Source organism: Juglans regia, chromosome 7 (assembly GCF_001411555.2).
Source record: "Juglans regia cultivar Chandler chromosome 7, Walnut 2.0, whole genome shotgun sequence".
NCBI classification, from domain to species: Eukaryota; Viridiplantae; Streptophyta; class Magnoliopsida; order Fagales; family Juglandaceae; genus Juglans; species Juglans regia.
Genome location: NC_049907.1, coordinates 27,584,568 through 27,656,656, shown reverse-complemented (window position 1 = coordinate 27,656,656; position 72,089 = coordinate 27,584,568). Strand labels below are relative to the sequence as shown.

Sequence of the window (72,089 nt, the reverse complement as noted above, 5' to 3'; positions counted from 1 at the left end):
CCATCTAAAGCATCTCAAGACGCTAACCTACACCACCATGGAGGAAAAATAGAGGCTAGATAAGTAGGAAAGTTGGAGAGATTCAGACAGTACTTGTAATTAAAGTATGCCTCCTGCCTGCGGATAAAAATTTCCACTTTTGCCCAAAACGCCATCCAGATGGATTTCTCCTTCAACAGAACCCCCCATGGAAGACCCAGTACTTCATTGATAGATATGATACCCTACAACAAAAATAAATGTCAAACTACCAATGTTGTCGACCGATCCAGCTGGTACCAACTCTTTCTTGCCTAAATTGATTTTCAGTCCAGAAACAGCTTTAAAGCGAAGGTATCAACTACACAAATGATGGATATGATCCTGGGTAGCCTCACAAAAATCAGCATTCACTGGTGAACACAAGATGTGGGGATAGAGGATTCCTTTGTTGCAAGTCTAGTGAGGTTTTAAAGGACCTGAGAGAGTGCCATTTATCAAAATTGAATAATGCATAGCAGAAATATGGTGTGCTATCCACTCATACCATCCCTCCTCAAAGCCACATCTCCTAAGTACAAGAAAAGGGCATAGCCCCAATTAACATAGTCATACGGCTTCTCCAAATCCAGTTGTAGACCACACCTGGAATCCCTGATCTGACTCAGCTATCGAGGCACTGGCTAGCTATAAGCATTGAGTCTAGAAGTTGTAACCCCTTGATGAAACCATTTTCGAGTAAAATTATGATTTTACACTTTGGACCTTAAAATCGGAACAGAATAAAACTTGATAATTGTGAGGGGCGTTAACACTAAAATTGGAAGTTTGACACAACTTCAGTTGTGGTTACACCAAACCAGAGGTTGGCTCAAAAAAGTATTTTAGTTTTTTTATAGGTAATATGATGAAAAAACATATTTTAGTTTTTCTATATTTTAGTTTTAAATTTTATGTTGGCTCATAATCATTCTTATATTATTTTGTGACATGCTTACATTTGTTGCAGTTTGCTGGAAGTGCTCTATTTGCTACCATCAAAGATTACAACTACAGATATCAAGATGGCCTATGAACTAAATGAGCAAAAAAGTGAGAATTATACCATGCATAATTGCTTTTGAAGGTGCATGCATCTAAAAGTCTATCTTCAGTTTCCCAGCTGGTGTTCACTATCCAACATTTCGCTTATTCTTAAGATTCTTGGAAATTGATTTACCTTGTAGACAAGTTGACCTATCTTAATTGTCAATGCGGTGGGGATGGCTTGTTAGAGGATTGACGTGAAGAGTTTCGAAGCCAGCATGAGATTCACTAATTAATTTCCCTCTAAATGCTATATATTAGAAATTATATGTATATGGTTATGTTAGCAGTTTTTTTTATTTATTTAGAATTTCTATTTTATCAGTTCTTTGGTTGTGAGTCTTGTTTGGTCAGTAGGAAGTATTTCATGTTTTCCTTAAAACTTTGGGTCTACACAAGCAAGTCTTGTAGCCTTGTAAGTAATCAGAGAGCAGTACCTTTTTAACTAAATTAGCTGTATCGCTATATGATATAATTTCATAAATAATATATTAGATTGGTTCTGATAACTATATTGATAATGTAGGTAATTATGAATTTGTAGTGGTTTGTGGTCTTTTTCCTGCCCTTTGCTTGTTTGATGTTTGCTTTTGTAAATTCCCTGTGTACTTGAGTTTGTCCTTTGCGCTTATAGTGTATTTGGTTTTACTTTATGAAGAGGGAAAAAAGATGCATTCTGTCGATTAGAGCTTTTTGTGGTAGAATGTCGAATACAATAAAATACATCAAGTTTTTTATAGGTTTAGGCGATGGATTTTAATAGGGTCAAATTTTTGTTTTGATTCAAAGGTTTATTGTTTTCTGAGCAGAATCTAATATATTGGAAAAAGCATGAGCCCATCATAAAACGAGAGCATACAATGTCCACATTAAGTCACGTTGCGTAAGCATACGTGTAAGCCCACCTTTTATAATATATACATACACACATACATGTGTGCGTACGTGTTTTTTTTTCTTTCTTTTAAACAATGAGATGCCATGAAATTTCTCTTTTGTGACACTCTTAGGACTCCAGGTTTTCTAATGCTTTGTCCTTTTTTTGTTTATGGTTGAATTTTGAATCATAGCTAGATCTCTATCAGACTTCTTTCTGGCCCCGTCCTTCATTAAAATTCTCATTCGATAAACCCTAATCTACCAATTGAAATAAAACATCACATACATAAATCAAATTACTGTTCAAAGCTCTTCAGCAGATCTGTTTCTTTGCTTTTCCTCCATAATTGTTTCAACCAGCAAACCAAACCATAAAAGCCTAAAATCTGTGCATTGATCTAACCTATTTTATTGTAGGAAGTGTTTATGTATCTAAGGGTCATTTAACATTGACATCTTTTTTTTGTCGAAGTGTTTCTATTGCATAAAAAAAGTAATACTTGTAATCGTCTTAGTTTGTGGGAGATTATTTCATTTCTAGTTGTATACAATGTTATAGGACTGATTAAAAATTTATAGGGCAAGTTACTAAATTCTTTTGGGGGCATTTAGAATTCAGCATTTTTCACAATGCTTACCAGGTAAGCTATACCATACTTAACTAGAGATTAGATGCATGTATGATTCTAGAAGTTGCATTGCAGTTTCACTCTTGGTCTGTATGTGGTACACTAAAACTGAAAAAGGTTATACCAACTTTTGAAATGGTTAAAAAAAGATTTAAATTTTTGAAAGGTCTAGGTAGGTGCACATGGCTTGTTCAATCTCAATTCGTAGTAAAGGAGCTGCCTATAAATAATTGACTACACGCTTGAAGTGCAAATTATCTATCTAACTTTAGTATATATGTAGAGTTGAGTGCATGCTAGGTAAGGTAACTTAAATGAAAAGAATAATAAGTTGATGAATTACTATAATCCAGTGCAGCCATTGAGAGGGATTAATTGCTATTTTATTATATGAGAAAATTAGTCTAGGGTTACCCCTATCTGACTCTACCCGTTTATAATGAAATTATATTTCTTAAAAACAGATGAATCCCTACACTTTCACCTCATTAAAATGGTCAATGGTTTAAAAGAAAACCCTTGTTTTAGAAAATAGTATTTTCCTTAGTTTTCTGTCTAAATCCCTAATGGAGCCTTAACAAAGATATTAATGTGGCATGCCACCGAGGCATTGATTAACAAATGCCTAATGTGGCATGCATCGAGATATTAATTAACTAATGACATGCCACCACTTGTGAAAAAAAGGTAAAACAATGACAAAAAAATCAGAATAAAAATGAGAAAGCAAAATTTTAAATCTGTGAGGGAAGGACTTATGCCTCGTTTGGGGAATGAGATGAGATGAGAAATATGTGAATAGTAGTAAAATGGTTTGTGAATAGTAGTGAAATAGTTTGGATTAAGATGTTTTATTGAGTTTTGGGAAATGGAAGAGAAAAAGTTGAATAAAAATGTTATGAAGTTAAAATATTGTTAGAATTTTAACATTATTTTTATTTCAGAATTTGAAAAAGTTGAATTGTTTTTTGTGTTTTGTTCGGAAGTTTGGAAAAGTTGTAATGATTAGGTAATGATTAGATGAAAAAGTTGAATATTTGAAATTGAAAAGTTTTTATGTTTAAGTGATATTTGGGAAGGAGATGAGATGAGTTCCCAAACAAGGCCTTAGTGGGTGGGGCAAGGAAACTCTTCTCCTATCTTGCACCTGTGTTCCTCCCCCCCCCCCCCCCCCCAAAAAAAAAAAAAAAAAAAAAAAACGCACACACACACATAGAGAGGGTGGGCATAGGGATATCTCTCCTACCATTTGTGGTGGATCCCTTTGCATGTTTGAAAAGGGCAGTTCAGCAATCGTCATAGTGAAAATTTGTGGCGAACGATTATGATTTGCTTAATGTGAGACATTTGGAGAGAAATAAATGGCCAAAGTTTCAAAGATATAGAAATAGTAGTGGAGGATCTTAAGGCTTCTTTTTTTTTTTTAGAAAAAAAAAAAAAAAATCTCCTTACCACCAGATGTCTGCACATTTATGTTTTCTTAACTTTAGCTTCCAGTATTGTCTTGCTCGTCTTACCTTTTCTCTAGGCGTTTGTCTTGTATACTCCTTGTGTACTTAGTAGCACCCTTCATGCTCATTAATAAATTATAACTTACTCTTGTTACTTTAAAAACTTTTAATATGGCAATACATGGGGTGGATGGTGCTCTAATGAGATGAATGGGAACTATGAGATTGAGCTATGGAAGAACATCCACTAGAGGTGGATGGTGGTTTCAAGATAAAGTTTTGGTATGATGTATGTTGGAAAGATCAGCCCCTCAAAGAAGTTTTCTCAAATCTATTTACCCTTGCTAGGGAGCAATTAACAGCTGTCCAATGGCTCTCCTCAATGGGAAATGGTGTTTACATGTGCGATTCAGGATTGGGAGGTGGATTACTTTACCTTTTTATGCTCAGCCGTATGCTTTCATATAGAGATAGGGCGGTGTAGATAAGTTTTCCTGGAGCATATCCATCGAGGGGTATTTGAGATTTTCATTTTATAATGCATTAGTTTCCCTCAGTAACATCTCTTTTCCATGGAAGACCATTTGGAGGAGCAAGGCTCCCTCAAGATCAACTTCTTTGTCTGGACGGCTGTGCTGGAGAAGATTCTTACCCTGTATGGATTGAAGAAGAGATATTTCATTTTACCTATCAAAAAAAAGGAAGAGATCTATTTTGTTGCTAGAATGGTGCTGTATGGGCAAGCGGGATGGGGAATTGGTGGTCATCTCTCACTTTACTATGAGGTATCCAACTCCTTGTGGCAGACAATGCTTAGCCTATATGGATTCCCATGATTGATGCCTAGACGCGTGATGGATCTATTAGCATGTTGGAAAGGGCGGTTTGAGGGTCATCGCAGTGAGATCTTATGGAAAATTGTCCCAATTTGCTGACTGTGGAAGAACTCAAGGCTTTGTTTTATAATTCACTTATCCATTGGATGACATCCTTCCTATGCTTTCCTAGCTTTAGCTTTTTAGTACTTTTTTTTAATCTCCTTTCCTTCTCTCATTAGGTGTATTCCTGAGTCATCCAGGATTTGCATTGGAGCATTTCCAAGCGAGGGCTGTTTACTTCTTTGGTGGTCATACATCTAGAGTGACTGGGAATAATATTTCTGTGAATTATTCCTGTATATATTATATATATTTTTTCTAGTAACTTTACCTATGCATAAGAGTTATTGCATCCCAAGCACAAGAACAACTTGATAGTTGTTTATATTAGCTGAAACAATGACCCTCCTTTATTATTACTTGATTGCAGAGAAGGATATAGCAAAACTAGCCTGTTATGCTTCTTCTAATTATACGTTATTCTCAAATGATAGCGAAAACACAACCTAAATGATGACACGCTCTTATGGAACTACACAATGGTATTGGGCAGGCTCAAGTGGTAAATGGCTCTTGGGCTTGGGGGTATGCCCCCCCAGGTCTAAGGTTTAAATCTCCTTGGGTGCAAACAATCTCAAGGGGCTATCGTGTCAAAATACTATGAATTCATGAAAATACTGAGAAAGCTTTTGGAAAAATCTGCTCTCTAACCTTTGCTCTGTTCATTTACCTCATAATGTCTATACAAGGAAAGTAGGTCTAATGCTATACACAGCCCATCTAACTGATCCCTGATATTTAGCCTATATACATGGTAATATATCTATACAGCTAATATTAATAGAGAAGTCCTAAATTATATAAATTCTTGAGTTGTATACGTTAACATCCCCCTCAAATTGATGCTGGTAAGTCAACCAGCAACAATTTGCGAACCAAAAATTGATGCCGTTGTCGAGTCATTGCTTTGGTGAAGATATTAGCCACTTAGAGATTCGAAGAAATGTAAGGAAGAGATATCATCCGACTCTCCAAGGTATCTCGGATAGAATGACAATCAACTTCAATGTGCTTGGTGCATTCATGAAAAACGAGATTGGTGGCAATTTGAATAGCACTAGTGTTATCAGCATGAAGAGGGGTAGAAGTAGTTTGAGAAAACTCAAGCTCCTCAAGAAGACCACATGGGCATACAATCTCAAAACAAGTAGTAGACATGGCACGATACTCGGCCTCAGTAGAGGATTTAGAAACAAGATCTTATTTCTTACATCTCCAAGAAATTAAGGCATCACCTAAAAACATACACCAACCCGTAGTAGATCGACGTGTATCCGAACACCCAACCCAATCAGCATCACTATAGGCAACAAGTTGAAGAGATGAGCTTGTAGGAAAGAATAACCCACGAGTAGGAGAACCTCGAAGATAGCGGATGATGCGTCGAACTGCAGCAAGATGGAAATGCCGAGGAGAGGACATAAACTGACTGACCTAATGAACGGCATAGGAGATATCGGGGCGAGTAGTGGTCAAGTAGATGAGGCTCCCAACCAGATGCCGATAGAGAGTAGGATCATCCAGAAGGTCCCTTTCATCTTTCCTATATTTGACATTTACCTCTATAGGAGTATCAACAGAAGAAGTGTCCTCCAAACTAGCCAAGGTAATAAGATCTTGAATATACTTATGATGGTTTAAGAAAATACCATTGGCCCGATGATGGACTTCCAGTCCTAAGAAGTATGTGAGCTGGCCAAGATCTTTCATATGGAAAGTCGCATGCAACAGTTGCTGAAACTTAGTAATCAAACCACAGTAAGTGCTAGTAATGATAATATCATCCACATAAACCAAGAGAAGGACTATACCCAATGTAGACTTGTGGAAGAAGAGAGAAGAATCATACTGACTTTGTGTAAAACTAAAGGTAAGAAGTGTACTGCGAAACTTCTCAAACCAAGCTCAGGGAGCTTGCTCGAGCCTATATAGAGAACGCCTTAGCTTACAGACATCATGAGGAGAAGAAGTAGTCATACCAGAGGGAAGCTTCATGTATCTTCTTCTTGGAGATCACCATGAAGAAAGGCGTTCTTCACATCCATCTGATGCAGTTGCCATGACTGTGAAGCGGCAATAGCTAAGATGGTTCGAACCGTGGTTATTTTGGCAACAGGAGCAAATATCTCCTCATAATCAATCCCATATTCCTGTTTGTTTCCCATAACTACTAGGCGAGCTTTGTACCGATCCAAAGAGCCATCAGAACGAAGCTTTACAGAGAAAATCCATTTACTCCCAATAGGCTTGACTGTAGGAGGGTAATGAACAATATCCCAAGTGTGATTCTCCTTAAGTGCTTGAAGTTCTGTTTGCATTGCATTTTGCCAACACTCATGTTCCATGGCCTGTTTATAGCAAGAAGGAATGGAAATATAGGATAAAGTAGCCACAAGAGAGACAGTGGACGAGAAACCATACCAATCAGTGGGTTGAGAAGGGCGAGTAGACCAGCGAAGAGTGGTGAAAGTAGGAGCAGGAGCATGAGTAGGCGCCAGGTCAAGATCGTGAGGGTGCACAGAGGAAGTGGAACCAGACTCATGTCGACTACGTCTTCCATACACAAAACCAGGTTTAAACCTTTCCACAGTTGTCGGGGAATCATAAAAGCTAGGCAGAATAGATAAAGATGCAGATGACAGCTCAACATGAGATGGAAAGAAATATTGATTTTCAAAGAAAACCACATTCCTAGAAACACGTATACGACGAGCATGAGGATCATAATAAATATAACCCTTTTGAGGTATAGCATAACCAAGAAAAGCACACTTAACAGATTGAGCAGTAAGTTTATGTTGTTCATGAGCAGGAAGATGCACAAAACAAACACAACCAAATGCCTGAAGATTAGAATATGAAGGAGAATGGCCAAACAACTTAAAGAAGGGAGAAACATGATGTAACGTAGGAGAGGGCAAGTGATTGATCAAATAAACAGAAGTAGAAAGCGCTTTATGCCAAAAACGAGGAGGAACAGATGATTCAAGTAAAAGGGTTCTTATCTCATCAAGAAGGTGACAATTTTTTCTCTCAGCAACACCATTTTGTTGCGATGTCGAAGAACAAGAACGCTGAGAGATGATCCCTTTGCTTTGAAGAAAGTCTTGAAACTCATTAGACATGCGTTCACCGCCAGAATCAGAGCGCAAGACCTTGATGCTGGCAGAGAATTGAGTCTCAAGAAGTGCAATAAAGCTCTTAAATATTGAAAAAACTTCGGTCTTAGCCCGTAGGAAGTAAACCCAAGTAAAGTGACTAAAGTCATCAATGAAAGTAACAAAGTACTTGTAATGTGCGTGGAGGATTTTCCTCTTCAATTACCCAAGGTGCACTTGTGGGAAATTCCTTGCAGAGGGCCTGTGCATCCCCGGGATTAGTCGGGACGTTGTTCCTCGACACCCGGTGCCAATAAAAAAAACAATGGTATTGGGGCAGTCAAGCACTGCAATACTTAACTTCTCAAATACTTACCAAAAGAAATATTTAAATTCTAAAAATAATGTCTGTAGTTTCTCTCTCTCCCCTTGGTATGCAAAGTGAAATAGTGCTTTCATGAACCTGCAACTTGTAGGGCCGTTGGCATTTTTGTCCTGAGAAGTTTGATTAACGGCTATATTTATATTCACATGGCTACTTGCTTATGTTATTAGCATTGGTGCATTTTGAATCTATGTTCTAGCATTCTCCTTTGCACTTTTTCTCTCTCTGCTCATCCTTCTAAGAATTTTGTGTATCAACTGCAATAATGATCCTAAATTTCTCCTGTCTTGAGGCATTACCTTGGATGAAATGGTTCTCTGATACTCTTCAATTTTCATGTGTTATCCTTGAATTTATATGTGAACTGAATTTGGTGGTAGAAGTCAAGGAGCATGTATTCTTAGTATATTTTGACTGCTTTATAACGTGCTGAGGTTCAATTCTAAGAATAGTCTTTGGTTTTTTAAAATAATTTCTTAGTAGTTTTGTGAGAAAGACACCAGAAGTGAGGATTTAAAGAATCTGATTGGCACGTATGCTTTTGTTGATTGAAAAGATATATTTTTCTCCCATCAATTTATCTAATGGCCTTTCTAAGAAGATTTTGTTGGTTTATTCATGCAAAATGTCAGAACTAGTTGCATACAGAATTACTCTCACTTACTGGTGTGTGTTTTATTATTATTCATGTCCTTTTGTGATATGAGTTGGCATTTCACTTGTAACCTTGAGAAATTTGCTTCAAACGTGCAGAGATTGGGTTGGGTCTGATTGGTTTTGGCATTACTTTCTCATTTCTCGGAGTCATTCTGTTCTTCGACAGAGGTTTGCTTGCTCTTGGGAATGTAAGGCTTATTTACAACTTGAACCTTTTGACTTGTTTGTTTTGTTTTTTAAGGGCATGACTTTGTATCCCTTTTATGATTCTCTAATCAGATATTTTGCTTGACTGGAGTAGCCCTTTTGCTTGGTTGGCACTCAACGTGGAATCTCTTCACAAACAGAGCAAACTACAAGGTATCATGAAGAAAAATATTGTTCTAAATCTTTAGAAAGCCTCCCTCTGATTTCTAAGATGTAGGAGGATTTACATGTGTGAACATAATTTGATCGATGTGTTTGAACAAAAGGTCGGAGATAAAACTGAAACCTCAGCCATTATGGATTCTGACTGCATTAGGTTGGCAGATGGAGTTGGTTCTGTTCTTCCAATATAAACTCTCCTTGACAGCTAACCCCTTTGTGTTAAAGCTAAACAGTTCACTGGTACTAGCAGTGTCTAACATACAGCATCTCGTTTCCACTGACTGACTTCGATGACGGACCTGGTGCTTGGGCTCTCAAAAACAAATAATGCACTTTTTTTGTATGTGAGAGCAAAGGAAAACTCTTAAGTTATATTGGCATCTGAATTTAAGGCTCAGTGGTGCTTGCTTGTGACTAACTATTTGAAATGCTACCAAACTGGCCTGGTATGTCATACGTGTAAACATTGGCTTAACAGCCCACCTGCTCTTATCTTTTTAATTTCATCGAACTTCTCTGAAGCCTTCTCTCTTTAAACCGCACTAAGATGGCAAGCATTTGTAGGTTACAATGTTTATGGGACAACCTTTGATGTTGTTAGTCTTGTTGGTCATTACCATAATTCTTTGATGGTGGGGTTGAGCAAGAATCTCCATTTCTTGTTACCTTTGCCTAACCATTTAATTTTCAGGTAAATTGTGACGTTGCCAAAAATGCTGATATGGATTCTTTTGCTGGATATTTTGTTCTTTTACCGGAATTGAACAGTTGTAACAACTTGTAGAGTTTAGTGGAGTATAGCATTTGAGTTTTTTACACTTATTTCTTCATTTTTGGGCTGAAGAGACAAAGTACTGCCTGTTTGAATTTTTCATGTTCCAATAAACCATCCAACTAGGAGGTAGATGATGTTATTAACTCTCTTTTCTTATGCAGGGTTCAGCATCTTTTCTTTTAGGACTCTTTTTCCTTTTCGTTCGGTGGCCAATAGTTGGTATAATCTTTGAAATATATGGTTGTATTGTCCTATTTGGGTTAGTTTCTGGTCTCATCCCCAAGTTCCAAAATAGATTATTTACCTGTGCTGCTTCTAAATATTCTTTTTCATTGATGCACATGTAGCGGTTTTTGGCCATCTGTCAAGGTTTTCCTGTATCAGATTCCAGTTTTAGGATGGATTATACAGTATCCTTTTCTGGTAAGTTTTGTATATGCCGTTGCAACATTCAGGATACTCTTTGAAACCTCTAGACTCTCAGATCATCATCATTTTGCCATTTCATTTCTTTTGAAACAGTTTGTTATGGAAAGAGTATCTTTGAAAATGATGTAGTTGTTTCTAGCATCCAGAAAATTTGCATGACATTATTAAAAGTACAGCTTCGTGTCCTGATATCTCTCAATCATATTGAGAAGAGAATGTTACTTTATATTGACTCAATACTATAGACTTGCCATATTAGATTCATTTGCCAGGATGGACTGAGTACTTAATCTTTCTTCCAATGACTGGCAGCTTCTTGATCGCCTGTTTAGGGGCTCTGGTTGAACACCTGTTGGTTACTGATGTCTGCTATTGAAGTATTCCAGTCTCTGGTTACCTGATGCCATCTTTATCCAAAGAATGATTATTTGACAGCTTACTGGGTGAACATCAATCGAAGAATCCTTCCTCAGATTAGTGTAAAAGGTAAAACTACTGGATGGGATGTGAACAACCATTTGGAGAGCAGCTACTTACCATTTTCTTTATTTTCTATTTTTTGAATTAACTGTATCTGCGAAAGAGAATGGTCTATAGGTCGAGTGGTTCAGTCGTTTTGCCCACTGTTGTATTCATGTCCCCAACAGCCCAAAATTTATGGTTTGAGGAATGATGACCTAAAAATCCTTTGATAAAAGTACTTGTATGTGAGCTACTGAAGCAAATCCCTTGCGTAGTGTGTAAAGCTTGAACTTGAAATCTTGTAAGGTGGACTGCACAAAGTGATAAAATGTAGCTACTTCCCATTCTTATAGGGGATCTATATTTCTGCTCAGTGCTCAGCTAGATAAATATCTAGGCTTGCTGTAGCTCTTGCTGGTTGCTTAAAGTGAAATAGTTTGGTGGCCCCTAAGCTACTAGACCCGGATTGCCTGACAACTCGTATAGGGATTGCGGGGATCTTTATCCGAGCTGACTGGAAATCTAAGCAAGAGTTTTGAGAAGATTAGAGTCATTGGGTCAATGGAAGGTCTGATGACTTGAGAGAAAATGAATGCAGCATTGAAGAGATTTTTTAGTCAGATGCGGTTCTCTTTCTTTATTTGTTAATAGTGATCAGGATGAGACTCTCTAAGCATTGCTAGGATAACCCTTTTGAGGAAGTAAGCTGTATTAATAGTGGGGTTGAAAGTTATATCAGTGTCTAGGTTGTTGCAACTTTAGGTCAGGATTTGTTTGTATGGACGTATAAAACATTGGTTTTTATTATGACTTTGTTGGTTTTGATGGTGGTTAGTAAGTCTGTAGCTGGGAGGGGTTGTGATGGTTTAGAATCTCAAAGATGGCATTACGGCACTAAATAAATCGTTTGTGCTAGATTTAGTTAATGAACGAATTGTTTGTGAATATTACTTTTGACTATGAATAATTAGATGAGCCAAATTCAAGAGCAATAGTAGTGGCCTAGCTAAGAGTACTAGTAGTGGGCTCAACTTGGCTAAAATTTAGCGAAAGTTTAGCTAGGTTGCAACAAAATTGATTACAATGGACTCAATATAACTACAGTGATTTTATCTAAAGGTATTTTCACTGGCCGAATCTGGCAAGTCCAAGTTGCTGGCCAAATCTTATTTTGGAAATAAAAAATACTCTTCCCGCTTGCTATGCGTTCCGCGTAAAATAAAAAACGAAGAAAAACTTTAACCCCTTCATTTCTCACTGTCACCGTACTCGTTCATTTCTCAAAAGCTTGAACTCCTTCATTTCGGCCAATCCAGCAGCTGCAGTTAATCCTGGTAAGCCACTTCTTCCACCGTTGCCGCTGAATGCCTCCTGTTAAGCCACCCAGTCGTCACCATTTTTCTTTTTTTTAGCAAATTGATTTCACATGCTTTCTGATTGGGATTTTTTTTTTAAAAAATATATTTGATTTGTTCATTCCATTTGATTGCTGTAAATCTGTGAAAGATTTAGGAGATTTTTCTGTTTTGAATGTTTCTTTGTGATTGCTGTAAATCCCGTAGGTGGGTGTTTCTCTGTTTTGGGATCCATGGGGAAGGTTTACCATGGCCGAAGGTGACCCATGGTTTGATATCGGTTTGCGTGGGTCACAAAGAAATCGAGATAGTGTTGGGTCTCAGTTGGCCTAAGGTGTGTATATGTCTAGTGTTGGATTTAAGTTGGCCGAAGGTGACCCAAAAATAGGTACTGTGATTAGCAATTGAGGTTTTTGGTTTAGTAGAGTGATTGCATACTCATACCTGTGGTTTTTGGTTTATGGCTTCTGATTCTTTACCTTGGTGGTTGGTGATATTCAAATTACAATTACAATTAAAATAAATGAAAAGCTCAAAATCAATATTTTAATATAATAGTGATAGATTTATTGAGTCTTTTTTTTTATGTTGTTGAAACTTGGCTAGCTAAATTTGTTAAAGTGAATTTCCTAGTCAAATTTTCGCCAAAGTTTGTTGAGCCCACTACTAGTGCTCTTTAGTGGCCAAATTTTGACTAGAAAATTCACTTTTAAATATTTAGCTAGCTATTTTTCACCAACATCAAATAACAAATTCTCTAAATTTATCACTATTTTATTAAAATATTAATTTTGACATTTTCATTTATTTTAATTCTAATTGTAATTAGAATATTCATTCATTATTAAAAAAGTATACATTAATTTTCTAACGTTCATATTATTCCAACATATATAATTTTTTAACGGTTTTTTTACAACGGTTATATTCTTTCAACAGATATATTTTTCCAATGGTCATATTGTTCCAACAGTTATATCTTTTCAAAGGATATATTTTTTCAGCCTTATTTTTTCCAACTGTTATATTTATCCGACGATTATGTTTTTCTACTATAAAATATAACATTTCTTCAATAATTTTATTCACTTCAAGTCAAGTTTCTATTGAACTCACTTAGGACAACCAAATGGTATAAGATCAATCCTGAATTATAAATGAACGAGGACAATAAAAAAAAACCCAAATCATCAATAATAAATGAACGAGGACAATAAAAAAAAAAACTCAAATCAGATAAAGCTTCCTTCTTTCTTTTCATTTTACATATAAAGACTTCTACAATCTATATCACGAGCAACTGGAAACCAAAATATGATACTATCTTACTGAACCAAAATGACCAAAATCTAGAACTTGTAGTATTGGAGCCCAAATCAACGAAGGAATGGGAAAGAAATAGAAGGCGTTGGGCGGAACTTGAAGTGGACTCAAAATGGACAAATAAATGGAAAAGAACTTTAAGTACTACAACCAAACCACGAAATGGAAAATAAAAAAAAAGAGAGTAATGTACAAAAATATGGGTCTTGATGCAAACGAATTGACAAAGAAAAAAAAAACAACATTCAACGACGATGGGCCTTACTGGAAGGCATTAGGCGGCGACAGTGGCAGAAGAAACGATCCCGCTTGGCTTCATGCAAAGTTGGTTCTGTGTTCAATCCATGACCTTGGGCAACGATGGTGTAGTGTCTTCATAGAGCAAGAAACCCGCTTTGTGGAGGAGGCTTCATGCGAGAGTGAGTGAATTCCAGCACGAAGAATATTTTATGGCCAAAAAATAATTTGGCTAGGGATTTGGGTTGACTAGATTTGGCCAGCCAAAATCATGATGGCCAAAATTATTATACACTTGTCTAGTTTGATGTAGATGTTTTTTAAGTAAACTAACTAAAGTTTGGTTAAATTTTGACTATGTCTAGTTCACTACTAGTGCTTTAAACTACTCGACTAGATTTAGTGACATCAATAGATGTTGAATAAACATTAGTTGGCTCAATTCAATTTTGTAACAAATCTATATTTGTTACATACTTGTAATGAGCCAACTATTGTTTATACATATGTTGAAGTGACTAGGGAGATTTAGATAGTGAGATGAGATGAGATGAGAGTTGAATAAAATATTGTTAGAATATAATTTTTTAATGAGCAATGCTAGATACAGTCCCCATTTGGGGACTGCAATGCAAGCTTAGGCAATTTTATCTTTAAATTTTTTTAAAATTACAAAACTATCCCTCCTGAAATGATGCTTTTTCTCATTTAATAAGGGGCCTGCACATGCAGTCCCCAAGTGGGGACTGCAAATAGAATTTCTCTTTTTTAATATAATTTTTGTTTTAGAATTTGAAAATTTTGAATTGTTTATTATATTTTGTTTAAAATTAAGTTTGGAAAAGTTGTAATGATTAGATAAGATGAGATGAGATGATTTTTGAATCCAAACAAGGCCTAAATTGTATGCATGTATTATATACTTGTATGTGTTGTAAATATGTTTTATTAAGAAAAAAAGGATGTGCCTATAAATTGTATTAAAACCAACAAATTTCAACAAAAAACACACTTTTCATGATCCATACAATGACAAAACCATTGACTATAAAATTCAGGAAAATAGTAAAATCGTGAAAGTGGCAAATAAAAAATATAATGGAAGGGCTTTAATACCACTATAGAGGCCCGCGGGGTGTCTCCCTGGGCCTGGACCTCCATGGCTCAGCAAAGACACTTGACCTAAACACCCGCCCAATTATCTCAGCATTGTTGAGATGTTTATCCATTCAAAATAGATGGATAACTCAGAGGAAGGGGAATTCAAATTTCAAATAATAGATGAAGCAGTTAATCAGAAGGATCCTAAGAAGGCGAACTCTCTATTTAAAGAGCTCAGGTACGCTAATGAAGGGTTGAAATATTTTTAGTTATGAGATTACACATATTGATACTGACTTAGCCATCAGAAGGTCCCCCTTTTACCCCCCCAAGTCCTCTTACTCTTTGGTTGCAAGAAGTCGAGAGTGTGCGGCGGTGAAACACATCCTTAGCAGTTGGCGCTGTTTGTGGGATTTAATTATCTTGCAATCAGCATGCCTTTCACATGCCCACCACCACTCGATCTCAAGCAACTAGAGATTAGGAGGAAACGTCACAAAACATGGAAGAAAGACTTGCAAAAATGGAAGAAACAGTGAGGAGGCTAACCACCGAGGTCGACTCGCAGCAAAAGGAGAATGAGGTTCTCAAGGTAAAGAACTAGCCGTGAGGGGAAGACACGACACCTAGTCAGGCTGACAGGGTGGAGATGGAGGCTCATAGTGCGGGTGTAGGTAAAGCCCCTCAGAAGGACGAGGAGACGAAGAAGTTACACCATAATCTACGTAGCTTGATGGATAAGCCCGAGGAAATGACCAAGAAGATAGGGACCTCGTCTTCAGTTGATCAGTTGCTAACCAGCACCAACTTGCCATACACCACGAAGATCATAGTGGTACCGCTTCCACCAAAATTCAAGGTCCCATCGATAGAAATGTACGACGGCTCCAAGGATCTGGTGGAACACTTGGAGACCTTTAAGGCCCACATGACTCTCCATGGGTTCCCAGGAGAGATCGCAAGCAGGGCTTTTCCTTTGACGTTAAAAGGAGTAGCCTGGGGGTGGTTTGGAGCATTGTAGCTGGGCTTCATTGAGAATTTTGAAAAGCTAGGCAGATAATTCATCACCCAGTTTATGGCCAGTTGGCGGAGGAGATGGCCGGCAGCGTACCTATTGATGGTAAAACAGAGGGCATACGAGAGTTTGAAGGTGTATTTGACACGGTTCAATAAAGAAAGAATGACCACTGACGATCAAGATGAAAAGATCATGTTGACAGCACTACTCAAGGGAATCTAGTTAAGAAGTCCCTTCATAACCAAGTTAGCAAGGAAAATCTCATCCACTTTGCGGGAATTTATGGATCGGGCGGATGATTTCATGAATGCCGAAGATACACTGATCACCCTCACCACCAGGCCGGGGCGAAAGGGAGGAGACTGCATTGAAGGAAGGCACTAGGAGGACCCAAGAAAGTAGTAGACCAAGGAAGAATCAATATGAGAAAAAGTGAGAGATGCTCACTGGACATTATAGCAACAACCATGTACATTATTCTAGTGTGCAAGACTAGGACGGTACGAATGAGACTAGACACGAGGAAGACCGCAGGCGGCGAATGCAAAAGTATTGTACATACCATAGAACGAATGGCCATCGAACTGAAGATTGTCATACGCTAAAATAAAAAATTGAAGAAATGAAGGGTAATGGGGAGCTAGAACCTATTGTCACCAAAAACACCTCTTCGCCATCGCGTTGGAATGACAGGAGGCAGGAGCGTAAGCCTAGACGAAGTGAAAGCCCGAGAAGGATAGAATCACCCAAAAGGGCGAGGAGGTCACAGGAGCCAAGGAACCACCGACCCAGGCCAGATACAGATCGACAAAACTCGCCTTTGCGAGAAATTCGTACCATAACCGGAGGGTATGCAGGAGGTGGCCTAACTTCGACAAGAAGAAAAGCCTATGCAAGATGGGTAAGATATGAAGAAGTTTATAGTATGTATAGGCTGGTGAAGTAGGCGCGGGTGCAAACCTCGCCCCAAATTTCCTTTGGTGAAGAGGACTCTCGAAGGGTGATATACCCCCACGATGACGCATTAGTGGTCACAATGCTGGTAGCAAATTACATGACAAGGGATATTGATAGGGATATTGATAGATAACGGAAGCTCGGCGGACATCCCATTTTGGGATGCTTTTACGAAGATGGGGTTAAATGCGAGTTAGCTTTGACCAGCGCCAACCACATTAAAGGGATTCACGGGAGACACAGTCTAACCCATGGGGTCTATCACATTACCTGTGTTAGTAGGAACTTATCCTCACCTCGCCACCACTATGACTGAGTTCTTCGTGGTTAAGATGCAATCATCATATAATGCTATTATAGGTCAGCCAACTTTGAATGGCTTGAAAGCTATCATGCCCACTTACCATCGGAAAATGAAGTTTCCTACAAAGGCAGGAGTTGGTGAGGTACGCGACGAATAGGTGCTTGCCCGAGAGTCTTATGTGTAAGAACTAAAAAGAGGAGAGCGGGATGTGAAAATGATAGAGTTGTGAGAAGATGGTGATGGGACTTACCCACCACCACCTTCTGAGGTTTTCGTGATGGAGGCAGATATGAGGGATGAAGAATCATTGAGGCAAGGAGAAGTCAACGAACCATTGGAACTTGTACCTTTTGATCCAAACCAACCAAGTAACCATGTAAGGATCGGGACTATGATGGCAAAGGAGGAGAGGACCCGCCTAATAGAACTCCTTGGGGAGCACAAAGACATCTTTGCATGGAATCATGTTGATATGCCAGGAATTAGCAAGGCGTGTTAGGTAGAAGAAGAGGATTTTTAGCACCGAGAAGTATAAAGCAATGACAGAGGAAGTGGATCAATTATTGGCAGTAGGGTTTATTAGGGAGACTCAGTACCCAGAATGGTTATCAAACGCGGTCTTAGTAAAGAAATCCAACGGCAAGTGGTGAATGTGTGTGGACTTCACAGACCTTAACAAAGCCTGCCCAAAAGATAGCTTCCCTCTCCACAGATAGATCTGATAGTTGACGCCACGACAGGGCACAAGGTGTTGAGCTTCATGGACGCTTACTCCTGGTACAACCAAATCAAAATGAGCCACATTGATTAGGATAAGACAGCCTTCATATCCGACTGGGGCTTGTACTATTACAAGGCTATGCGCTTCGGATTGAAGAATGCCGGAGCAACCTACCTAAGACTGGTTAACAAAATATTCAAGGATCAGATAGGCTGGAACATGAAAGTATATGTGGATGAACTCCTGGTAAAGAGCATGGAGTTTGAACGGCATTTGGAAGATTTGAAGGAAGCTTTCGGTGTGCTACACTAGTACAAAATGAGGCTAAACCTGACTAAGTGCGCGTTTGGGGTTCATTCAGGCAAATTCTTGGGATTCATGGTATCTGAGAGAGGCATCGAAGTGAATCTTGAGAAGCTTAGGAAAATCATTGAAATGAAACCGCCCACGACCCTAAATGAGGTCTGGAAACTGGTAGGGAGAATAGTGGCCCTTAGCAGGTTCGTGTCCCACTCAACGGACAAATGCATCCCTTTCTTCTAGGTATTAAAGAAGGCTCGAGAATGAGATGCACAGTGTGAGGAAGTGTTCGTGCAACTGAAAGAATACCTAATCCACCCACCACTACTTAGTCAAGCTAAGCAGGGGGAACCCTTGTCACTGTACCTGGTAGCCACCCCCGACTCAGTTTTTGCCGCCTTAGTTAGATATAAGGGTAAGGAGCAAAGGCTGGTCTATTATGTCAATAAGGCCTTAAGAGGGGCCGAGAAGAGATACTCGAGGATAGAGTTGATCGCCTTTGCCTTAGTGAAGTCAGCATGGTGACTACGCCCTTATTTTCAAACCCATCTGTGGTGCCCCTAACCCCCACTTGGGATTTGGTGGAATACTGAAGCGCCATGATAGGCAACACAAGGTTCCATACCCCTCGTACATGACAGATAAGATGTAATGCACCTAGTGATAACTAGCAGTATGCAGTATATCACAGCGAAAAGTCAACTTAAGTAAAATAATAGAACAATAGTCATGGTACCGAAGAACATAAAATCCCGATAATTCATATTCCCTAAGAGTCATCAAAAGTAGTTAAGGGTTTCCAAAAGAACTCCCAAAACACGGGACCAAAACACTTAATTATAAAAAAAGATAATTTCCCGAAAGTGGTCCCCTAACATAGGTCTTTATCTTGAGTGAGAATCGGGCTTCACTCGCTTCTCTAAAACCCGGTGCTTGTTCTGATTGTAGCATCTTTTTCTCAATGTCCTGAACTATTTCAGTGATTGCTTGATCAATTGACTCAAGATGGTCCAAAATGGAAATCTCGGTCGAACCTAAGACCATTTTAGGCACGATCCTCTCCTGGAGGAGGTGTCGTCCTCTTGGGTTCCTTGTCACGACTTCTATAATTTCGAATAGGGGAAAGAAAGTGGAAATTTACAACAGTGAGATTTCGAGAAATCTCAATATGTAATCAAATAACATGTAACAGATATCGTAAGCATATGAAAGCGAACTTAACAATGAATGCATGGACATGAGACTTTACTTGTGCATTTGACCTTTCAAAAAGACATCGTGTAAATCATGACTTTCATAACCTTTTCTTTCATAAACTATTCTTTCTTCATTTCATGCTTGTTCATTTAACATGCTTATGAGCTCGGTTCTTGATCATATAACACAGCTTTGAGCTCGAGGTGTTTCTTAACTTATAAATGGATACCTTACGGTTCCCCTATGCACTGTGTGTTTCCCACTAGTTACATGATCGACCATTGGCCACTTTGGCCAAGGGGACTATGTCATAATTTTAAACTTTCATATTACGGTAGTTCGTTTCGCCTTCATCGTGGTGCATCCACTAGCTTTAGGTAGGATTCTGCTCCAATATCCTTTTCTTTTAGGAACCATTTGAGATTCGCCGACAGTACTTCATCAACCTAGGGGTTACCACTCCATTTTAAATACTCCTGAGTAGACAAAAGAGTTTCACTAAGACATTTCCCCGTCCTAACCCTTGGGGTTGTGATAAAAACTTTAAAAGACTCTTTTTCTTTCAATAGATTTTCACAATCCCAATGCATGTGACATCACAATGAAACTTAGAACTTTCATGAGACACATGTAATGCTGAATGTTTCATCATAACCATATAACATTCAAACATGCAATCCCAATACAATTCGCATTATGACTTGAAAATATTAGAACATGCGAACATGTTCCTTTATAAAAATTCTAAGGCATTGAATATCAATCAAGAAACAAACATTTGTTTTCCATGTAGAGGCCAAAACATATAAACCCAAGTATATCCAAGAATCGGTCCTAGTTCATTAAACCTTTAATCACTTAATGATCATATCTTATCCATAGTATTGGCCGAAACCTTTTATTTTGAAAAAATGCATTCCAATTTTCATGAATTTAGAATCTTCTAATGTGTTAAACAAAACCTTTAACAATGAATACTCATGGGTGGCCGAAACACTCTAGTGGTCATAGATAAACATTTTCTTGAACTTAGTCTCATACAAGATTTGGTCAAGTAACAAACATTCACATACAACAAACATTGTGCAATCCGAACCCTAATATGGTTCTTATTCCATTTTCATAACATGATGACATTCCATAGACCATTCTATTCATACATGAGATAGTCATGCTAAGAAAAGATCACAACACAAGGGAGAAACATCAATGTCACAAATAATCACATAAAACCAAACAACAAACAGGTTCACATGACATATACATAAAATATCCAAGTACAAGTTAGAAGTTTACTTACAAAAATCCATAATATATAGCAAGCAAGCTGAAAATACATATAGTACTAGTTAGGTTCATCATTCAAGAAAAACCCTAACTCGTATGATTAAGTGTTGTGCTCTAGACATCCTTTTCCAAGAAAAAGACTCCAAATATTTGGACCTTCCTTCCTTGAGTCCGAAACTTACCTCCAACAAAAATCCTAGCTCATAGAGATACTAAAGTTGTGGCCTTCATCCTCAAAGCATCATGCTTATAGGCTTAAAGCAAGTAGGGTTGCATCTATCTTTCTTGAAGAAAAACCCTAATCTAACCATGTGCATAAAGTGTAGGGTCATATGGAAAAACCTTTCAAAACATGAGCTAACTCTTTGTAGCTCAAATGTGTGTGTGTGAGCATGAGTTCTAGATGAACTTGCTATAACTGAAACTTCACCCCTTCAAAACTGTGCATGTGTGTTTGTGTTGAAAGAGTGATGTTGGCTTCATACCTTCTATGATTCTACTCTTGGAAATATCTTCTAACTTTGCTTATCCTCAAAAGAATGTTTGGGTGAGAAGAGAATATTGGGGAGAGTATTTGAATGGTGAGAAAGTGATAGAAAGTTGAAGAGAAAGGTGGTGGCCTAACACTTAAAGAGAAATTCTCAAAATGACTAAAGGATTTAGGGTTTTCAGCTCCTCTCCCCTTTATAGACACAAAAAGCTTATTGCATGAGTCAAGCTCATTTGCATGGTTGCCAAGTGGCATCCCATCCTAAGGCTCCTTCCCTATCTCATCATTTGATTGTGTTGGAAACATAATATGATTCTTTTTGGACAAGTGGTGCCTCTTTCTTCAAAACTGAAGCCTCCTTCCTATTTTGCCCCTTCATATCATGTCTTAGTTCAATGAATCTTGTGGCTAAAAGGTCTTTGTCAAGGTAGCAATCTTCCTCAATCTTTTACATGTGTGCATGTGTGCCAAGTGGCACGTGAGGAGTGTGTGTGCATGGGGGCTACCAAAACCTCCATCTTTCTCCCAAAGAAGATATTCTTTCACCACACTTTTGGACAATCATGTGATTTATCCAAAATTGCACAAACTTCCTTGCCCTAACCATCCATCTCTAGGTGTCTTCCCACCAAGATTTCCTTCTAGAAATCTAGGCGTGTAGGCCTTTTTTCCCAAGCTTTATTTTCCCTTTTTTCAAGACAACTTTTTACCTACTTTTAGCATGTGTGATACATGGCAAAGAACAAATCTTCATTCTCCCATGGTTGTTGTGCAAGGCCTTATGGCCTTCTCTAGGCTCCACTTTTCCATAACCTCATCATTTTTCTTCTAGAATCTCTCTCCCATAGTGACAAGTGTCACAAAACTTCTTCCTACAAGCAAACCTCCTTGCATGCGTGACACATGGCAAGAAGATAGTTGATCTCCTATGGTAGGCGTGTAAGACCAAACCCTAGATCCTTCTCACCTCTCTTCTCTCATTTCCATCTAGATTCATCAAGTCCTAAACATAGCTCTATTGGATAACAAGTGGCATGCAAGAACTTGAGTTAGGCGTGAGTCCTAGTTCCATTGGGCTTTAAAACCCTAATTTCCTATGAAGGCTGAAATTCTGATGGGCTATTATTAAAGCCTTGAAAGTCCTAGTGGATAACAAGTGGCATGCAAGAACTTGAGTTAGGCGTGAGTCCTAGTTTACACAAAAAGCCTTGAAAGTCTTGGTCGTCACACCATCCCATAAGGGTCATCATGTCCTCACCCTTGCAGAAGGTGCTCCAGAGGCCAGACACTTTAGGGTGATTGGTGAAATGGTCTGTCGAATTGAGTGAGTATGACATCAGTTATGTTCCCAGAACCACTGTCAAAGGAAAAGTCCTGGCCGATTTTGTTGTGGAATTGACGAACTTTCCCGAGGAGACGCAGAAGACGCCCTAGACGGAATTGTGGCTAGTATATGTCAATTACTCATCCTGTCGGGCAGGAGGAGGCACGACGTGCATATGATAACGGACAACGGTGTGGAGTCATTTCACTCCGTTTGGTTGAATTTCAAGGTAACAAACAACAAAGTAGAATACGAGGTAGTGCTCGTGGGATTGGTTGTAGCTGAGGTATTAGGAGGAAGGCCCATAACAATGAAGGCTGATTCTCAGGTGGTAGTTGGCCAAATCAAGGGAGAGTATTCGGCAAAAGGACCAAAGCTAATAAAGTACCTTCGTCATGTCCAAGAGAAATCTCGTGAGTTCCAGTATTTTCGAATTCAACGAATTCCTAGAGGGGACAATTGGAAGGCGGATTGACTGGCACGAGTAGCATCGATAGGCCAGGAGCAGACGTTGCCATGGAAAACAACCTTCAGGACAGTAGACATGGTAGCAATAGGGGAGGAAGTTTTTGAGATTGACAGGAGCTTGCCAGGATGGGTAGATGATATTATCAAGTACTTGAAAGACAGGGAGCTATGCACTTCTCAGGACGAGGTGAAGAAAGTAAGAAACAGGGCAGCTCGGTTCACTTTGATAGACAAGACATTATAAAAGTGGGAGAGGCTACTACTGGCCCATTGCTAAGATGCATATTGAAGGAAGAGGCCGAGCATGTAACGAGGGAGAGACACGAAGGCATTTTGGGAACCATTAGGGGGGAAGATCATTGGCTGCAAAAGCTATAAGAGCAGGCTACTACTGGCCGAACGTCCTATTGGACCCAAAGGAGTTTGTGAAAAAATGCACTTAGTGCCAACTACACGCACTAGTCTCAAGCATGCCGCTAGAGGAATTGAAGTCAATGACGGCACCATGGCCGTTTGCCCAGTGGGGGATAGATCTGGTTGGTCTTATGCCCTCGGGTAAAGGAGGAACGAAATTCATAATTGTCGCCGTCGATTATCTCACAAAGTGGGCAGAAGCTGAGGCAATGGTGACTGCTCAAAATGTGACGAAATTTATATGGAAGACAATTGTGTGTAGATTCAGAATACCACAAAGCATCGTCTTCGACAATGACAAATAGTTCGATTTAGAGCATTACCATAGATGGTGTTTAGAACTCGGGATCAAAGTCAAATACTTGTCTCCCGGACATCCGTATGCAAACAGTCAAATCAAGGCAACCAACAAGACCATAGTCAGGATACTGAAGAAAAAGGTAGGCGAAAAGAAGGGGTCGTGGGCAAACGAACTTATGGAGATCTTATGAGCATACAAGATAACACCCAAGATGGCAACAAGAGAAACTCCCTTCGCTTCGGCATACGGAACCGAAGCCAGGATACCTGTAGAGGTGGGGATACCCAGCCATAGGAAGCTTCACTTTGACGCTGATAAAAATGAAGCCGAATTGGAGGAACATCTGAACCTGCTAGAAGAAAGAAGGAGGAATACCAAGGTAAGGGTGGCCGCCTACAAAAAGAAGACGAAGTAGTACTTCAACAAGAGAGTAAGACCAAGATCCTTCAAAGTTGGCAATTTGGTGCTAAATGAGACCGGGGTGATCACTGCAGAAGAAGGAAAACTGGGCCAATATGGGAAGGATTGTACGTGGTGACAGGAACTAGTCACCAGGAAACCTACCACTTAAAAAATACCGCAGAGCTTGAATTGCCACACCCGTGGAATGCCTAGTACCTAAGAAAGTTTTATGTTTAAAGTTTCATTATTATGCTTAAGACATTTTGTTTAACCGTTATTTTTGCCGAAGGATCTCATTTTTGGTAAACTCATTTATTTATATTATGTTATTGCTTTCATTATTTCCTATATTTCGCCAGTGTTAAGCGGTCGAGCAGCTTTCCCGCCATACTCCACTCACCAAGGTTACACGATCGAGAATTCTCTCGCTACACCTTCTCACCAAGGCTACATGGTCGAGGAACCCTCCCGTTACGCCAGTCGCCAAATTCAAACGGTCGAGCAGCTCTTCCCCCATACTCCACTCACCAAGGTTACGCGGTCGAGAATTCTCTCGCTACACCTTTTCGCCAAGGTTACACAGTCATGGAACCCTCCCGTTACGCCAGTCGCCAAATTCAAGCGGTCGAGCAACTCTCCCGCCATACTCCACTCACCAAGGTTACGCGGTCGAGAATTCTCCCGCTACACCTTCTCGCCAAGGCTACATGGTCGAGGAATCCTCTTGTTATGCTAGTTGCCAAAGTCAAGCAGTCGAGCAACTCTCCCGCCATACTCCACTCACCAAGGTTACGTGGTCGAGAATTCTCCCGCTACACCTTCTCGACAAGGCTACACGGTTGAGGAACCCTCCTGTTACGCCAGTCGCCAAAGTCAAGCGGTCGATCAACTCTCTCGCCATACTTCACTTACCAAGGTTACGCAGTTGAGAATTCTCTCACTACACCTTCTTGCCAAGGCTACATGGTCGAGAAATCCTCTCGTTATGCCAGTCGTCAAAATCAAGAGGTCGAGCAACTCTCCCACCTCAGTTACGCCAGTCGTTATGCCAGTCGTCAAAATCAAGCGGTTGAGCAACCCTCCTGTTACGCCAGTCGCCAAAGTCAAGCGGTCGATCAACTCTCTCACCATACTTCACTTACCAAGGTTACGCGATCGAGGACCCTCCTGCTACACCTTCTCAACGAGGCTACACAGTCGAGGAACCCTCCCGTTAAGCTGATCGCCAAGTCATGCGGTCAAGCAACTCTCCCGCCTAACTCCACCTGCCAAGGTTACACGGTCGAGAACTCTCCCACTACACCTTCTAGCCAGAGTCAAGCAGTCGTGCAGCGTTCATGTCACAACCCACTCACCCAGGTTACACGGACAAGCAGATTACCACAAAACTGGCCAAGCGACGCAATTGAATCTTTGATGAGTTAAGTCCTTCTTCACTCTTGTTCTCTTCATCCTTTATCTAACTTGACCCAAATTATAATAAGTTATGTTAGATAATTGAATCTTAGATAAGTTATGTTAACAATCCATATATACACAGTTCCATAAATACGCAACTACTAAAATGAAGGGATAAAGTCTTTAACTATAAAAAATTCATTCATATTGCTTGATGATACCAAAAAGAGTGTCAAAATATACAATCACTAAGGGGCATTCTACTCGAAATGTAAACATAATCAAAACGCTAGAAACAAGACATCAAGGAGCAGGAAGAGGAGAAGGAAAGGGAGCAGGTGGAGGAGGAGGAAAGGGAGCAGGTGGAGGAGGAGGAAAGACGTCTAGCATCACGTCTCGCCCAATAGAGTCAAAGTAATGATAGGCGGCAAAATTGGCAGCATATCTCTCCACTTCAATTTGCAGAGGTCGGTCTCAGGATGTGCAAGTAAAAGCTCACGCAGCTGTTTGATGCCAAGTCCAAGCCCAAAACCATGATCTTGAATTGCGTGGGCAAAGTTGATTTGAGGGATAAGGCGATCAATTTGCTCCTGTAAATGGTCCAGCTCCTGGTTTAGTTCAGAGACTTTCTTTTCAGAATTAAGCAGGGTTTTCTTGTTGGTCTCCCAGCTCTGATTCAGCGTCAAGAGACTGCGTTCATGTTCTCTAAGGGCATTCTTGGCTGCTGCCAAATCCTACTGTGCTTTAACTTTCTCACCCTGAGCAACACTGATCGGTGCAAAACTGCAAGTGCATAGTATCGTAGTTTTATAGTAAAGTGGTGAAAAGAATATCGTCCTCAGGGATTGGTAACTTACTCTTGATAAATACCAAAATTATACTAACCTCGACTTTATTTAGATAAGTCACTAAGATTTTTGTAATTGAAAATTAAAATAAAATTAATTCAAAGAAAATACTTAAAAGAAAAGAAAGATGTTCGAAGATCAAATTAATGCGAAAGAAAACTTCTAGGAAATCGATTTCACCTAATTCTTCACTATGCTTTACTCATCTAACTAATTGAATTAAATTCTTTCTGTTTGTTAGCAAATCTCCACAAACATCCAAACACCTATTTCGACAGTCAATTAAAAATTATTCTTGTTCATTATTTTACACAAGATTATGCAAATTAATAAAGCAAGAAAGCAATAATATCCATGATTTTAATACTACATAGGTTCATATAAGTCTTTCGATCTCTATATTTACCTATGCCGAAGTATCCAAGATCTATCCTATAATTCTTTCTTTTGACAGCAAATCACAAGATTAAAATCATATAATTAATGGCCAGTTAATTAGAAGCAATAAGCTCAGAATAAATCAGACAAACATAGAAGAGAATTACTTCAAATTAACATATAAAAACAAGCATAGTTCAGACGTAGATTACATCGTTTTCCTAGAATAAAGAAAATTTAGTTATGCTAAAAATTAAATTTAATATAAAGGAATTCACCATAATTTTTCTGAGAGAGGAATAGAAGAAAATGAACACTAAAAATGCTCCTTGTAGTCAGCAGTGTCGTCCCTCACAAGCCGCAGCGTCTGAAATGAAAAACTCCAAGGAAATGCCCCTCTCAAAAAAACCCTCCAAATTCGTGCTAATGGTATGCTTAAATAGGGTAGGAAATAAACCCTAATGTCTTTATATTCCCGCGCACAAAATTGCCTAAATTTTAGAACTCAACTTGGCAGCCACGTATGCGCTTCAGGAGTTCAAATTTGGAAATCCTTATTAGCGAGAACTTTGTAGCCCTTTAAGATAGCTTTCCGACACATCAAGAATATCATCAATTCAATATTGGAGCGGAAAGTTATGATTAACATACTAAAGTGTGTCCATGCTATCTGCTAGCTCATTTTGGACTCTGATTCGAATTAGTTTCAAACCCCATCATTATCATTATTTGAAGAGTCCTACACTCAATGAAAGTTCTTAGGTTGTTCTAACGTCTTGTCTACTTAAAAGTCCTTTGAATTCGAATGGGTTTGGACTTGCTCTTTTATAAAATCTGAAATTAAACATAAAAGTCTGCTCAGGAGTATCCCAAAGTAAATAGAAACTCAATTCAAGAATACACATTAATTCCAATGATTTCTATTAACATTTTAGCATTTTAGTCCAATAATAGGGTGTTTAGACTAAAGTTTAAAGTTAAGAAGTGATAAAATATAAGAAATTATGTAAGTCATCAAACACACTCAACTGGAGGTTAGTTTCTCGTCGTTCCTCCTCAAAAGCAGCTAGGTGGGCAAGACAATCAGTTTTCTCCTTCCGCAGATCCTCTATTTCTTTCTCCATCTTGTTCAGGCAGGCAATCATGTTGTTTTGTTCGACCTCCTTCTCGGTGGCGCTAGCCTTGTATAGCGCGTTTTCGCCTAATGCACTCGCCAGCTAGGATCGGAGGGAGGCGACTTGTTCCCAATAAGAGGCCTCAATCAAGGAAAGCTCCTCAACTAGCTTATCTTTCTCCTCCCAGGCAAAAATGACATCCCCTTGTGCCTTACCAATGAATGTATGCATGGAGTCATTTTCTTCTTCGAGCTCCATGCGATCTTCCACAAGCATCTTAGCCAACTTATCAACTCCCTGCAAAAAACCAATCAGGACAAGGGAAATCATGGCCCAACAAAAACGACAACGATCCAGGCAAAGTTAAAACAAAGAAAAATAAAATTCATTGGCGAAAGAATGCCGCATAACTTGAGAATGGTGGAATGAAATGCTTCATCGCAACGTGATTTAAAGGTCTGAGAAGGGTCCTCTGGCTGAGAAGATGAAGCACCTCATTAAGCAGTAGGAATCTAGAAGGGAATCCCAGCCACGCCCTCCGGAGTCAACGGTTCCCGAGTAGGGGAAAAGTCAATTGCTCCTGAACCAACGAAGGCGACGGGTCGATGGTTGTTTGAGTTGACTTCTCAGTTGTTTGGTTGATTGGGAGAGCGGTGGCAACCTCCTAGAATGGAGCCCCGTTAGGCTATCCAACCTGGCAATCGCCAACAAAAAAGGTTGGAGAAGGTTCCCCACCCCCTCTCGGGGAAGTGCTACAAGGGGGGAAGGAATCCACACCCTGCTCCCACTAGCAAATGATAGGTTTGGGAAGACGAATGGCAGTTTAGGAGTGTCCCCACCTGAAGCCATCGAGGCAATAAACAATGGCTCACCAGCATCTCCAGGCTGGAACAAGTCTTCGTATTCATCCAACAAGGAAGGAAGGTCATTAGCAGGAGGTGCGTTGAGGAACTATGGGTCCATAACAGAGATAAAATCCTCCTCCTCCCGGGGAGGGGCATCCTTGGAAGTGATTGCTCGCGCAGAACAGCTTCTGTCCTCAAGGCCTCCTCGACTTCAAGAATAAAGTCCAACTCGACATCTGCTTGGGTTATAATGGCATCTAGCGAATTAGATTGAGTTAGTGGAGGGTTCCCAGACCCCTCTTTGGTGTTTGGTGAGGGAGGAGCTAGAGCTCCCTTGGAGGAACTGGACGCATCCGTTGACTTCACTGTGATGTGAGCTTTCTTTTTCTTTCCCTTAGCCTTAGGAGGTGGTCCCCTTTTTAAATTCCCCGCCTCTGGGGTGGTCCCCTTCTTAAATCTCCAACCAGCGGGAGGGCACCAAGGATCTCACAACCGAGCACATGGGCTCGGCTAGATACCATAAATATTTATTAATATTGGTGTGCGTCAAGAGGGTATTAGACCAGGTAGAGTTAACGTTTGCCATCGCCCAAGATTGAACCAAGCGAATGCCAGTCTCTTCTTGGGGAGACAATAAGACCTCAAGGTCACATTCATCGGGAACGGGTGACCAAGACACTCGAATAGGGAATTCCTGGTTTGAAGCCTCATTCGCCGAAAATTGCCACCCCCTTTCCAAAACTAAGAAAAACTTCTTCAATCAATGCTTAGCATGGGAGTATTTATGCCCAAGCTACACCAACTTACTATGAGACCTAAAGCTACATAAATTCCCATCCAAATGCCTGAACCCTTGAAGAGAAAGGAATTCCCGAATGGTGGGATCAGGGTAATCATCACCGGTGGGCTTCAGAACCCACCGCCACAAAACGTAGTAGGCCATCGCAGACAGGCCACACGAAGGGCAAACGAAGCCCCATTGCAAATATTGCCAGATAGAGGGTAACAGAGACAACCATACCTTTAATATCGATAGCTCCATCCTGTTGGCCAGGCAACATCAACCCCACCGAGTCAGGGATGTAAAAATGGTCCCTCGCACCATCCAGTTCTTGACGGGAGAGAGAGGAAACCCAACGATGTTCTTCGAAGATGGAGCAAGAGACACCTTCATCGATGTTAGGGCTAGCGGCGACGTCGTCACCTGGGGCAGAAAGCTCACAGGGTCGTGAAGATCCGCTGCCTCAAGAAGAGCCTGCGACTTGGGTTTTGTTGGAAGCCATGGAAACACGAATGTGGGAAAACGTGATAGAAGGAGAAGAAGAAGAAAACTGGAGAATGCGAAAGAACGAAGGCAAAGGACACAAAGAAACTAACCAAGAAACTTGTGCAAGAAGACAGAGAGAAAAGAAAAACGAGCAATGCCTTGCAGTAAATACTGATGATAGTTGATAAGAGGGAAGGCGTATTGACTTCTGACAAGCATCGTGGGGGAATCACGATGCAGAACCCCAACGTCGCCCTAGAGAATCTCTATGTGGTAAGGACTCGCGGGTTAGCTGAAAGGGGCATTAGGCCCAAATCATTAAGCCCAGCACCTCACAAACAACAATAATCACAAGGCCCAACGCGAAGTGGATTAAAAGGCCTCGACATATGGCATAATAAGGGTCGTGAGGTATTAAGAAGGGAACAAAGTAACTCAACCGAGGGAACTTGAAGATGTATTCTTTGGATAAAAATATATCTGAAATTGCACAAAATCGTAAGAAGTAGTAAAGTGTTTTAAGGAAAATGGTTATCAAACCCACATGGAATAATTATGCTATTGAGTATTGAAATTGACTAAATTAATTACTATTAGAAAAATCAAAATTTGAAGAATGGTTTATCTAAATTAAACTGAAGAAAAGAATATTAAAATTAAGATTTTAAAAATAATGAGAATAGATCTATAACATTTGACTTCACCTAGCAAATCTCACACAGTTTATTCTTTCTTGTTATAGAAGCTCAATTATCCCAAGTTGATGATAAAAATCCCTCAACTATTCAATATTTTCTCTCGAACAATATAAAAAATATCTCTAACTAATAACTTAAATCTCTATGTGAATTTAACTAATTGGAGACTCATTAAGTTCTTTGGATTTTTTTTTAAAATCACACTAGTCGCGGTAAAACATCTATACTTTCGCTTAACTAATGGTGTTTAATCCTAGAGCTTTAATCACAAATTACCTCTTGGTCTCATTGCAATCCAAAAGATTGAATAATAGTTAGTTAGGAAATTGTAAGCATTAAGAACAAGAAATAAATACTCAATCATGGAAATATTGAAAATAAAATAACTTGGAATATAAATTGTGTTCAATGCTAGGCTACATCAAAGCTCTAGAAAATAAAATTAGTTCATAATGAAATTAAAAAGAAAAAGAATAAAATTGGTGTTCTTCGTTGGAGTCAGTTGATTAAACATGTGGCTCTTGCGTCTGCTCCCCCAGATCTGGCTTCTTGAAAGAAACTCCAATAATAAAATCTGAACTATCAAAACCTAAACTCAGACTTACTAAAACTCAAAACTAAAACTAAGATTAAGAACCAAGACTCCCTATTCATCCCACAAGATTGGATTAAATAGATGTCAAGACTCAAATACAAAAACAAAATAAATGCGACTACAATCTAGCCTAAAAATCTGAAAAATAGTTTCTAAAAATAGATGTTAACGTAAAAAGAAATTATCCCAAGAATATTAGAATTATCTAAAATGGAAGATTCAGTGATATGCGTCTTGAATTGAGGAGTTCAGGAGTATTTTGTCTCCAATAGATTGATTGCGGAACTCGGAAGGGTCCCACCAGGTAGATGTCGTGTGCACTGAATATAACTGGCAGGCGTGGAGGTCACAAAGACCACACGATCCTCTTCTCGCATTTTCTAGTTGTTGCCCATGAAGTCGTTTAGGTTGGACTTTTAAGTTGGTCGTTTAGACTAGTCGCCCAATCTAACCGTCTAGAGCCTTATCGTCAAATCTTCGTGCCTTTTCGTTTTGAGTCTCCTCGCTTACTGAGAGATAAGTCTTCTTGCTTTTGGGCGGGAAAGATCTCTTTGCTGCCCAAGGGACAAGGCTCTTTAGGCGGCTCCTCACCTAAATCTCATCTGCTCTCTTCAAATCTCATTGCCTCTCATTGGTTTGGATCCGTAGTCTCTTCTTTTGTATGAAAATGCTCTCATTTTGTACTAAATCTTCTCATTCCTTCAAATCCAAGAAAATAAATAAAAATATGGAGAAATAAAATAAATCCAATAGTATTGAAGGATAAATGATATTTTTCATAAATAAAAGAGTAATAAAAATCACATAAAAATAATGCATATCATGCCTAACGTAAAAGTCCCATCGCACAATATGCGATGAGACTTCGAGGGGTAACTGGATGGGCTTTAATACCACTACAGATGCCCGCGGGGTGTCTCCTGGGCTTGGACCTCTATGGCCCAGTAAAGACACTTGAGGCCTAAACACTCGCCCAATTATCCAAGCATGGTTGAGATGTTTATCCATTCAAAACAGATGGATAACTCAAATGAAGGATAATTCAAGTTTCAAATAACAAATGAGGTAGTTAATCTGAAGGGTCCTAAGAAGACAAACTCTCTATTTAAAGAGGTCAAGTATGCTAACGAAGGGCTGGAGTATTTTTAGTTCTGAGATTACACATATTAATACCAACTTAGGCATCAGAGGGTCCCCCTTTTACCCCCCAAGTTCTCTTACTCTTTGATTGCAGGAAGTCAAGAGTGTGCGGCGGTGAAACACGTCCTCAACATATATAATCTGAAAATCTTGATCTTGCCAAAATGAAATGGAATGGTTGAATGGAGCAGAAGTAAGACTTTGAATGACCAATTGCTCCTAACTTTGGAATTTGCTTGTACATCATTCAATCCTAGTAGAAATGGCATAGTACACAGATAAAGCATCCTCCTCAATTATAGCACATTCCAACTTATAGTCTAAGGTAACCTTTAGAGATAGATTGGCGGCCATGGCTTCCCTCAACTCGAGGATATTTGCCTCTTGAATCTTTGCAAACTAAACTGTAGATATAACTGAGTATTTACTTCTAAATTTCATATCTAGAGGCATGGGGAACACTCTCCACATTGTATGTGCAAACTTACATTATTATATCAAAGTCTCAATTATTTTAGGTGCAAACAGTTGCAGAGAATGGATTTATGCGTAATTTTTTTTAATCTTTCGTACTAAATAGAAATAAGTGTGTAATATTAATGTTTATGTCATTTTTTGAACATCATGTCAATGATGATCGGATGAGACAATCAGTGGAAATAAGGAAACGTGAATGAGACAATTTTAGGGTTTTGAGATACAATTTGAACCTTTGAGCCATTGTTATACATGACTGTAGCGTGTAGTATTAAATTTAGGGAATATACATACATACATACATACATACATACATATATATATATATCTCTCGATAATGATAGGCTTACTACCCTCCTACCACCCTTTTACTATTCTATAGTGTATTCAAAATTTTTATTATTTTTTTATTATTTTCTTTTAAGTATTTTTTAAACATCCTTAATCATTAAGAAAAAAAATTAAAAAATATACAATTTCACTAATAATCACTTCCTTAACCATTAAGTAAATTTTTTTTCTTAAAAAAATAAAAAATAAATAAAAAGAATAGTAAATAAGTGATAGGAAGTAGTAAGCATATCATTATCTTATATATGTGTGTGTGTGTGTGTGTGTGTGTGTGTGTGTGTGCCTAGTTTCAAATATAATAGAATAGAGCTTGCTAACTAATAGAACTTAAAATGCAGTGGTAATTGGAGTCTCATTTTAGACAAGTGTCCAACCTGTGTAATTTCATGTGAGCTTCATGGAATGATATATATTTGTAGCTTATGGAATGACAAGTCATACCCAAAAAAAGTGTTATAAGCTTCATGGGTTGGGATTCAAGTTTACTAAGCCGCACCTTAATTCAATTTTCATTTGTGCATCTAATAGTTCTTCTTAGGAGTTACCAACTGGATCAACCTGGCCCAATATTTTTAAGGTCGGGATATAGATAATCTTATTAGGCCTAAAATAGATTTAATGGGCTATTTCAAATTAGCTTATGGGCTATTATTTATTAAGGTTTGTTTCATGTGGAATCCAAATTAGACCATATAATAAATTTTATTTATTTAACTATATTTTAAAATAGTATAGAAAGATATTTTATTGTTAATATATTACTATTGTCAAATTTATATCTTTTATAAGTTGTTCGTTTTTAATTCGATTATTATTATTATTAATAAAAGGACAGAGATAGTGGGATAGTTTAAACTTCCCACGTTCTCCATCTCTCCCGGACGACTCTTCAAATCATGTGTTGTAACTGTTAACATTTTTATATTTCTTTTTCTACAATTTTCTCGTCACAACAAGCAACCTTCTCCAAGATTTTATTCTCGACCATCGCCGTAACCAAGCTACCAGCCACCTCACTAAGGCACCTCCCTCCTCCAAACACCACCAAATTAGGCCGAGAAGAAGGTAAACCAACCACCAACGCAGCGGTAACCAACCACCATCACTTTAGCTAAGCATCCATGCTGCCACCACAAAGCCACACCCTGAGCCCAACTGTGAACCTCTCTCCTCCGCATGATGCTCCTCACGGCCAACAACCAGTCGCACACCAAAGCTGCCGAGAAAATGACCACCAACGTTAGTTTCCCCTCCACCATGTGAGAAACACTTCACCTCCACCTTCTCGGTTACAACCCAAAACCAGTGAAGACACCATGACGAGGTTGCACCACCCTACATGTTAGATCCACCACCAAGCCATAGTCTTAATACCCTCTATTTTGCACCCATAAAAAAGAGCATCATCAACAGCAATAGAAAACGCCGCGACTCTATGTCAGAACCACCATGGCCACTCCACTACCCAGACTATAAAAGTAAAGGCTCAATACCTTGTTCATAGTTTGTATTTATTTATATAGATTTATAGGATTAAGAGTTGACATTTATAGCTAAGCTACCCTATATACATTTGATTTATATGGAAATTATGAACTAGTATATTGTCTACAAAATTGGTAGATGACAAGATTCACAGAAGGAATTATGGCATGAATTATGTAGAGTTTGTCTCATCGTTCCCCCGCAAGCTCAAGGCGGGATTGGACTAACACAGAGCTTACTATGGTTAGGAGAGAACTTTAGATGGCACAAAGATTTGGTAAGTATGTCGGCTACTTGATTTGTGCTAGGAATGTGAGAAATAGAGACGATGCCATGAGCAACTTGTTCTCGGACGAAATGGATGTTGATTTCAATATGCTTGGTCCGATGATGAAAGATCAGATTTTTCGCCATGTTCAAGGCACTGATTTTATCGAAGTATAAGGTTGGGCTGGGCAACTTGTAACCAAGAGAAGAGAGAAGATGCACAAACCACATTAGTTTAGTAGTAGTTGTCGCAAGTGAACGATACTTTGCTTCAGCCGTCGAGGGTGATCTGGTGGCCTGTTTCTTTGCACCCCATGATAGAAGATTTGAACCCATGTAAATGGCAAAGCCGGTCGTAGACTGATGGTCATCGTGGGAGCCAGACCAGTCGGCATCACAATACCCAGTGAGAGCAAGAGAGCTCTGAGTAAAATGCAAGCTGTGAGTTAGAGTTCCCTTTAAGTAAAGAAAAGTCTGCTTGACATCAACGAGATGAGGAGTACGGGGTTACTGCATAAATTGGCTAACAATATGAACAACGAAGGCAATGTTAGGGCAAGTTATAGTCAAGTACTGGAATGACCCAACCATTTGACGAAAGAGAGTGGGATTGAGAAGCAAATCACCTTCAAGAGCAGATACTTGAGAACCAGAAACAATGGGAGTTGACAAAGGCTTGGCACTGTCCAAATCAAATTTTTGCAATAAGGTCACAAGATAATGTGATTGAGTAAGGGTGAGAGAGCTCTTATCACGGGCAACTTGAACACCAAGGAAATAGTAGAGATTCCAAGATTTTTCAGATGAAAAACAATAGATAAATGAGAATTAAATTTTTGCATAGAGGCATGGAGGAAGGAGAGTTGCCAATGAGAATAATGTCATCGACATATATGAGAAGAAGCAAAAAATCTAAACCTTGACGCCGAAAGAAAAGTGATGTATCATAGGGACACTGAGTGAAGCCCATCTGCTGAAGATACGTGCTAAATTTCAGATACCAGGCGCGAGGAGCTTGTTTCAATCCATACAAAGCTTTATGGAGCAAATGAACATGATTTGGTCTAGTAGGGTCTTCAAAGCCAGGTGGTTGGGTTAATTACACCTTTTCAGACAGTTCTCCATGCAGAAACGCATTGCTAACATCAAGTTGGTTTAATGACCAACCTTGAGACAAGGCTAAGTGCAAAACCAAGCGAATTGTAGCCGGCTTTACTACGATCGGGCAATTTGGGGCCTTAGATGAGACACAAAATTCTCATCTAATATCATTTCATCTTATCCCATCTTATTCCCAAACATAATTTAAATACAAAATTTTCAAACTAATCATTACAGTTTTTTTTAAACTAATCAACTTTTTCAAACTTTCAAATAAAAAATAAAAACAATTCTAACTTTTTCAAATCCTAAAAAAAAAATAATTTATAAAACTATATTATTACAATATTTTAACTTTATAATTTTTTTATTCAACTTTTTCTTTCTACTTTCCCAAAACCTAAAAAATACTTAATTCAAATTATCTCACTATTATTCACAAACTATCTTACTACTATTTACAAAACTCTCATCACATCTCACTCCACAAACAAGCTAGTTTCATCTTAATCAAGGCCTTGTAGCTGAGTAAATCCACAGGCAACCAATGTGCCTTATACTGTTCTAGTGACCCATCATTTGTTTGTAGCCATTTATCATTTGTTTGTTTCTTATGTCTTGCTTTTTATCGACCTGTTTGGGGGTGCTTGTTGGAGTCTCCCTCTCCATTGTTTGTACTTCTTTTTAGTTTAATATTAGTACTTAGGGCATTTTGTGTTCTATTTCTGTACAAAGATTAATTGCAAACACTTTCAAACTAATCATTATAACTTACCCAAACTTCTAAACAAAAAATAAAAAACAAATATTTTTCATATTCCAAAACAAAAATAATATTATAACAATATTATAACTTTATAATATTTTTTACTCGACTTTTTCTCTCTTTCCCTTTTCTTTTGTCGCAAACTCGCATCCTTGTCCCCAACAAATAGCTGACATCATTCATTGGAGCCAGCTCCAGCAAACAGACGACGTCGTCGTTGTCATTATCATCCCTCTGGCTGGTACACATCTCCCTCTCTCTCTCTCTCTCTCTCTCCCCACTTTGAATTGCTGCAGAGCTAGCGAAAACGAAGATTACAACTTTCCCAAACTTCTAAGCAAAAAACAAAAAAAAAAAAAAATTTTTCATATTCCAAAACAAAAATAATATTATAACAATATTATAATTTTATAATATTTTTTACTCAATTTTTTCTCCCTTTCCTGTTCCTTTTGTCACAAACTCGCATCTTCATCCCCAACAAATAGCTAACATCATTCATCGGTGCTAGCTCCAGCAAACAGTCGACGTCGTCATTGTCGTTCCCGTCCCTCCGGCTGGTACACATCTCTCTGTCTCTCTCTTCCCACTTTGAACTGCTGCAGAGCTAGCGGAAATGACAACGATGTTGGTGTCTGAATATATAAGAAACCTTGGGAGCGATCATGAACAGACAATTTCGGTAATGGTCTTCATGGCTATTCTTTGTTTGTGCCTAGTCATCGGTCATTTGCTCAAAGAAAACCATTGAGTTAACGAGTCTATAATTTCCATTTTGATCGTTACCTCCCCCGCTCCCTCTCTCTGTGTCCACATTTACATGTCTTAGTGTTAGGGTTTCCATTGGGTTCTCAATTGAGACCATTGTCGGACCAACAGTCATCGAAAAAGCATCCATCATTGGCCCACAAAAATTGCAACTTTGGGTTGGTGCCATAAGAGGAAACGGTGGGTGGAAATGTGAGGTGGCATCATGATGATGCCCCGGTGCTTCCATAGTAGTTGTTGTGACCTAATACACGCATTTGTGAACATTTAATGAAAAGCTTGTTCTCTGTTTGGTTGTTGAGAAAATGAAAGAAAAATGTAAAGAAATTACAAATTATTTCCTGGAATTACAAAGAAAAGGCATTGAAATTTGAAACCTCAAGCTAATTCCAGGATTTTTTCCTTTGTCTAAGGCCTAGTTTGGATAATGAAACCATCTCAATTCATGTTATGTCATTTAATCATTACAAAATTTTCAAACTTTCAAACAAAATATAATAAACAATTCAAATATTTTAAATTTTAAAAAAAATAATATTATTTTTTCAAATATCCAAACTAGGGCTAAAAGGGGAAGGGGGAGTAAGGCGTGGGGGGATGGGGAATAATGGAAAAAAAAACTTAATCAGTTTGTGAGATCCTTTATGTTTATAGCAATTTTCTTAACGAAGTTTGTGACCAATCGTTTATTTTTCCTCGAGTTGGTCACGAGCTCTGTCTAATCGTTTTAAATATCACAATTTTATTTTAAATATAGATAATGATTTTTAAATTGAGTCAAACATTTTAAAATCTTTCAAATATTTTAAAAGTAAAGTTATTTTAAATGATCTATTTTTAGTATTATTGGACCAAACCTAATTTTCAAGTAAGTCTCTTTAAATTTTGGAGCCCTGCAAATAAAATATATTTTTGGTAGTTCATTTTATTTAAATGATTTTATTTCATCTTGGAAATATTTATTAAAACTCATCATTTTATTTAATGATAAAGAATATTATTTTTAGATTAAAAATAAAAAGTTTAGTTTTAAAATTTAGTGTATTTCCATTGCAATTATTTTATTTTCTATTATTAGTTTTTTATTTCTTGAATTCATCTCATTTAAATCAACTCCGAAACTTGGGGCGAATATCAATTTCCCAAAATTTAAGTCTCCTTTGTTTTTATAGTTGAGATGAGATGAGATGAATTGAGATTAAAATTAAAAGTTAAATAAAATATTATTAAAATATTTTTTAATATTATTTCTATTTTAAAATTTAAAAAAATTGAATTATTTATTTTATTTTGTGTAAAAATTTTAAAAAAATTATAATAATGAGATGAGATGAGATGAGATGAATTGTGATTGGATACAAAAAGAAACGAGGCTTTAGAGCATTGGCATTGTTCAAAATTTGATGAATTTATGTTTAAAATCACCGCATTGGATTCACTAAATACTAAAATTTGAAACTTTGAGCTATAATGCATTTCAATTTATCTTTAAATGTGAATGTTCACTATTCACACTTTATAACCATGATTTTATTTACCTAAATTATTGTTTCTTAATTTTAAGCTACAATATATTTAAGTTAAAAAATAATAATTTAAGTATCAAATTAAATTATTAATTAATATATAATTAGTATAATTGTAAGATATGAAAAAAAATAAATTAAAAAGATGATAAATATAATGATTAATTAAACGTGGGATTATGAACAAGGAGAATTTAAATTTATGAAAAATATTTACTTTTCATCGATGAAAATGATCAATCCAATCTAATTATCGCTCCCTCGTCTCTGTCCTGTTTTTTTCCTTCATTCTCCCCTCCCCATCTGCGCCTTTTCCCCAGCCCGTGACACCGCAGCTGCCAGCACACCTCGCAAGCCAGCGCCGCCGCCGTGGCCAAAGCCACCTCCAGCCACTGGCGTAGCAACCCACCGTCGTGTACCCTAGCTCCTCTGTTTCTCTCTCTCTCTCTCTCTCATCCTTCGGCCTCAGCCCCTGCAGTTCCCGCGCCACCACCAGCCACCTCCGCCACCACGCCTCGCCGCGACCACACCTCTCATCCTTCTCGGTTTCCCGGTTTTACTCTCCCTCTCTCAGATTTATCTCCCCCTTTCATTCTCTTCTCTGTCCCTCTCTCTCGTGATTAGGGCTCTGCCGCGGCCATCCTCCACGGCGCGGCCCCGTGTGTCACCAGAAGCTCCTCCGCTCGGTTAAACTGGATAATGTTGTCAATGTTGGTATATTTGATTTGATCCAGAGTGTATCCGCGCTCGGTGCATGACCAAAGCTGGAGACATGATGTCGGACCTGCACAGGAAAGGAAAAAATTCTTATAATGAGAAAATTTCCGTAGGATAGAGTTTTCGTGCACTCCGAGTGTTCGACGGTTGGTTCCAGAGACACCTTTTTTTTGTTCTCTCAAAATGCACTGAAGCATGTCGTTGAGCTTAAACCAGCTTCGCAAATCTTTTGTGCATACAAAACATGCTCTTATTTCTCAAAAGAATAGTTGTATGTTGATTCCAGTGAATCACAAATCAAGTGGAGGAAGAAGACCCAAGAAGAAAATCTATCACAGAGTTCATGAACTTGACAAAGTAATGGACTTGCAGAAGAAGCCATCTTTAATCCTTCAGCTCAAATCTATCATCCAATCTCAAAAGCACCATTCGCTCCTTCTCAGAGACCTTGAAAAACAAGTTGGGTTTGTTCAGAAATGGAATTTTATGACTGTCATTGAGAAGTATCCGTCAATATTCCGCGTTGTTGGTGGTAGCACAACACCACCTTCTGTTAGGCTTACTGACAAAGCGCAAAAGATTGCAAATGACGAAGCTGAAGCCAGAAACATGATGGAACCCATTCTGGTTAAGAATCTAAGGAAACTGTTAATGTTATCAGTTGATTGTCGGGTACCACTAGAAAAAATTGAATTCATCGAGTCTGAATTGGGTTTGCCGAGTGACTTCAAGGAGTCATTGATTCCAAAATACCCAGATATCTTTTCAGTGAAGGAAGTCAAAGGGAAGGGTTATCTTCAATTGGAAAACTGGGATTCTTTACTGGCAGTCACTGCCCGTGAGGAAAGATTAGCACGCGAAGGGATTATGAACTTTGCCGGGGCTCAAAAAAAGGTTAGAATCTCGAAAGACGGTAACTATCAAGGCCCATACGCTTTTAGATTGAATTTTCCAGCTGGCTTCAGGCCAAACATGAGTTATCTTGCGGAACTTGAGAAGTGGCAGAAAATGGAATTTCCTTCTCCGTACCTAAATGCTAGGAGATTTGAAGCTAAAGATCCAAAGGCTCGAAAACGAGTGGTGGCAGTTCTTCATGAGCTCCTCAGTTTGACCATGCAGAAAAGGATGACATCTGCACAGTTGGATGCATTTTATTCTGAGTATCTGTTACCGTCTCGATTATTGCTTTGCTTGATAAAGCATCATGGTATGTTTTACATCACTAATAAAGGTGCAAGAAGTACTGTTTTTCTCAAAGAAGCTTACGATGGTTCGAATTTGATAGATAAATGTCCCTTGTTGTTATTTTACAGTAAGTTTGTAGCACTCAGTGGTAGAAAAGATATGGATTTGCATGGCGGGATTCCTTCTTCGTAGCTACATTGGGAGTTGAAATATTTCTTGTGTACTGAAAAAGAGATGTGAACAGAAGCTGGCATCCATTTTTTTATAACGTTTTCCTTCTTGAAGAGAATATGATATGATTGAGAAATCTGTTCTTTTATTGGTACCTTAGTATTTGCTGTTAACTCTTTCCTCTGCTGCCAAGATCTTTTGGATCAATTGGCAATACCTTATTTCTCCCTTAAGAGAACCAAGTATCGAATCCCCCTCCCATGTATAAAAAAAAAAAAAAAAACTCTTTCCTCTGCTTTTGTGAGGGTGTTCGAGAATTAAGGGTGTTGGTATTTTTTAATAAATAGTACTTATTATTAACGTTTTTAATATCATTACCGTTGCGGAGCTTTCCTTAAATTTTTTCTCTCTTAAATTTTGGAGTTAGTCTTATACGGGCTTTGTTTCTTTTTGAATTCAAGTGTGTAACCGTGTCTGCAAGCGATTATTAAGTTCTTAACGTTTAGTGCTTTATGGGTATTAAAACGTTGGCCGTCTTAATTGCCCACTGCCGTTTGGTTGATTACAACGTCTATTATTCATTATATTGCTTTTTTGTTGAATTGCCGTTGGAATTCAATTGGGTAGGGTGGTGTTTTTTCTTTTTCGTACGAAAGAGAGTGAAACATTTTTAGAGGAGAAAAAAAAAATTTACGTAGATACATTTTTGAGAGTTTTTTCTAGACAAAAGAGATGTGTTCTTTTAGTGGAGTTTTAGGCTTAATCACTTGTGCATAGTAGGTTTGAGCTATACGACGATTAGTTGGACTGTTGTATAGACAAGTTAATAGGAGGTATGCTGCACTGATTCATTTGAAACTTTGTATACCGCATAGGACTTGAATCTTTTTTAAGAAAGTGAGATTTTCGTGCCTTAGTTCAAAGTGGTTTCGTTTGAATGTTAAGTTTATTGTAATTTTTATTACGTTATTGTGTATTTCACTAACAATTTTAAGAAGTTTTTAGATAGAGCCTACAATTGAAAAATGCATGAAAAGCTTTGGAAATCTCAATAAGCCCTTCTATACCAAGAGAGCCAATTTCAAAAGATGGGAGTGCAAAATGCTCTTCTATGTAAGCCTATTGAATGTCTCGTATGTTCTCACGACAAAGGTAATTTAGTTTATGAAAATGGCATCTTGCCCAAAGGTTAGATTTCAAGAAGTAGTTTTTTGAAGCCACAAAGAAAGAATTTCAAAAAATTTAGGTCTCGTCTATTTTCACAAATGAGATGAGGTGAATTGAGTTGAGTTGAGATTAAAGTTAAAAATTGAATAAAATATTGTTATAATATATATTTTTAATATTATTTTTGTCTTAAAATTTGAAAAAGTTGTATTGTTTATTTTATTTTATGTGAAAATCTGAAAAAGTTGTAATAATTAGATAAGATGAGATGAGTTAAGAGGAATTGTGAAAACAAACAAGGCCTTAGTAGATCTCACAAAAAGTGCTTTCCAAGCCAAAAGGGTTAGAATCAAGGACCCCCTTCACAAAATTCATCCTGTTTTGTCTGTGACAAAAGTGGGCAATATGCTAGAATTTGCAAGTTTTGAAAGCGAGAAAATAATCTTCAAGTTAACATAACTGAGGAACTATTTGTAGCAATAATTACTGACATTAACATGGTTCAATTTGTTACTTATAAAAAAAAAACATGGTTCGATTTGTTGAAGGGTGGTGGGCAGATTTCGATGCCAATAGGCATGTCTGCTATGATAAAGGTTGGTTAAAAAATTATACTCCCTTTGAAGAAGAGAAACTATTATACTTGATAATTCAAGTAAAATCAAGGTTGTTGGAAGTGGTGAGGTCGAGTTGAAATTCATCTCTAGATGTATATTGACGCTCAAAGATGTGCTCTATACATTGTCCATTAGGAAGAGTTTGATATTGAGTTTTTTGCTCAACAAACTATTGAATCTAATCAATATATTATTATGAATAATGGAGTTTTGTGGGCAAGGGCTATCTTTGTGATGAAATGTTTAAAAATTGAATGTTGAGAATAAAACATCGAATGTTTATGTTTGTATGCTTTCTTCTTTAAATTTTTGGCATGCACGTTTGGAATATCTGCTGTACTCAAAAGTTTTAGGGATGCCGATTGGAATATCTTGTGAGGTGATTCTTTTTTAACTACTGGTTATATGTTTACCTTAGGTGGTGGTGCTGTATGTTGGAAGTCTAAAAACCAAAAGATTATTGCTAACTCAACCATGGAAGCTGAGCTTATAGTTTTAGCTTCAACAAGTGAGGAAGTAAATTGGTTAAGAGATTTATTACATAAGATTCCCTTGTGGGAAAAATCAGTTCCACTCATATTAACTCATTATGATAGTACTGCTACAATTGGTAGAGTACAAAACCGTTATTATAATAGTAAATCTAGATCTATAAGAAGTAAATACAGTACCATGAGATCTCATTTGATTGATGGTATTATAAACGTGGATTATGTTGAGTCTTGTGATAATCTTGCAGATCCACTAACCAAGATCTTGAGACTTTATCAGAATTTGTTGTTTGAAGTCTTGCCAACATACCAACATCTCCATAAGGCTCACCAACTGCATATGGTCACCACTCACCCCACATGCACCATATTTTGCATCTACCATCAGCCACCAGAATTCCACGGATTGGGATGACATAATTCCATAACCATTTCACCAAATCTTTATTGATAAAAGCAATTTTTTGACCAATAAACTACTTGGAGAAGCTTGGGTGCAAACCTTTGATGGCTAGACTAGGGTCTTGTTTGAATAGTGAAAGTGTTTTATTTCATTTCATTTCATCATTACAATTTTTTTAAATTTTCACACAAAATATAATAAACAATTCAAATTTTTTTAATTTTCAAAACAATAATAATATTAAAAAATAATATTCTAACAATATTTTATTTAACTTTCAACTTTTATCTCAACTCATCTCATCTCAATTCACTATTCAAACGGAACATTTGAAACTTGAATTCATTCTCATAAGAAATCCCTCTAAAGCATCTCAAGACGCTAACTACACCACCAAGGAGGAAAAATAGAGGCAAGATAAGTAGGAAAGCTGAGCAACTTAGAGAGTACTCATAATTAAAGTATGCCTCCTGCCAGCGGATAAATATTGCCACTTTTGCCCAAAACGCCATACAGATGGATTTCTCCTTAAACGGCACCCCCCATGGAAGACCCAGATACTTCATTGGTAGATATGATACCCTACGACAAAATAAATGTGAAACTACTAATGTTGTCTACCAATTAAGCTGTTACCAACTTTTTCTTGCCTAAATTGATTTTCAGTCTAGAAACAGCTTTAAAGCAAAGGTATAAACTACACAAATGATGGATATGATCCTGGGTAGACTCGCAAAAATGAGCATTCGCTGGCAAACACAAGATGAGGGGATAAAGGATTCCTTTGTTGTAAGTCTAGTGAGAACCTGAGAGAGTGCCATGTATCAAAATTGACTAATGCATAGCAGAAATACGGTGTGCCATCCACTCACATCATCTCTCCTCAAAGCCACATCTCCTAAGTACAAGAAAAAGGCATAGCCCCAATTCACAATATCATACGGCTTCTCCAAATCAAGTTGCAGACCACACCTGGAATCCCTGATCTGACTCAGCTATCAAGGCACTTGCTAGCTACAAGCATTGAGTCTAGATGTTGTCACCCCCTGATGAAACCATTTTGGAATAAAATTATGATTTTACACTTTGGACCTTACAATCAGAACATAATAAAACTTGATAATTGTGAGGGGCATTGACACTAAAATTGGAAGTTTGACACAACTTCAGTTGTGGTTACACCAAACCGGAGGTTGGCTCAAAAAAATATTTTAGATTTTTTTTATAGGTAATATGATGAAAAAAAATATTTTAGACTCTCTCTCTTTAAGTTTTAAATTTCATGTTGGCTCATAATCATTCTTATATTATTTTTGTGACATGCTTACATTTGTTGCAGTTTGCTGGAAGTGCTCTATTTGCTACCATCAAAGAGTACAACTACAGTTATCATGATGGCCTATAACTAAATGAGCAAAAAAGTGAGAATTATACCATGCATAACCGCTTTTGAAGGTGCATGCATCTAAAAGTCTATCTTCAGTTTCCCAGCTGGTGTTCCCTATCCAACATTTCGCTTATTCTTAAGATTCTTGGAAATTGATTTACCTTGTAGACAAGTTGACCTATCTTAATTGTCTATGTGGTGGGGATAGCTTGTTAGAGGATTGACGTGAAGAGTTTCGAAGCCAGCATGAGATTCACTAATTAATTTCCCTCTAAATTCTATATATTAGAAATTATATATATATGGTTATTTTAGCAATTTTTTTATTTAGAATTTCTATTTTATCAGTTCTTTGGTTGTGAGTCTTGTTTGGTTAGTGGGAAGTATTTCATGTTTTTCTTAAAACTTCCTGTCTACACAAGCAAGTCTTGTAGCCTTGTAAGTAATCAGAGAGTACCTTTTTAGATTGGTTCTGATAACTATATTGATAATGTAGTTAATTATGAATTTGTAGTGGTTTGTGCTCTTTTTCCTGCTCTTTGCTTTTGTTTGATGTTTGCTTTTGTAAATTCCCTGTGTACTTAAGTTTGTCCTTTGCACTTATAGTGTAATTGGTTTTTCTTATGAAGAGGGAAAAAAGATGCATCAAATTCTATTGATTACAACTTTTTGTAGTAGAATGTCGAATACAATAAAATATATACATCAAGTTTTTTTTATAGTTTTAGGCGATGGATTTTAATAGGGTCAAATTTTTGTTTTTATTCGATTTTTTTTTTTTTTTTTGAGCAGAATCTAGTTTGTTGGAAGAGAGAAACTGATATTCTATTCTAGAGGGAAGAGATGAGAGACTATTTCTGAAATTTCTCTAAGTGAATTATTTCTCAAGTGGCTTACTTTGTGCCAATGCATACATGGGTATTTGTAGGCTTGTAGATTCACCTAGCATTTACTTTAATACATGAACTTCCCTAGTACAGGAACACCCAAGTACATGAATCACTTCTTTCAAGATGAACCCTCTAGTTCATGAATCTACCAAAAGACACAACTCTTCATCTAACATTTACTAAATTAAGTTTATTATTCAACAATATATAGGAAAAATTGGACAATGGTTTAAAGATAAAGTTTTGGTATGATGTATGGTGCAAAGATCAGCCCCTCAAAGAAGTTTTCTTGGATCTATTTAACCTTGCCAGGGCCAAGGAAGCATCGACGCCAAGCAATTTACAGCTGTCCAATGGCTCTCCTCAATGGGATATGGTGTTTACATGTGTGATTCAGGATTGGGAGGTGGATTACTTTACCTTTTTTATGCTCGGCTGTATGCTTTCATATAGAGATAGGGTGGTGTAGATAAGTTGTGCTGGCGCATATCCATCTGAGGGGTGTTTGAAGTTTTCGTTTTATAATGCATTAGTTTCCCACAGTGACATATCTTTCCCATGGAAGACCATTTGGAAGAGCAAGGCTCCCTCAAGAACAACTTCTTTGTCTGGACGGCTGTGCTGGAGAAGATTCTTACCCTGTATGGATTGAAGAATAGATATTTCATTTTACCTATCAAAAAAAGGAAGAGATCTATTTTGTTGGTAGAATGGTGCTGTATGGCCAAGCGGGATGGGGAATTGGTGGTCATCTCTCACTTAACTGTGAGGTATCCAACTCCTTGTGGCAGACAGTGCTTAGCCTATATGGATTCCCATGATTGATGCCTAGACGAGCGATGGATTTATTAGCATGTTGGAAAGGGTGGTTTGGGTCACCGCAGTGAGATCTTATGGAAAATTGTCCCAATTTGCTGACTCTGGAAGAACTCAAGGCTTTGTTTTATAATTCACTTATCCATTCGATGACAGCCTTTCTATGCTTTCCTAGCTTTAGGCTTTAGCTTTTTAGGACTTTTTTTTTAATCTCCTTTTCTTCTCTCATTAGGTGTATTCCTGAGTCAGCCAGGATTTGCATTGGAGCATTTCCAAGCGAGGGCTGTTTACTTCTTTGGTGGTCATACATCTAGAGCGACTGGGAATAATATTTCTGTGAATTCTACCTATATATATTATATATTTTTTCTAATAACTGTACCTATGCATAAGAGTTATTGTTTCCCAAGCACAAGAACAACTTTATAGTTGTTTATATTCAGCTGAAACAATGACCCTCCTTTATTATTACTTGACTGCAGAGAAGGATATAGCAAAATTAGCCTGTTATGCTTCATCTAATTATACGTTATTCTCAAATGATAGCGAAAACACAACCTAAATGATGACACGCTCTTACGGAACTACACCATGGTATTGGGGCAGTTAACCCCTAGGGGTTGGCTCAAGTGGTAGAGGGCTTGGGCTTGGGGATATGCTCCTCCCAAGTGGTTCAAATCTCCTTGGGTTCAAACAATTTCAAGGCACCATCGGACCGAGAGATTTTCTCTTTGAATTATTCGAGGTGCACTTGCGGAAAATTTCTTGTCGAGGGCCTGTGTATCTCCAGGATTAGTCGGGACGCTGTACCTGGACACCTAGTGCCAATAAAAAAAAAAAACAATGGTATTGGGGCAATCAAGCCTGCAATACTTAACTTCTCAAATACTTACAAAAAGAAATATTTAAATTCTAAAAATAATTTCCGTAGTTTCTCTCTCTCCCCTTGGTATGCAAAGTGCAATAATGCTTTCATCAGCCTGCAAATTGTAGGCCCGTTGGCATTTTTTGTCCTGAGAAGTTTGATAAATGGCTATATTTATATTCACATGGCTACTTGCTTATGTTTTTAGCATTGGTGTATTTTGAAGCTATGTTCTTGCATTCTCTATTGTACTTTTTCTCCCGTCTCTGCTCATCCTTCTAAGAATTTTGTGTATCAACCACGATAATCATCTTAAATTTCTCCTGTCCTAAGAATTTTGATCAATGTGTTTGAACAAAAGGTCAAGGATAAAACTAAAACCTCAGCCATTATGTATTTTGACTGCATGAGGTTGGCAGATGAAGTTGGTTCTATTCTTCCAATATAAAGTTATAAACTCTCCTTGACATCTAACCCCTTTGTGTTCAAGCCAAACAATTCACTGGTATTAGCAGTGTCTAACATACGACATCTTGTTTCCATTGAGAGCATTGGCATTAGCTTCATCAAAAGCCTAGTCAAATGTAAAATTTGATGAATTTGATCAAAATCCAGCAGCATTGAATTCATCAAAGGGATAGATGAGAAGTTGTGAGCTATAGTAAATCCATAGTATCTTTCAAATTTGAAGTGTTACTATTCATCAAGCAAATGTATTTTTTTTATTGTGTTTTAATCCCGCAACGGCTTTTTTTTTTTCCTCCCCGCGTCTTTTCTCTCCATTTTCGTTCTCTTGAACCGCAGTGCCCCTTTCTCTCTTTCTCTCGTTTTTGTAAATCGTCATTTCTCTCTTTCTCTCGTTTTTGCGAATCACTGTGCCCCCTTTCGCTTCACTATTTAGGTTCACCCAAGCAAAGTGCGAAAGAAACAAAGTAGAGCCACATTCAGGTTTGCACGAGCTTCTTTCATTTACTGTTCATCTCCTTTCTTTTCTCTTGAAACCCTAGTTTTTGATGAGCTTTGATAGTTAAGGTGCATTTGAAGAAATGGTTGTAGTTTGGGGTTAAATCCCCCGCCCCTTTTTTTCATGTTGCTAAGTACATCTTGCAAATCTCTTGCAAGCACTTGGATATTTTTTCATGTTGGGGTTAAATCCCCCGCCCCTTTTTTGGTCTAGAACTTTCATATTTTTTTGCATGAAGCCTATTTTCCGATATACATTTATTTAAATATTTTATTAACTTTGGACATTTTGGCGTCGATAGTCTTTTTTTTTTCACTTAATTTGATGATCTAAATATTTCTCAAGCGCATCAGTGTTGTGGATTGTCAAGCAACCACTTGGAAAAGGGTATTTATTTTTCTTTCTGTATTGTATTGTTGGTATATTTCTAGATTTGCATCCCCAGTGTGTGATAATTTATCTGCAGACTGTAATGTATTGTACACAGAAGTTAGATTGGTCCATGATAATGGGAACATCTCGACTGTAATATGCATTACATTGATAGCTTGAATGCCACTATAGGAGAAAAAAACTCACTATTTATGATGGATTTCACTTTTTTCAAATGATTTGCATGTCTTATAATTAATTTGGGTAATAAAGTATTTTCAGATATTTTCTTTTTAAATATGAGTCAAATATAAAACACTTCTTATGTATGATTTTTAGTGTAGTGTGAAGATGGTGTTAATATTTTCACAAGTTCAATACAACTTTGAATGATTTATTTGTTAGGAAAGACTTCTGGAACCTGCAATTTTTAACCTGTAATTTTTTAGACCCACATCTTCAGAAGTAATTCTTCAGTGTTACATATTGTTACATTATGGTTGAACTCTTGATCTGTGGCGGGCTTGCTTCAAACTCTTTGTTCCATGTACATCTTCCAAAAGCACGCTGCATAATGCTCCACTCTTTGTTCTATTTATGTATTTTCCCCTATAGAAATAAAAGCCATGTAGAGTATTGGAAAATTATTGTTTCTAGTCAAGTCTGCCATTGTTAATATCCATATTACACAACCAACCTTTTTATGCGTATTACAGGTTACTGAAATTACCTAGACTGTATCATAGTTCAGTTCACTACACAGAAGAGTTTTCTTCCTTTTCTGTTTTTTCTTTGCTTTCCTTTTTTCATTGAAATTAGTTTTCCTCATGAGTAATTATTGTCATCAAAGTAATTACGACAGAAAATGTATGTGTTGCCTTGTCTATTTTTTGTCTTGTATGTGCTGCCTTGTTTGGTTTTTGCCTTGTATGTGTTGTCTTATCTATTTTTCTACCTTGTATGTGCTGCCTTGTCTATTTTCTGACAACTTAAACATTACGATTCTTCAAGGATGGACACTCTATTTGAGGAGGACCTCTTCTTCACCACTTTTTTACAAAGTGGAGGAGAAGGTTGTAATAGCACTCCAACATACACGCAACATTCTAATGTTGTGGTCCAAACAACCTCCTTCACGGTGAAAAAAGGTCTTCGGCCAAAAAAGTTCAAAACGGTGCATCTTTCACTGTTTAGGAAGATAACTTACTTGTCTCCGGTTGGCTCAACATTAGCATTGATGCCATACGGGGTACTGATAAAAAATTCACTCAAATGTGGGACATAATTTCTAAGTTTTATCACGAGTATAAAAAACCAAATACTGTGAACCGTTCGGTAGGGTCATTGATCAATCGTTGGTCCATGATCCAAAAATGCACAAACAAGCTTTGTGCATTTCTAGCGCAGATAAAGTCATTGCATCCAAGTGGTGCGACCGAGCAAGACAAGGTATGTACCATTTTCTTTTAATAATGTATTTATTTATCTAAGATTTATTTTCTGATAATATTCCTTCACTTTTTTAGATTGAAAATGCAAAAATAATGTACAAAGAGATTGAGAAGAGGAACTTCACATTGGAGCATTGTTGGTGTCTTTTGATACACCAACCCAAATGTCAGCAATACATGATTTCACTGAATACGAGGAGAAAGCCACATGATAAATGTCCACCTAATGAGCAGTCAAGTGAAGTTGCCGACGACATTATGGAGGAGAACGTTGAGAGGCCTCCAGGCAAAAAAGCTGAGAAAGATAACTTGAGGAAGCGGAAGGCCCATGAATCATGTGATGCTGAGTTCAACATGGCGTTAGAAAAAATGACCGAGGATAGACGGTTGTTCATGGCAGAGAGGAGATCATGGGTGACGAAGGCAGATGACAATAGAGGTGCACAACTAGAACTTGATAAGAGAAAGTTTGAGGTGGAGATTATGAGCAATGATCTGTCTGGCATTCAGCAGCAAGCCTACTTTCTAAATATTCAGAGAAAAATTTATAAGGAATCTTTAAATTGTTCCGAAGGTACATCCGAGAAATCTCCATCCACATCTGATGGAGGTGTGTAACTGTTGGCTATGATTTTAGATTTCCAGCTTTTAGTGGCTGGGCAGCCACTATGAGATCTAAAGTTTTTTATTTTGAAGTTGATATGTAGCCTTTTTGTATTTGCCATAGATTGAAATTGTATATGTGCCCCTGGACTTGCTGTGTAAGTGGAATTGCTTACTTGTTGTGTAACTGGAATTTCTAATGACAACATTTTGTGTGATGATAGCAGCTTGTTCATATCTTGTATGTTACTTGATGATATTTACCTCACTGTACTAGTTCATGTGAGGATGAATTATTTGTTCATATCTTGTATGATAGCAGCTTGTTCATAGCTTGTAGTGATTAAAACAAATTCAAAATATTATGTGCACTTAATTGGAGCTACAATGGTATGGTGGTAGATGTTCATCTATCCAAATCCTATAGCTTCTTTTTCAAGAATTTGCTCTGTAGTTAGCAGTTATATTGATGAACTAGCTTATTGCGAGTTTTCTTTCTTTCATGGTGAGAAAAGATTCCCAGTTGATTTCTAATGTATTTTCCTGTCTCTTGTGCTTATTACTTCTTGGTTGCATGTCGTATGTTTCTCCAATTCAAACACAAGTTTTGCTCTCTCTGTCTTGCCAATTTAAATAGAGGACCCTGCTGCTGAATGCCATTGGAGTAAAATGACCTGACACTCTTCCTCCCAGTTGTCATATTGTATTGAAAATGTTACGTGGACTAATGATTTTGACCGAAAGTGTAACTGAATGATTTTTTTATATATATTTTAAATTTCTGTTTGAATAAGAATTAATGATTCTTCTAACTGATTTTCCATTTTCTGAGGAAAAAAATTAGTTGGAAAACAATAATTTAAGTATAAATTAAATTATTAATTAACATATGGGGTTCTGGTTATGGAGGTTTTGGATTTAAAGAAAACATGTAATTTTTATCAAATTTTGAAAATGGCTTTGATGAAACCAATGCCAATGCTCTGACTGACTTTGATGAAGGACCTGGTGCTTGGGCTCTCAAAAATAAATAATGCATTTTTTTTTTGTATGTGAGAGCAAAGGAAAACTCTCAAGTTATATTGGCATACGAATTTAAGGCTCAGTGGGGCTTGCTTGTGACTAACTATTAGAAATGCTAACAAACTGGCCTATATGTCATACGTGTAATTGTACATTGGCTTAACAGCCCACCTGCTCTTATCTTTGTAATTCCATCGAACTTCTTTGAAGCCTTTTTTTCTTTAAACCGCACTAAGATGACATGCATTTGTAGGTAGTCGTACAATGTTTATGGGACAACGTTTGATGTTGTTAGTCTTGTTGGTCATTACCATACTTCTTCGATGGTGGGGTTGAGCAAGAATCTCCATTTCTTGTTACCTTTGCCTAACCATTTAATTTTGAGCTTTGCTAGGGATCCGCAACTGTTTCGTTGCGCACTACACACTTTTTTTTTTATTTTTTTAAAATGTTAGATGCTTCTCTCTCATCAGCTCTCTCTCATCTACGTCTCTCTCTGTCCGCAAGCTCTCTCTCTCTTTGACCTCCCTCATCAAGCCTTCTCTCTCTTCGACCTCTCTCTCAGACCTCTCCCTCTCTCCTCAAGCTCTCTCTCTCTCTCTCTCCTCTCAAGTGTTCTTTCTCATCAAGCTCTCACTCTCTCATCAACGTCTATCACTTCTCTCTCTTCAAGTGTTCTCTTTCACATGAAACTGTCGATTGCAACGAGTGGAAAAAAAATCAAACTGTAAAACCGGTTGACATGTGAGGTGTTTTGGCTGATGCCAATATTTTTTCTTTAATTTTCAGGTAATTTGTGACATTGCCAAAAATGCTGATATGGATTCTTTTGCTGGATAATTTCTTCTTTTACCATAATTGAACAGTTGTAACAACTTGTAGAGTTTAGTGGAGTATAGCATTTGAGTGTTTTTATACTTATTTCTTCATTTTTGGGTTAAAGAGAAAAAGTACTGCCTGTTTGAATTTTTTCATGTTCCAATAAATCATTCAACTAGGAGGTAGATTATGTTATTAAACTCTCTTTTCTTATGCAGGGTGTCAATGGACAGCTTTGCTGTCCATAATTCTTTCCTTATTTCTCCATTTCACAGCAGAATATTCTTTTGTACAGTTAGTATGTTTGTTGACAGATTATCGTTTACATGTATATGGTTAGAATCATGCGGGCATTTACTTCTTTTTATGTAAAGCATGTATATGTAAAGTCTATATAATGCAAAAGATCCTCAAGGCCATGGTAGATTTTCAGCCATATTGAAAAACTTTGACATGGTATCAAGAGCTGTCTCTTAATTATTTTTTTTGCTTTCCTCGATTTTTTTCAATACTTTCGGCATTCATGTTTCTGGTCTAGTGTTTTTCGGCATTTCTGTAGTTGGGTGGCTGTTGGCGCAGCCCTCTCTTGGTGATTTCGGTACTTCTGTGGTTGGGTGGCTGTTGGAGCAGTCCTTTGGTGGTGATTCCAGCGCCTATTTGTGTTTGTGACTGTCGATGTAGTCCTCTAGTGGTGATTCCGACGTCTCTGTGTGTTTTGACAGATTCTTGCTTCTTCTCGCACAATAGCAGGTCTTGGGTTCTCTCTTCATCTCGATCTCATTTGGTTATTTTTTTTGTTTGCTTTGTCTCGGGTTTAACTGATTTGCAATGGATTCTGCACCTCTGTGTGTCAAGTCTACAGGAAAAAATTACTCTACCTGAGCATTTCAGTTTGAATGTTTTTTCAAGGGAAAAGATCTTTGGGGCCATATTGATGGCACGGATGCTGCACCATCATCACACACTGACAATTCCAAGGATCTAGTGTCTTCTCCTTCATGGGTTGTACTTGATACTCGAGTCATGTCTTGGCTTCTTGGTTCAGTGGAGCCACATATTGTTACCAACTTGTGGTCTTATTGCTCTGCTCAATTTGTGTGGAATTACTTGAAGAAAGTTAATCATCAACATAACGATGCTCGTCGTTTTCAGTTAGAGCATGCGATTGCCACTTTTCACCATGACAGTCTTTCCATCCAAGACTACTACTCAACATTTCTAACTCTTTGGAATGAATATACTAATATGGTTACAACTATTTAGGATCTTCATGAGACTAGTCGGCGTGATCAATTTCTTATGAAACTACATCCATAATATGAATATGTTCGCTCCTCTCTGCTGAACAGATCTCCTATTCCTTCTCTTGATGTTTGTTTCGGTGAGTTACTTCGTGAAGAACAACGTTTTTGTACTCAAACTACTCTGGAGCAATCCAATGGCAATTTAGGTTCAGCAACTGAGGCTTATGCTGTCCAAGGACGAGGATCGCCTATGACTTCCAAAAACTTGCAGTATTTTTACTGCAAGGAATATGGGCATATCGCTGCCTATTGTCTCAAAAAATTCTACTCTTATTGCAAGAAAAAGGGTCAGATTATCAAGGAATGTCACAACTGCCACAGAATCGTCAGGCTTAAGCGTTTCAGACTTCTATCATGGTACCTCCAGCAACGCTTTCTGCGGTACATGCCTCTTCTCCAGGTGATTCATCTGTTATTGCCCCTCCTGCAGTGAATTATTGCACACCCAAAATGGTGCAGGAAATGCTAATTTCAACATTCTCGGCAATGAGGTTCCAAGGTAAAAACTCTACTAAACTATGGTATGTGGACTCGGGGGCCTCTAATCACATGACAAATAATCCCACTATTTTGTGTCATGTTCAGCCCTACGCTGGAAAATCTGTTATTTAAACTGCCAATGACAGTTCCTTGCCAATAGCTGATGTTGGAGATGTCTCTTCTCAGTTCACTAATATGTTTCTTGCTTTTTAACTTTCCACAAATCTGATTTCCGTTGGTTAGTTAGTTGATAATAATTGTGCTGTTAGTTTTTCTGGTGATGGTTGTGTTGTGCAGGACCAGGTAATGGGGAGGCTAATTGCAAAGGGACCTAAGGTGGGCAATTGTTTCCATTACTTTTACCTATTCCAGCACTTTCTTCAGTTCCTTCTATTTTGTCTTTTGCTTGTAATAATGTTCTAGATCTGAGTATGGTGTGACATCGTCGTTTAGGTTATCCCAATACTCAGATCTTATCTCATGTATTGAACTCTTGTTTATTGGGTAATAAAGAATGGTGTTCTTCCTCTCTTGAGTGTGCTTCTTGCAAGCTTGGTAAAATAAAAACTCTTACATTTCCTTTGCATGCTAGTAGAGCTTCTCACTACTTTGATCTTATACATAGTGATGTTTAGGGACCATTGCTGGCTAATTCATATGAAAAATTTAAATATTATGTGACTTTTATTGATGATCATAGCAGATTCACTTGGGTATACTTTTTTCACTCTAAATCTGAGGTCTTTCGTATTTTCACTGTGTTATTAGCACATGTTGAAAATCAATTTTTTGCTTCTATTAAGACATTACGAACAGATTCTGGTGGTGAAGATTTGTCTAATGAGTTTCATGAGTTCTTGGCTTCTAAAAGTATTATTCATCAATATTGATATCTAGCTACTCCATAATAAAATGGAGTAGTCAAACGCAAAAGTCGTCATCTTCTAAATGTGGTACGTACTCTCTTGTTAGAATTCTCTGTTCCTTCCATATTCTGGGTCAAGACTATGAAAACTGCTACTCACTTAATTAATCGTTTACCTTCCCAAGTTTTATAGATGGAATCTCCTTATTTTTGCTTGTTTGCTAAACAACCTAGTTACAATAATTTTCGTACTTCCTCATGAGGAGTATAAATTATCTGCCCAAGCTGTGAGATGTGCATTCTTGGAATATAATGTGTGTTAAAATGAATTTGTTTGCTATGATCTTACGTTGCATCGTACACGTATTTCTCGGAATGTTATTTTCTTTGAAAATCAACATTTATTTCCTATGTCTTCTTTGCCCTCCTCTTCTACAATCGTCCTCCCTTCCTTTGAGCAGCAGCTCTCGGATCTTCATCCAGTCATTTCTCGTTTTAAACAAGGTATTGTGTATACAAGACGTCCTCGCTCACAGTCCCATCTGGTGGCTACCACGCTCCAGATCCAGTCAGTTGTAGCACCTCCAACACCTATGGTATGTCGCTCTCCTCGAGTTTTTTTACCTCCAGATCGGTATGGATTTCCTTCTTCCAGTTCTGGTTATTCTATTTTAGCTCTTACTATTAGATTGTCCAATTTTGATATTTCCATATCCTATTCACAAGCTACCAAATATGAATGTTGGCGACAAGTTATGCAGGAAGAAATCGCTGCTCTAGAGGCCAATCACACCTGGGACATTGAGCCTTGTCCTCTTATCATTACTCCTTTGGGATGCAAATGAGTGTACTCAGTCAAGGTCCGATCTGATGGGAGTTTGGATCGTTACAAAACTCAGCTCGTTGCACTTGGGAATAATTAAGAATACAATGTCAATTACAAAGAGACTTTGCTTTTGTGGCTAAGATGAATACGATTCATACTATTCTCTTACTGCTTCCAATAGTTGGCCACTACATCATATGGATGTCAAGAATGCATTCCTTCACTAGGATCTTACCGATTGCATTTATATGAAGCCCCATCATCCCCACCCAGAGGGATTGTTTTCCTCTCCGACTCAACATGTATGTAAGTTTCATCACTCTCTTTATGGTCTCAAATAAGCCCTAAGGGCATGGATCAATAAATTTTGAAATACTTTATTACAATTTTTATTCAAGCAAAACAAGTATGACTCTTCCTTGTTTCTTCAAAAATTAGACAAGAGTATTGTTGTCCTTTTGGTTTATGTTGATGATATTGTGATCACTGATTCCAATTCTACTTTGCTTGGTTAGCTCAAGACACATCTCTTAGATTCCTTTCATATGAAAGATCTTGGGTCTCTTACATACTTTCTTGGTCTTGAGGTGCATCGTAGTCCATCTGGTATTTCACTCAATCAACATAAGTATGCTAATGACTTGACAACTACAATTGGACTACAAGAGGCCACTTCGATATTCCCAAGAAATTGAATGTCAAGCTTCGCAAAGAGGAGGGTGGCTTACTTGCTTATCCAAGTTTATACCGGAAGTTGGTGGGAAGCCTTGTCTACCTCACCATTACTAGACCAGACATTTCCTTTGGTGTACAACAAGTCAGCTAGTTTCTTCAAACTCCTCGTCATCTTTATTTGGTTGTTGTCCTTAGGCTTATACACTATGTTAAGGGCACTTCTGCCCGTGGTTTATTTTTTCCTACATGCACTTCATTTCGTCTTGCTGCTTATAGTGGCATTGACTGGGCTGGCTGTGTTGATACACGTTGCTCTATCACTGGTTGGTGTGTGTTCTTAGGTCATGCGTTGATCTCCTGGAAGAGTAAGAAGTATGACAAAGTCTCTAAGTCATCTACAGAATCTGAGTATCGAGCGATGTCTCTTACTTGTTCTGAAATGATTTGACTTCGTGGCTTGCTTGTTGAATTAGACTTCTCTCAGATCGGTCCTACCCCTTTACATGCAGATAATACAAGTGCAATTCAGATTACGACCAATCTTGTCTATCATGAGTGCACAAAGCTTATTGAAGTCGATTGTCACTCTATCCGTGAAGCATTTAAAGCTCGTGTTATCACTTTTCCACATGTTTCCACTAAACTGCAACTTGCTAATATTTTCACCAAAGCTCTCACTCGCCATCGTCATTGCTTCCTGAGTAGCAAATTGATGCTTGTTAATCAACTCGCATCAATTTGAGGGGGGGCTGTCAATGAACAACTTTGTTGTCCATAATTCTTTTTTTATTTCTCAATTTCACAACAGAATATTCTTTTGTACAATTAGTATATTTGTGGACAGATTATAATTTCCATGTATAGGGCTAGAATCATATAGGCATTTATTTATTTCTATGTAAAGCATATATCTATAAAGTCTATATAATGCAAAAGATCCTCAAGGCTAGGGCAAATTTTTGGCCATATTCAAACACTTTGACATAGGGTTCAACATCTTTTCTTTTAGGACTCTTTTTCCTTTTCGTTCGGTGGACAATAGTTGGTATAATCTTTGAAGTATATGGTTGTATTGTCCTCTTTGGGTTACTTTCTGGTCTCATCCCCAACTTCCAAAATAGATTATTTACCTGTGCAACTTCTAAATATTCTTTTTAATTGATGCACATGTAGTGGTTTTTGGCCATTTGTCTAGGTGTTCCTATATCAGATTCCAGTTTTAGGATGGATCATACAGTATCTTTTTCTAGTAAGTTTTGTATATGCCATTTCAATATTCAGGATACTCTTTGAAACTTTTAGACTCCTCTCTCTCTCTCAATTTGTAATTTGCTTGCACATCATTCAATCCTAGTGGTATTGGCGTAGTACACAGATTGAGCATCCTCCTCAATTATAACACATTCCAAGGTATAGTCTGAGGTAACCTTTAGAGCTCGATTGGCGGCCATGGCTGGCTTCCTCCAATTAGTGGATATTGGCCTCTCGAATTTTTGTAAACTAATCTATAGATATAACCAAGTATTTACTACTAAATTTCATATCCATAAATACTAATTTCGTATCCAAAGGCATGGGAAACACTCTCGACTTTGTATGCACAAATTTACATTATTATATCAAAGTCACAATTGTTTAAGGTGCAAACAATTGCAAAGAATGGATCTATGCGTAATGTTCTTTTGATCTTTTTTACTAAATAGAAATAAGTGCATAATATTACTGTTTATGTCATTTTTTGAACATGATGTCAATGATGATCAGATGAGACAATCAGTGGAAATAAGGAAAAATGAATGAGATAATTTTAGGTTTTTGAGATATAATTTGAACCTTTGAGCCATTGTTATATATGACTCTAGCGTGTAGTATTAATTGTAGGGAATATACATACATACATACATACATGTGTATGTATGTATGTATGCATATATGTATTATGTATGACCAGTTTCAAATAGAATAGAACTTGCTAACTAATAGAATTTAAAATTTTGTGGTAATTGAAGTCTCCTTTTAGACAAGTATCCAACCTGTGTAATGTGATGCGAGGCCTATTTGTAGCCATTGATGAATGACAAGTCATACCCAAAAAAAGTGCTATAAGCTGCACCTTAATTCAATTTTCATTTCTCCAATTACCTTTCACACTAGAGTAATGTAAACAATTATTATCAGTTCTTGACTCTTATACAACTTTTGACAAATGATATTGGTACTTCATCTCAGACTAATGATCCAAACATTTTCTCTCAATCAAGTGGTTTTTCCTCATATATTTGTTTAGTTCTTTCTTCCTCTAAAATTACCCACTTTCTTTCTTTAACTTCACATTCTACTCCTTTTTTTTTTTTCGTTGGATTCTTGTTAAAAAAATAAACTTGAGTAATATTAGAGGGAGAAAGAAAAGAACAAACATGTGAAGAAAAATTACCCAGTTAAGGGAAAATGTTTGGAACATTAGACTAAGATGAAGTACCTACATGAGTAGCTAAAGCAAGCTTTTCATAAATCTTAATAATAATTGTTGACACTGCTCTAACTAGGGCATCTCACGAATTGGTGACTCATAGGAAGAATTATAGCACTTTTCTTTAGCATGGCCTCTCCTTCCATAATGGTTGTAAATAGTATCCACATGACATGCAAATAGATTTTGTATGACCATAAACTTGAATTGCAGGACATCAAGATAAATAAAATCCTTTTACTTACAAGTCAGTATGAAGAACTCATTCAACACACTATTAATGTGTCATGATTTAATTTGCAATAGTTAAAATTTTAAATTTATTTTATAAATCAAGTCACTACCTCTCTCGCTTCCTTTTTGTAAAGTACTACAAATTATTTTTAATATGATAGCTTTATTAATTATCACATGTTTTTCATTATTAATTTAAATGGAGGTCCATCATATAAGAGAAAAGCATAGGGCTTCATTTTCCCCCATTACCCATGCACCAATCCCCTTCCCATTGTCACAAACCCGTGTCCTTGTCCCCAGCAAATAGAGGACATTGTTCGTCGGAGCCCGTTCCAACAAATAGCCAACGTCATCGTCATCGTCGCTGTTCCCATACCCCACCAATTGGTACACATCTCTCACTCTCTTTCTCTCTCCACTTCGAGTTGCTGTAGAGCTAGCGAAAGTGGAAACGACAATGATGGTGGCATTTGAATATGTAAGAATCCTTGTGAGTGACCATGAAAATGTGGTTCCGATAATGGTCTTTGTGACTATTCTTTGTTTGTGCTTAGTTATCAGTCACTTGCTCTAAGAAAACTGTTGGATTAACAAGTTTACAATTGTGATCTTGAATGTTACCTCCCTCCCTCTCTCTCTCTCTCTCTCTATTCACATTTCCATGTCTTAGGGTTTAAGTTCACCATTAGGTTCTCAATCGAGACCACTACTGAACCAATAATAATCAAAAAAACACCCATCATCGGAAGCCCACTAAAATTGCAACTTCCGATTGGTGCCATAGGAGGAAATGATGGGTGGGAATGTGAGTCAGCGTCTTGATGATACCCTGGTGCTTCCATAGTAGTTGTTGTGACCTTGTACACACACTTGGGAACATTTTATGAAAAACTTGTTCTCTGTTTGGTTGTTAAGAAAACAAAAGGAAAATACAAAGAAATTACAAATTATTTTCAAGAACTAAAAAGAAAAGGCATTAAAGTTTGAAACCTTAGGCTAACGATCAATGTGAGGGAGGTAACAATTAAGATCACAATTGTAGACTCGTTAATCCAACAATTTTCTTAGAACAAGTGACTGATAACTAAGCACAAACAAAGAATAGCCATAAAGACCATTACCGGAACCACATGTTCATAGTCGCTCCCAAGGTTTCTTACATATTCAGACGCTACCATTGTTTTCGTTTCCACTTTCGCTAGCTCTATAGCAGCTCAAAGTGGAGAGAGAGAGAGAGATGTGTACCAACTAGTGGAGTACGAGAATGACGACGATGACGTTGGCTGTTTGTTGGAACGAACTTTGACAAACGATGTCCTCTATTTGCTGGGGACAAGGACGTGAGTTTGTGACAGGAGGAAGGGAACTGGTGCATGAGTAAGGGGCAATTATTTTACAATAATTGCCAAAAAACCAATAGTGGAATGACATTTGGTATTACACTTGGGCTAAGTAAAGGGTTAAGTATGGATGGATTTAGGGGTGAGCCCGGGGGTGTTTAATTAAGGGCCCTCAATCACTAAGGATGTGATGGGCCAATAATAAGTGCCATAAGCCTAGATCCATTAGGATTTATGAAGTTGTGGGCCTTTCTTGAAGAGCCCTAGAAATTAGGCCCATATGTGTAGAAGGCATGAAGCCTTTGGGCCTTACTTGGTGACAGTAAAGGCCCTTGGCCCAATCTTAGAAAGATATGCCATTTTGGCCTAATCTTGGTAGACCTTTGAGGCCTTTTACGAGCCTTCAAATCTGAATATAAGGTCCACTCAATAACCCACACCATAAGTCCACATCCAAGAGACTTACACAAATGGCCTTACAAGCCTATCAAGCCCCAAAAGCATTGTCTTCCATTTTTACACTTCTAATTGAAGCCCACATACATCATACCATTGGTTTTCCTCAAGCCCAAGAAGTATCCCACTCCCCTAAGGTCCCCACTTGATTATAATTAAGTTTCTATCTTGAGTTAAAGACATTAATCAGCTTACACATGATTTGTGACCTCTAAACTATGTTTTAAGCGTATTTTTCCTTCAAATTATTTTCCAAATTTTTGGTCTGAAATTTATTGATTTTATTACTAATTTGCATCATTCTTAGATCAAATTAGAAGTTTAGATTTAACCCAACACATTTCAATAGAAGCATAGACATGTCAATGTCCAAATCACCACAATTGGCATCTTGATGCATCACTTTGTGCATTGCACCAATTCGGCCCCTAGCCCACGCCAATCACACCATTTTTCTGAAAGGCAATTTCATCCTTTAACACTTCAAAATATCTCCCCTAGTTTAGTTCTATTGATGGACAAAATTCCTCCAAGAAAACTGAACCAATTCCATTGGAAACCTAGTTGAAGCCAAATCGAGTGGCATTTTGTTTTGTTTGAATTTTCTGCTCTTGGTTAAGCCAACACCACACGCCACCACCCTTTCCCTCCAATCCCCATGATCCTTTTAAGGTCATCATGAAGTCTTGACAAAGTTTTTCCTCAAGCCAAACACCACAAACCGGAGGGCATCATGCTTTTTTCACTTGGCAACCTCACCCTCTTCCATGAGTTGCACACACTTGAGCACTTGGTAGCCAATCTTCCACCTTCCTCCACCTGAAAAAGCCTTTAAAGAGTGTTATGATATCTGCACAAATCAACCATGGAGATAAAACAAAGTAATGCAAGCAAAAGATGACAATCTGTCCAGATTTTCAGATATCTACCCGACGACATCATGGCATGACTTCATGCCTTGGTTTTCATTTTTTCTTTCTTTTTTCTGCACCATGGAAGCCTCTGCACCCATAAGCTCATTGCAGCACCTGTCCTTGGTGAGATCATGAAGTTATAGGGAACTATTCACCTACACAAGGATGACACCATATGTTCTTGCTGGCACTCATCACCCACCGCCCACCTCCACCAATCCCACACCTCTCCATTGTCGTGCCTCTCTTCCCTCACTCCTCCAATGAACCCTATAAATACCCCATTCCCCTCCTCACTTCCTCACACCACTCCTCAAAGCTCTCTAGTGTTCTTGTAAGCAAAAACCTCTTGTGTGAGAAAGGAGTTGAAGCCGAGTAGGTTGTGTGAATGATCTTGCAGTGAGTTGTTCTTGGAGCTTTAAGGGTCACCAATTTTGTAAGTAGCGTTGCCATAATCTTTCTTTAGTATTAGCATAGCATGTTAGACTTTAATTTATGTCTAGAAATGAGTTTTTATTTGGGTTTGGTTGAAGATACCATGCTTAGATCAAAACCGGATTAATTGGGATCTTTGATTTTTTAAATTTTTTTTAGGTTGAATTATAGCTATGGCATGTGTTAAATTAATTTTATATGATTCAATAATGTCTTAGAATGAATATTGGTGGTTTAATTTTGAAGTTGGAAGCATGCCATAATAGGTTTTAGTTCTATCTTGTGTTGATCATCTAAGCATGTATGGTTTTGATTAGTTTATGCTTAACTTATGGGAAGTTTTGATTAATTTACCTAGGCTTAAATAATGTGCATTTAGAAAAGCCTTGTGATTAGGATGAAAATAAAAATGCATGATTTGATTAAGTTTTTGAAATATCTCTTGGTGAATAAAGCTAGAAATATCATACATGATTAATGGATGATTTTGTGGTGATTAAGGTCTTGAGCCATGTTTAAGTGTTGGGATAAACTTGTATGACCTGAACTTAAGTTTCTAATTTGTCATTAAGGTTGTAATTATTGAGGGTAATTGATGAATTTGAATACACATGCATCCATGGGGGTTAACTAGTTGAAATTACACTTAGGCATTAATGAAATGCATGTCATGGGTTGGGTGTGATTAGCATAGTTTTACTTGGATTCTTAAAATTCTAAAGGCATAGATGATTTTAGAACATAGAAAATATGGAGTTTATGAATTTTAGAGCTCATTTACAAATAGTAAAAATTTAGGGTCTCAGTGACAATGTTGAAAAGTTTGAGTATTTTTGTAAATACTAATTTTTGAACCCTTTTGATTATGAACATCTTACTTAGAAGCTAAAATCCTAACTTAGTATAACCTTGTTTACAATCGTTGTGATTTTTCAAACTCGGACAATTTGTAAGTTGGTCTCTAACTTACACTTTGACAATTTATTTTTTATTGATAAATGCCACATTCATGATATAAATGTCATTTGAGCATGAATAATATGAGATTTCAAATAAATTTCATCCCTAGTGAACCCACTTCCATCCCACTCGAGATGATAGAAGTTGTATGAGGACTAGACGAGGACAGACAGGATGGACCATTGGATCCAACTGACTGAAGTGGAACTAGATCTCGATTGAAGATTAGATTTTATTTTTATGTTCATAACTCTAACCCCTCATACGTTAGAGCGTATGAAAGAGTTAATCTAATCATGGAGACTTATTATTTGAAGTATTTTGTATTGAAGATATGTTATCTTATCGTTTGAACTCATTATGAATATTAGTACTATCTGGATGTTTTAGTTCATTCTAGCATAAGTTATATTTAGTCACTCTTATTTTGCTGCGATTATTGCATACTGCTAGTTACATTTTAGAGTGCATTGCATATTAATTGTCATGAATGAGGGCATGTAATCTTATGTTGCATGTCAGTGGATCAATGAACATGTGTTTTGTGGAAATGTGCTTAACACAAATATGAGACTCGACCACTTTCTGTCTAACAAACAAATATTTAATCTTGATATCCTTGGAGTGTGAAGAGGTCCTAGTATTTCGAGAGAATGAAACTGCTGCAGAATTATCACAAAATATCTTCAGCGGTCTCATAATGGTATTCACAATACCTAACCTTGAGATAAAATTTTGGAACCATATAGCCTGACATATAGTCTCATAATAATCAACATATTTTGCCTCTATAGTTGAGGAAGCTGTAAGTGTCTATTTGACTCTTTTCCGAAAAACAACCCCTCCTGCCATCGTGAACACATAACTTGAAGTTGATCTCTTATAATTTGGACAGCCTACATAATCGGCATCAGAATATCCAACCACATCTAGAATGTCGGATTGCCAATATATTAGCACAAAATCTTTAGTGACTTATAAGTACCTCAATACCCTTTTAGCAGCTTTCCAGTGACTCAACTCAGGATCACTCAAGACCGGACCTGTTGGTTCGATCCGGATCGGACTGACCTAGGACCAAGACTGGTTGGTCTCAGTCCCTAAAATGGAGGACCGAAACTTTTCGGTCCAATCCAGGTCCAGGGGTTTCCCACCCCAGACCAGACCGGACCAAGCAAATTTAAAAAATATATATTATATATATTGTTTATATAATAATTGTATAATTAATTATGTAATTTCATCTAACGTATCACCATTAAAAATATAAAATTTTAAATGCGTTATTAATAAATTAATATTCTATCAATTAACTAATGTATAATATCAATTAACTAATTATATAGTAATTATTTAAGTTAAGAGTGTAATTTTCATCTAATTTATTATCGTTGACCATATAAAATAATGTTTTATTGAGTTAGTTACATAATCAACATTAATAATTCACTTAGTTTTAATTTAGTATTTTAAATATATTTTTTAATTTATTTAAAATAATAATAATAATAATAATTGGGCCGGATCAAACGGACCGATAGTTATTGGTCTAGTTTGGTCCCTAGGGATGTTCGGTCCAGTCTGGTCCGGGGAAAATGATGGACCGGACTGGACTGGACTGATTTACACCCCTACCAACAACATAAGCGATATCAGGACGTGTACATACTTTTGCATACATCAAACTGCCAACAATTGATGCATATGGAATAGCTTGCATCTGATTTCTCTCACTATCATTTTGAGGGCATCGGGATTTGGACAGTCTATCTCCTTTCACAATAGGTGATTTTCTTGGAGAACAATCATGCATATTAAACCTGTTCAAAAGGCGATTGATGTAGGTCTTCTAAGATAATCCGAGAGTGCCAGTAGATCTCTCACGAATAAAGTATATAAAAGGCTTTACCAAGATCCTTCATGTCAAAATGAGAAGACAACAAATGCTTTTTCTCTAACAAGAGCTCAGTGTCATTTGCTATGAGTAATATATCATCTACATGCAACATGAGAAAAATATATTTACTCCCATTGAGTTTTAAATATATACATTGATCAACAACATTCTCTTTAAAATCACAATTGATGACAATCTCATCAAAATTCAAGTAGCACTGTCATGATGCTTGTTTAAGCTCATAAAAGGGACTTATTAAGTTTACACACCATGTGCTCTTTTCCCTTCACTTCAAAACCATTTGGTTGTTTCATGTATACATCTTCAAATATATGTTCATTAAGGAAAGCTGTCTTAACATCTATATGATGTAACTCGAAATCATAATGAGCTACCAAAGGCATGATAACAAGGAACGAATCATTGGTAGAAACATGAGAGAATGTGTCTTTATAATCAATACCTTCTCTTTGGTTAAAGCCCTTTGCCATGAGTCTTGCCTTATACTTCTCCACTTGACATTTGGAATCACGCTTGATTTTAAAAACTCATTTTCAACCTATTGCCCTGCAACCATTTGGTAATTTAACCAAATCCCACACATTATTCTAACACATAGGCTCCATCTCATCATTCATGGCATCCAACCAATATAAAGATTGAGAACTACTATAGCCTCTTGAAAAGATGTTGGATCAAGAGATACTCTTACACTAAACTCATGTTCCTGCAAGTAGACAATATAGTCGTATGAAATTGCTTATCTACGAGTTTTTTGTGATCTCCTTAAATGAGTACTATCAATCGCTTCTTCACTAAAGCTAGGCCCAATCTCAATGTGTTCTTGATTAGTGGGAACAAAATGCTCTACTAGAGGCGGTGCAACAAATGATGCTGAAACAACTGGCACCGGGATGAGATGTTCTTCCCTGAATGTGATTTCTCACGGCATAAAACTCACACTATCGATTTCATTCTAAAGAAAATGACACGATCAGACTCAATGATTCTAGTAGTATGAGAAGGACAACAGAACCTTGAACCTCTTGAGCCAGTATAATAGCCAACAAAATATCTAGTAATGGTCTTAACATTAAGCTTTTTCAATCGTTGATTATAAGGCTTTACTTATACTTTACAACCCCATACATGAAAATGGTGCAAACTAGGCCTCTTTCTCAACCATAGTTCATAGGGAGTTTTAGGGATTGATTTACTTGGTACCTGGTTCAAAATATATGTTGTAGTCTTCGGAGCTTCTCCCCACAGAAATTTAGGTAGAGATGAGTGATTGAGCATACATCGAACCATGTCAAGAGTACGGTTTCGTCTTTCTACAACACCATTTTGTTCAAGAGTTCCTAGTATTGTATATTGAGCTTCAATGCCATAAGCTTGGAGGTATCTTGTGAATGGTCCTGGATTTCGCCAAGTCTCGTCATATCTTCCATAATACTTATCGCCCCTATCTAAACTCACTGCTTTGATTTTCTCATTTTTTTAAAGTTCCACAGATGCTTTAAAAAACTTGAAAGCTTCTAACAAAACTGATTTTTCACGAATAAGCTCAATATATCCATAACGAGAATAATCATTAATGAAGGTAATGAGATATTTGTAGTTTCCTAAAGTAGCAGGTGTAATAGGACCACATATGTTAGTATGTATTAGGTTTAAAACACCTTCACTTTTGCTAGCCTTCTCTTTTCTAGTTTTGGCAATAAGCTTCCATTTAATACAGTCAACACAAGTTTCAAAATCAGAAAAATCCAATTCAACAAGAATACCATCTTTCATCAACCGCTCAATCCTATGTCTAGAAATGTGACCCAATTGTTTGTTCCATAACATCAAAGACTTTTCATTGATTCTACCACGTTTAGAACCAATTACGACATTTACAACAGAGCATCAGAAGTGCAATGAGTTAAAGCAGGAGGTAATTGAATTTTATACAAGCCATCAAACAATATGCCAAAACCAACCACAACATGGTCATAATATATAGTAACCTTTCCATTTAAAAAAAAAATGGTGTATCCACATCTGTCCAAAATAGATATAGAGACAAGATTTATCCTAATGGAAGGTATATAAGCAGTGTTCACTAGTTATAAAATATGATTAGATGTCAAAATAAGGTCAACAGTACCAATGTGTTCAAATTTAACCTTTACTTTGTTTTCCATGTTCAACAATAACTCTCTCGTTTAGCTTTTTGTTGTTGTTAATGTCTTGCAAAGAATTTGTAATGTGAATGGTTGTGCCAGTATCTAACCACCAAGTATCAGAAGGCACATCAACTAAATTAGACTCAAAGCACACTAATGTCAAAGGTGTACATTTCTTATCTAACCATGCTTTAAACCTTTTGCAATCTGCCTTCTTGTGCCCAAATGAAGTACCAAAAGTTGCAATTTCCTTTGTTGGTTCTACCTTAGGCCTAAGTGGAGTGTTCTTCTGAGGAAGCTTTCCAGAATTTTTCATTTTGAGCAACTCCTTGCTTGGACCACCCTTTAAGAACTTCTTCTTTGAGTTTCCACCATCTCGTGACACCATGAGAGCAGCATGAGACTTTCCATTTTTCATCATTCTTCCTCTTCAGTGACAATAGCAGTCATTTTACTCAAGCTACATTCTTCCTTTTGAGCATTATATGTGGTCTTGAGTCCCTCAAATTGAGATGACAAAGACTGAAGCACTTGCCACACAAGAAACTTGTCTGCCAACTCAACCTTCATTTACTTCAATTTATTAAAGAAATGAGTGAGCTTCATAATTTTCTCTCGAACTCCACCAAACCTATTATAAGTTGTGGTAGTGAGCAGCTTCATGTAGGTCCCATTTTTCGCCTTATCAAACTTAGTGAATCTCTTCGGATTTTTAGTGTGGGCTACACTTTGCCTAATGGACTCGTCAATGGTATATCTCATAATCTTCTCTCAGAATGTTCCCAACACTCATACAAATATTTCTCTTCAGTAGAGCTTTCCTCAGTGCGTTGAGCAGACGCATCCACCCTCAAAGCTAAATCCAAATTCATGATAGCTAAATTGATAGTGAGAGACTCGTACCAATCCTCATAATTGGTTTCAATTAGCGTCTTGATGTCAGACAATTGTAGAGACATAGCAGGTTACCAAAAGCTAAGGATAACACAAAATTATTATGCATACACAAGAAATATGCACCCATAAAGATCCTCATAATGAAAATAGGATTTTCATCTCAAGCATATGCTAGAATCTGAAACACAAAATGGATTCTTACTCATAATCATATCTAAAATTTATGCTCTTATGCATAATAAAAGAAAAAAAATTAAATACAACGACTTAAAATGACCCCTTTATCAATAGGATTTGAATGAGCCACCAAGTACAAGGTACCTAATAATTTTCTTTATCGTTCTAAGCATCCTACTAAATAGATATTCACCGACTTGATGAAAATAATTATTCACATAGATCTTAGAATTTTCAAATTTTCCTTTTCCTCGTAATATTTGATTACAATCAATAACAAAATCCAATTATTCATTATGATTTGTTTCACAACAGGTAAATGCATAACCAATTAATATCGTTATTTTTTCAATCATTCATTGTTTATGCATGCAAACAATGATGTCTTAAAGAAAATGCATGCAAACATGCACAATATTGCAAGTAAGCCTATTTATTCTGTATTTGTAAATATAGGATTATATACATTTTATTTATTAGAAAATAAGATCAAAAAAACAAAAAAACAAAAAAACAAAAAACAAAAAAAGTAAATAATTTTTTTTTGTGTTTTAATAATAAAAAAAATACTATTATAATATTGGGTCGGGTACGGACTGATCTGAACCCAAACAGATAACCAACTCCCCATTGGGCATGTATGAACAAAATCCATGCAAGGTCCTCTTACGGGTCTAGTATAACCTTTCACTAATGGGTCATCTTAATGGGCTCATTTAAAAAGAAAGCAAGAGTAAAAGGAAAGTCAACAAGGAAAAAGGGAAGGCATGTGGGCTGGTCGGGGCTATTTGCATAAATAAAATCAAGTTAGACTTCATTTTGTGGGTAGTTTACTAGACGATTTGGACAGAAGTCCACTGTTTGAAGCCTTTAAAAATAAAAAAAAAAAAAAAAAAAAGGGTAATGCTCCTTGTACCGATAATGTATTGATGAAATTTGATGAATAAGTGTAAATATATATATTTTTTATTTTAATTAATTTTATATATTTTTAAATATTTTTAAAAAAATACCAATTTATTAAAATTTCGTTTAAATTTAAAGATAAATTGAATAAAATATTATTAAAATATTATTTTTTAATATTATTATTGTTTTAAGATTTAAAGAAATTGAATTATTTATTATATTTTATATAAAAATTTAAAAAAATTATAATGATGAAATGAATTGACATGAATTGAAATGAGTTCTCAATCTAGATCAAGACTAACAATCACTTCCTTAATTATTAAATATAAAAAATAAAAAGTAAAAAATTATCACTATAACTTTTATCAACAACATTTTTTAAGAAGAAAACCGTACCTAGCACGCAACAATTGGTTCACTGTGCAACACTTTTCCTGGAAACAAAAAAAAGTTCCTCTCTTACGTGAAGATGCAGCTCAGCGCCATCAACACTTTGATGTTCTACCATCTTCAACTTGAGTTGAGAAGACCGGCATACGTACCCTGATTTATTTATTTTTTGTTAATGGTTTCAGTTTGAGGTTCTGCCATTAATGGTAGAAAAAGAAGAAAAAAAAAATGTATATATACAACATCCGCCTGCATCCCATCGAATGCCGGAAAAACACATTTAGGATTCGTTTGGATTCGTAAGTGATCTCAGCTCATCTCAACTCATCTCTGCTCATCTCAACTCATCTCACTACTATTCAGCAACTTTAACTCATAAATCTCACTACTATTCACAACTCATCTCATTACTATTCACAATCCATCTCAGCTCATCTCAGCTCATCTCAAATCATCTTCGAATCCAAACGTCTCCTTAATTTTTTTTCCTACATCTCAGATTCATCAATATTGGTGTAAATGGGTAAAATATCTTCAGCGGAAAGAAAATGGATAAAAAAACTATGAAATTGTGAAACCGTAAAAGAAACAACTATGAACAAAATGAGGAAGCTCTTATACCGATTGTTGGAAAAGTTCTTCTGAAACTATCTCATTTCACTCATATCTATAAGGAATGAAGATCAAGCTGCCATAGATCAAGCACAAAATAAAAACAGTCCAGCAATCACTTGATTTCAACAACTTACCTTAAGCTGTATCATGGTAACAGATGCATGATTTTAGAAAGATATCCAGCTGTATAATCATTATGTAATTCATTTAATTTAGCATTCTTTCTATATTGTACAGATTCCTAGTTTAGAAACAGTTGTACATGATCAATATATAAATGAATGAAAGCATACTCACTCAAGTAACTCATGAGATTGTTTTTCTCAAAAACTTCTTTATGGTATCAAGAGCCAATACGGGTTGCTAGAGAGTTGTGTTTTTTTTTTTTCTCCTTCAATGACTTCATCCATTCCTTCAGATCCCTATCCATATCCTGTCTCACAGAATGTGTCGAATTATGTGTCTCTCAAACTCACTTCCAGCAATTTCCTGCTCTGGTAAACTCAGATGCTAAATATCCTTGAAAGCTATGACCTTCAAGGATTTATCACAGGTGACATACACACTCCACCACAATTTATTCTTGATGAGTCTAATACCTCTCAGTCTAATCCACTTTATCACAAGTGGCGCAGGTCTGATAGGCTTGTTAAAGGATGGCTTACAGCCACCTTGAGTGAGGAAGTTTTAGGCCTTGTGGTTGGTCTAAATACTGACTCAGAAGTTTGGAGTGCCCTTGTTCATGCTTTTGCAAGGATGTCTTCTG

General features: G+C 37.3%; 2 protein-coding genes across 4 annotated transcripts in view; both read left to right on the top strand.

The window, feature by feature from the left end:
• LOC109020909 (vesicle transport protein GOT1) overlaps positions 1-11,483 on the top strand; it is a 12,396-nt gene extending 913 nt beyond the window's left edge. Inside the window, exons 2-7 of one of the 2 annotated variants that reach the window (XM_019003440.1) lie at positions 989-1,071; positions 9,199-9,290; positions 9,382-9,462; positions 10,408-10,505; positions 10,594-10,669; positions 10,988-11,483. In XM_019003440.1, the coding sequence (XP_018858985.1) occupies positions 1,044-1,071; positions 9,199-9,290; positions 9,382-9,462; positions 10,408-10,505; positions 10,594-10,669; positions 10,988-11,020 (408 nt within the window). In that variant the 5' untranslated portion in view covers positions 989-1,043 and the 3' untranslated portion in view covers positions 11,021-11,483. Of the gene's footprint in view, positions 1-988; positions 1,106-9,198; positions 9,291-9,381; positions 9,463-10,407; positions 10,506-10,593; positions 10,670-10,987 lie in introns of both variants that reach the window. The other variant, XM_019003438.1, reaches the window with a different exon arrangement.
• A 28,119-nt stretch (positions 11,484-39,602) lies between these two features.
• LOC109020907 (protein WHAT'S THIS FACTOR 1 homolog, chloroplastic) lies at positions 39,603-41,802 on the top strand. Of its 2 annotated transcripts, XM_019003436.2 has the most exons (2): positions 39,603-41,285; positions 41,392-41,466. In XM_019003436.2, exons 1-2 carry the CDS (start codon positions 40,274-40,276, stop codon positions 41,400-41,402), a joined length of 1,023 nt encoding a protein of 340 aa, XP_018858981.1. In that variant the 5' UTR covers positions 39,603-40,273; the 3' UTR covers positions 41,403-41,466. The 2 variants fall into 2 exon arrangements, with proteins under 2 accessions (XP_018858981.1, XP_018858980.1); XM_019003435.2 differs by having other exon boundaries at positions 39,603-41,802.
• The last annotated feature ends 30,287 nt before the right edge of the window (positions 41,803-72,089 follow it).

What these genes read in the sequence shown, in the direction of transcription:
- LOC109020907 (XM_019003435.2), top strand. Translation starts at nt 40,274, where the DNA reads ATGTCGTTGAGCTTAAACCAGCTTCGCAAATCTTTTGTGCATACAAAA.